Genomic DNA, 72,089 nt, shown 5'->3' on the forward strand with positions numbered 1-72,089 from the left:
TTAAGCCGCTACAGACACTAGCCTACTCCAAGCTAACTTCGGACTGGACTGTAGTTGAACCCCAATCAATCTCCCACTGATCGAAGGTACAGTTATGCTCCTACACCTCTGATCCCAGCAGGATATTGCGCACTTGATTCCCTTAGCTGATCTCACCCACAACTAAGAGTTGCTACGATCCAAAATCGCAGGCTTTGACAATAAACAAATCTGTCTCACACAGACAAGTCTATCAAAGGATCAATCTGTCTCCCACAGATAAACCCTAAAGGTTTTGTTCCATCTTTCGATAATAATCAAGGTGAACACGAACCAATTGATAATCCGGTCTTATATTCCCGAAGAACAGCCTAGATTAATCAATCACCTCACAACAATCTTAATCGTATGGTAGCGAAACAAGATGTTGTGGAATCACAAACGATGACACGAAGACGTTTGTGATTACTTTTTATATCTTTCCTATCGGAGATATCAATCTTAAGTCAATCAATCTGATTGTACTCGTACGATAGAAGATGCAAGATCAGATCACACAACTACGATAAAAGTAGTATCGGTCTGGCTTCACAATCCGAATGAATTATTTAAGTCTTTAACCCGGTTTGAGAAAAGAAAACCAGAGGTTAAAGTAGAATCGACTCTAGTATGCAAACTAGTATCACATGTAAGGTGTGGGGATTAGTTTTGCACAATACTAGATGTATCCTTTATATAGTCTTTCAAATCAGGGTTTTGCCTTGGTAACAAAGCAAACGATATCCACCGTTAGATGAAAACCTTATTTAGATTCAAGCTAATATTTCTCAACCGTTAGATCGAAAACTTAGCTTGTTACACACACTTGACAATGCACACTTCTAGGTTTGTTAACCGTACCCAAAAGTATGCAATGTTGGTTCAATAATAGTTAACCAAAAGGTTAGCCATATGAGCATTTCATATCAACCATGTTCTTCTTCACCATAACTAGTTCAAATGACTTCAAATGAACTAGTTAGAGAGTTGTTCAATTGTAAGGAAATCTCATGTACTACACAAGACATAATTGAAGCAAAGATGATTTGATTCACTTGAATCGGTTAATGAAATTTTATAGCCACGGTTTGCAAACTGCATTCCTTAGTCTTTTTAAGTTTAAGTTCAGAAATCATCTTCAGATATATAACCTTTCTCAAGTTCGCATACTAGGTTCGCGGACTTAAGCAACCGGTAGAGTTTACAAACTCCAGCAGAAAATCTCGGGAAAGACTTTCCGCCGTTTTGTAATCGAGTCTAACAATACAGAATATTGAGAACAAAATAGACACATAAATGCGTCTATCAAATACCCCCAAACTTATTATTTGCTAGTCCTCGAGCAAAATTTATTCTTGAAAAGTGACCGAGTTAATCTCGGGTGGGTTTATCAGAGGTGTACCCACAAAAACCAATACTCCAGACCCTAGCTATCTACGCAGAACCTTGGAAAGCACTAAAGAACCTCCTTGGTTGGCATACAATTATTGACTCTAAGAGGAAGAACCCTGATGCGAAATTCCAATTGGTGTACACGAGTTTGCACTTAAGCATACTAAAATTCATATAAGTGACAGAGCTCTACTAAGATAGTTTCACGATGGACATCATACTCGGAGTCAGACTAATCACATGAAAAGATTAAGAAGATGGAAAAAGAAAAATGTAGATGGTTGAAAAGTGAACGGTGTTTCCCATATCTGTCTGAAGGCCTCTGCCAAGATGAACCTAACCTAAATGACTGAGATACCGGTCTGACTAATATTAACACACTGGCATATACAAGGGAACCAGTGGTCAATAACTTAAATCTAGATCAACAAACTGGCAAATACAAGGGAACCAGCAGTTGACTACACATAACAATAACCATTTTTTTTTTTTTTTAAACTTAACGGCATGAATAGATCTTTTGGATCCAAGCGCATGCTTCTTGTCAGCAGATTACACGATAGTTCCCACGGGTCCTGCATTCCACGCTTGCTTAGGCGACGGAAACAGGGAGAACACACGCATATTGCTATCCAAGTGTTAATACTTATTCCGATTGGTCTAACTGGTCTGGTCTCTTTTTTTTTTTTTTTTTTTTTTTTTTTTTTTTTTTTTTTTTTTTTTTTTTTTTTTTTTTTTTTTGAAAAGGTAACTCAGTCACTCTATTTCACCCTAGCGAAGGTAACAACTTGAATCGTGTGCCCCACCAAATCACTTGAAATAAAAGAAAACTAAAAATAGAAAGTGAAAAGGACTCGACAAGATATGGCGAAACTATCATGTTATTTCTAACACCTGAGCTCTGTGCTTTTATGAATAGACTCTATAGATGTTTCCATCTAGTCAGATTGGTTCCTCAACTCCTAAAACAAAAATGTTTCCATCCACTTAGATTGGTTAGTGCTATCCTTAATACGCATAAATTTCTAGGCTCTGGAGTTTATTTATTGCAACTAAAAATGATTAAAGATTTAATGGGGGTTGTAGTAATGAGGTTCAAACTCTCGGACTTGTGAAGGTGAAGGATTTTTAGATTTATAAAAATTATATACACAAAAATATTAACAATGGTGCAAGAGGTACTGGGACTAGGATTCCGCCAATTTCATTTCTTAAGGTTCAAATAATAATTCTTTTATCAATAATAGCTCAAAAAATATATTAAATATATCGACTCTAATTTATTGCCAAGATTGATTCTCAAAACATTGATTGTAAGTCCTAAGCATGATGTATCAAAACACTTAAGCCAAGCATACATCATCAAATTAAATAACAACCAATTAATTCAAATCATATTTCAATTTTAAATTAATGCAAAAGTCATAAAAAAGAATTAAATGAAATTACCCCAAGTATGAAGTTTGGCCTCCTCCGTCGTCCCAGTGTTGGGTTTTAGCTCATCATAGTAAAAATGCTCTCAAAATAATTATTTATTGCTCAAAAAGTTGTTTACAAATGATAAAAATGAGTAAAACAATTGAACAGAAAAATCGCAACAGAAATAACTGTTGCAAAGGCGCTGTTCAGCTGTTACAAAAAGAACGATAAATGGTAACTGCTGTTGTACGAAGAACTACGACCCACGCTTGTGCGTCTTATACACTGTTGATAAACGACTGCTTCTGCGAGTCCGTTCTTCGTGTTCTTCATCTTCATCAATGGCAGCAGCAGCAGCAGAGAGAAATCATGGTTCTCGATCTGCAGCGTTCCTTCTCTCCTCCCAACTCTCGACCGCCACTCTAGTACTCCCAGGGAACATATTTATACACCTACAGCTCGTTGAATCTCCCTCAATTACTCCATATAATCTTCATTACTCGGTGTTTAAAGAAAATATTTTCCGAATATTTTCTTCCCTGAAATGATTCTCCACGCGTAAACAGCCTCTGATACTCCCTTATTTAGCTTCTACACGGTCCAAAAGTGTGCTAGAGTCCTCCATGCATCATCATAACACGTCCGAATCCCTCAAAAAATCCTCTCAAACCCGTGACTGCCATGTTCTCTGATGATGACTTGTTTAGCCGATTCTAGCCAAATTCGATCAATTCTGACACACATACTGTATTCCTTAAGCTATATCACATCTTCCTACCAATTTTTAGCCATTGAATCGCACCACAACACCTTCATTTTGTTGATTGAAAATCTGCCAGAGAGAGAATATATTTTCCCGCCAAAAATGAAATTTGAATTATGAGAAGAAAAGTGTCCTCCCCCTAATCCTGTACGGGTGTCCCTTTAGCAATTGGGGTGGAAATAGTAATTTTGGGGTGGAAATAGTAATTTTTCTGGGTTCCTCCGGTACATTTCTGGGACGCTTCCGGTGCATTTCTGGGGTGCCTTTAGTACTTTTCTCCGGGGTGTAAATCATCACTTTTTTGAGCTCATTTCGCCGCAAAGGCTTATTTCTCTAAAAACATCTACAAAAACACAAAATAACACAATAAGTACTTAATCGAGTCTAACAATACAGAATATTGAGAACAAAATAGACACATAAATGCGTCTATCATTTTGCGGAATGGGTTCGCGGACGCAGCTAGTTCGTCAACTCCAGCAGAGTTTCTCGGGATGAGAAGTTCGGTACCATTCTTCCGATTTCTCTTGATCAACAAAGTTTGCAAACTTTGGTTCAAGGAATAGGACTTATACATAAATGTGTTTCCACAATAATGCTTATGTCCATCATTGGTTATGTAATCTAAGATCTCATTTCAATCATTGAAACATTCTTAGAGGACGTTATATAGTTATTACACCATTTCTCGTCAAAGTAATTAAAACATATCATGACTTTCGTCACTAGGTAAAGATAAACTTGGTCGAAGCGAAAATCTTACCAACACATATTTCGAGATATAGATACGCGAGGTATACTCGGCTCGAAATACCAAATGTGTATAATCCAAGTCTATATGTATAGCATATGACTTCTTGTCTCAAAGAGTATGAGATAGAGTAGATATACTTTTGAGTGACAGATAAGCTCAAGTCTTCACATACCTTTTTGTCGAGAAGTTCCACCGGTTCCTTGAGTAGTTCTTCTTCTTGTATGATGAATCGCCATGAATTCCTTGAGCTCAACTACACTTTTTATCCTAGTCCGAGACTTAGATATAATAGACTAGAAATCAAGACTTATAGTTTTGATCACTAACATTGACAAACATGCTTGAGATAGCAACGCATGCGAGGTTGACCGAGCAATGCTCTAACAGGTGTTATCTTGACAGAGAAGATCGACGTAGCTAGAAGATGCGTAGAAGGGACAAACAGGGAACAATCTTCGGAACTTGGCCGGAAAGAAATAAACGAAGATTTCTTGGAGAACTAATCGGTCTATATAAAGTCTTGTATGAGTCCCAGGAAGAGGGGTCGAGAGTTGGGGGAACCAGTAGGGATAATTGGGAGGCTACAGTGCCGAACAAATCAAGTTGCAGATTCTACTGTTGCTGAAGAAGAAAGAGACGAAGAACATTTGGACGCACAAAGACATTCGCAGATTCTTCTGCAATAACAAACTATCGTTCTTTCTGCAGTCTTATTCTTTTGTAATGGTGTCTTCTGTAACGACTATCAAGTGTTGCAGATTCGCTGTATTATTATTTCTCTTCAATAAAAACACCTTTTGAGCCATGTTTCTATCTTATGAGTGTGTTTTGAGCATGATGAGATAACCCCAATACTGGGACGACGGAGGAATCCAAGTTTCACAATTGCTTGGTAACTATAATGATTCTTCATGACTTTTTGCATTGATTTAATTGATTTATGATTTTTATTAATTAATTGTGATTTTGTCTAATGACGTATGCTTAGACTTACAGCTTTTGATGCATCATGCTTATGATTTACAATTAATCTTTTACAAAATCTACCTTTGGCAAAGAAATAGAGTCCATAAAAGAGTTAGAAGTGTTATGAATCAATGTATGAACCAACTAAATGTGATTAATGGTGGAAATCCGAGTCCCAGTTCTCTCGATATTTTGTGACAACCGTGTGAATATATTTTCTTTGTTTTTATTTTTTAGTCATAAACCTAGTCTTATCAAGTCCGAGTTGAACGAACTTTACTTACCACTCGAAAAACTACATCAATTTTTGGCGCCGCCTATGCGGACTTGTATTTAGGTCTAGGTTCTAGGTTTTGTATATTTATTTTATATATTTTTTGTTCTTTTTTACGTCTTTGGTATTTTTGTTTTTTGAGTGCAGGTTTTGCTTGAAGCTAAAAGTGGAAAGCTGGACTTGCCTAAAAAGTACAGAAAATCCAAGATTTTTATTTTTGTTAGTTTTTATTTTTTTTATTTTTGGACTTGTATATATTGTTTGTTTATTTATTTATTTTAGTATTCTTTAATAAAAAAAACACGTGCACACGCCAATTGTCTCGTCAGACTACCGAGTTTAGGAAAACTCGTGGATTAGTAAGCTGAACCCGTGCCTTGGGCCTTATGGGAGTTACCAGCTGAAAGTCCACAAACCTCAGCCTCGTACCTTTCGGTATATTTTGCTGCGGTAACCTGAGCTTACCCTTTTTAGTCAGCCTTGCATTTGCATATGCACGATAGAATGTCAACCTGGTATTACAATAGCCAATAAAATGAATATCCGATTGAGCAACATGGACATTATTCTTATTATGACCATAGTGTAAATAGTTATTGGGAACGCCAACCTTTTCAAGGTTATGGCTCATTCCATAGTCAGACCAATTACTATTCGCACACCCACCAGTCATACGAGCAAAACGATCCCTCTATTTCTCTTGAAGAGGCTCTCAAGAGTTATACCTTATTTATGAAGAAAACCTGTAACAATCTTCCAGACGAGCAGTCAACAAAGATGTCTCTAGAAGAGACTCTTCAGCAATTTACTGAGAGTACAAATAGGATTGTGGAAAAATTGGCTCAATATAATCTTAATTTTCAATACAGTGTTTCCAATAATACCCTTGAAAATGAGGATAGTTATTTGCGTAATCAAGACGAGGTTAGAATTGGTAACACTACCTATTTAGATGAGGTTCAACCATTTTCATGTTATTATAATGATGATTATGATGAGGATAGTGCGAAGGAAGAATCTGAAATATGTAGGCATAGTGATCAGGAATTGTTACTCCAATTGAGCTTTATAATGCTAATGTTATTTCTAGTTTAAATCCAAATAATTTTAATTATTATTCACCTATTCAAAAGGACGAGGATTTGACTAGAGATACCCCCGTTTTAGACGATGTAGTATTTATTTTTGATTACGAAGCCAATGATGGTTTAGAGGAACGAGTTTATTCTGAGAAGACTGTTTTAGAGTCTAGCGATTTAGAAACAATAGTCTTAGACAAGGAAAATGAACTCGTAGAGATGAGTGAGGATGCACCAGACTTAGAAGAATCAATTGACCATTTTCAGGAATCCGATGACCTTGAAATTAGGGAAGTTGTGACTAGTCTTTCTAGAGAGACTGAAAACTCTAAGTTTGGGGGTCATTATCATTCTCCATGTGCTTTAACTCTTAGAAATATCCCTCCACTTGGGACTTGACATATGTGCCTCAACCATTTTAAAAGATTATCTTCATACACATTTTCCTGAACCTAGTGATGTACATAAAGAAGTTCAGTTGTTAGAAACCCATCCTCTGGTTGATGTGGTTTACCCAGGCTATAATACCCAGATTGATTTTTTTTCCCACCAAAAACTTTTTTTTTCCAAATGTGGGAATGTATAGGTTTCAAATGTGTCAGTTATTAAGTTTCGAGACTAAACCTAAACACTTTAGGAAATTAGAAACGACACATTTGCTTATAAATGACCACCACTTTCATTGCGGTCAACTGTTTGAGTCAAATATGATTGACTATGAGGATCCTCAATTATTCAGGTTATTATTATGTGCTTCTAAATTATTATTTGATTATTTGCAGACTTTACGACCTGATATTTCGGATCTTACTTATGAGGAGGTGCAACCCATGAAAATATTTTATTTAGACCCTTTTATTGAACCTGAACCCGAACTACAACTAGATGTAGTTGTCTTAAACAGGAAACTAGACAAGGGTGTGCTCTTGTTATTCATTTTCTTGGTTTGTTGCAGTTTCCTTTTATCTGTGGTTACACTTTTTGATTCAGATGACCCACAGTTGTTCCGGCTATTGCTATATGATTCGAGGTGATTAATTCTTTCTTATGTCTGGCTGAAGACATTAAAATTAGCACTTCTTGGGAGGTAACCCATGCTCATGCAACACGGTAATATCTTTTCTTAACTCTTTTTCTTCAAATGGTAACAGTTTCTCCTTGCTCATGTTTTAATTTCATATTTAGAACATTGAGGACATTGTAAGATTTAAGTTTGGGGGGGGGGGGGGGGGGAAGAAACTTTTTGTTAGTTTTAAGTTGCAATAAATAAACTCCGGAGCCTAGAAATTCATGCTTATTAAGGATTGCACTAACCAATCTAAGTGGATTGAAGCATCTTGGTTGTAGGAGTTGAGGAACCAATTTGATTAGATGGCAACATCTAAAGAGTTTATTCATAAAAGCACACAGCTCAGGTGTTAGAAATAACATGGTAGTTTCGCCATATCTCGTTGAGTCCTTTTCACTTCTGTTTTTATTTTATTTTCTTTTTAAAATATGTTTTTCTAGGTGATTAGGTGGGGCTCACGAATCAAGTTGTTACCACTGCTAGGGTGAAATAGAATGATTGAGACATCAAAAAAAATGAAAAAATATTATAATGATTTTTTTTTTTTGAGACCAACCGGAATAAATTCAATAAAGTCGACCACTGGTACCCTTGTATATGCCAGTTGTGTTGACCTAGAGATAGGATTATCGACCACTGGTTCCCTTGTATATGCCAGTTGTGTTGATATTAGTCAGACTAGTATCTCATTCCATTAGGATAGGTTCATTTTGGCAGTGGCCTTCAGACAGATGTGAGAAACACCGTTCACCTAGTCAACATCAAAACTATCTATGTTTTTCTATACATCCATCTCTTAATCTATCCATGTGATTTGTTGACTCCGGATATTGATGTCCGTAGTGCGACTATATGAGTAGAGCTCTGTCACTTATATATGAATTTTAGTATGCTTGAGTGCAAACTAGTGTACAACAATTGGAATTTCGCATCAGGGTACTTCCTCCTGTAGTCAATTAGTAAGCTAACCAAGAAGATTCTTTAGTACCTTCCAAGGTTCTGCGTAGATAGCTAGGGTCTGGAGTAAAGGTTTTGTGGGTATACCTCTGGTAAGCCCTCCCGAGACTATAACTCGGGCACTAGGGCCATCTAGGGGTTTAAAGGCTTATTGCATACGCTAAATGAAATCGACGATGCCTGCGACAGTGAGTTAGGATTTTATTTTGTAGATTTGATTTTCTCGGGACTAGCAAATAATAAGTTTGGGGGTATTTGATAGACGCATTTATGTGTCTATTTTGATCTCGATTTCTATATTTTTAGTACCCATTTTCGTACTTATTTTGGTATTTTATGTCTTTGTAGGTATTTTTGGAGAAATAAGCTTTTGCGGGGAAATTGGCTCGAAAAGTGGTTTTTGCTCGTGGGAGAAAATTACTAAAGACACCCCTCATTTGGATAAGGGGAACCTGCTTCCTATTGGCACCCAATCATAGGATAAGGGGAGGTCGCCTTCAATAATTCAAACTTCAGGTTTTGGCGGGAAAATATTGCAGCTTATAAACAATTTTAGGGTTCGATTTTCAAGCGATTCTGGGTAGATTAAATCACTAAATCTGATTGGGTTGGACTCTAATGGAATAAACAGGCCTGATATGAGTAATTTGATGGCGTAAATTGGGTTGGATAGTTGGTTCTCGACAACACAGGGGAATGAGTTTTCTCGGGTTTGTTTGAGCTTCTGGGAAAGATTTGAACGAGTTTCTGTTGGATTCCTTCAGGTTTTTGGACTGGTTTAAGCCTGTTTTATCCAAACAAGAAGGTAGTTGGATTGGTTTCGATAAAAGAGGAGGTTTAGGTGGATTATCGTGAAAACAAGGGAGGATTATTCTCGGTTTTCTTCTGGTTTGTTTTGGACGGGATTTAATTGAGTTTACACGTGCAGATGGTTTGATAATCGAAACAGTCTTGGTACTCGGGTTCATATTGAAAATAAAGGAAGTTAACATATCATTCTCGTGAAAACAGGATCGTGGAAAAGCTCTCGGGATTTTTGATTAATTAGAGGGAGTTAAGTGTAAAGAAAGGAAATATAGCTCTCCATATTTGGTATTATCTTAACAGAGAAGATCGAAGGAGCTAGAAGATGCGTAGAAGAGATAAACAGGGAAAGTAAAGGAACAATTTTCGGAACTTGTCCGGAAAGAAATAAACGAAGATTTCTTGGAGAACTAATCGAACTATGGTCTATATAAAGGCTTGTACGAGTCCCAGGAAGAGGGGTCGTGAGTTGGGGGCACCAGTAGGGATAACTAGGAGGCTAAAGTGCCGAACAAATCAAGTTGCAGAAAGGTATTCTGCTGGTGCTGAAGAAGAAGGAAACGAAGAAAATTTGAACGCACAAAGACAGTCGCAGATTCTGCTGCAATAAAAAACAATCATTCTTTCTGCAGTCTTATTTTTTTGTAACGGTGTCTTATGTAACGACTATCAAGTGTTTCAGATTCGCTGTATTATTATTTCTCCTCAATAAAAACACCTTTTGAGCCATGTTTATATCTTATGAGTGTGTTTTGAGCAAGATGAGCTAACCCCAACACTGGGACGACGGAGGAAGCCAAGTTTCACAATTGCTTGGTAACTATAATGATTCTTCATGACTTTTTGCATTGATTTAATTGATTTATGATTTTCATTAATTAGTTGTGATTTTACCTGATGACGTATGCTTAGACTTACAGCTTTTGATGCGTCATTCTTATGATTTACAATTAATCTTTTACAAAATCCACCTTTGGCAAGGAAATAGAGTCCATAAAAGAGATAGAAGTGTTATGAATCAATATACGAACCAATTAAATGTGATTAACGGTATAAACCCGAGTCCCAATTCTCTAGATATTTTGTGACTTACGTGTGAATATATTTTCTTTGTTTTTATTTTTTTAGTCATAAACATGGTCTTATCAAGTCCGAGTTGAACGAACTTTACTTACCACTCGAAAAACTACATCAGTTGCAGTTTCATCCAATCTGATATTTTGACTTCTCAAACCTCACCTGGACGAGAACACTGGGTTTGTATATGGTAATCTTGCAACTTGAATTCCATAATAGCTTGCAGTTCCATCCATTCTGATATTCGACTTCTTAAACCTCAGCTGGACGAGAACACTGGGTCTGTATATGGTAATCTTGCAAGCTGAGTTCTATAATAGGTTGCAGTTTCATCCAATATGATATTTGACTTCTCAAACCTCACTTGGAAAAGAACACAGGTTATGTATATGGTAATCATGAAAGATGATTTCAATAATAGGTTGCAGTTTCATCCAATCTAATATTTGACTTCTCAAACCTCACATGGACGAGAACACAGGTTATGTATATGGTAATCTTGTAAGCTGATTTCAATAATAGGTTGCAGTTTCATCCAATCTAATATTTGACTTCTCAAACCTCACCTGGACGAGAACACTGGGTCTGTATATGGTAATCTTGCAACCTGAGTTCCATAATAGGTTGTAGTTTCAACCAATCTGATATTTGACTTCTCAAACCTCACCTGGACGAGAACACTGGGTCTGTATATGGTAATCTTGCAAGCTGAGTTCCATAATAGGTTGCAGTTTTATCCAATCTGATATTTGACTTCTCAAAGCTCACCTGGACGAGAACACTGGGTCTGTATATGGTATAATCTTGCAAGTTGAGTTCAATAATAGGTTGCAGTTTCATCCAATCTGATATTTGACTTCTCAAACCTCACCTGGACGAGAAAACTGGGTCTGCATATGGTAGTCTTGCAACCTGGGTTCAATAATAGGCTGCAGTTTCATCCAATATGATATTTGGATTCTCAAACCTCACTTGGACGAGAACACTGGGTCTGGAGATGGTAATCTTGCAAGCTGAGTTCCATAATAGGTTGCATTTTCATCCAATCTGATATTTGACTTCTCAAACCTCGCTTGGACGAGAACACTTGGGTCTGTATATGATAATCTTGCAACCTGAGTTCCATAATAGGTTGCAGTTTCATCCAATCTGATATTTGATTTCTCAAACCTCACCTATACGAGAACACTGGGTATGTATATGGTAATCTTGCAACCTGGGTTCAGTGATAGGTTGCACTTACATCCAATATGATATTTGCCTTCTCAAACCTTACCTGGACGAGAACACTGGGTCTGTATATGGTTATCTTGCAACCTGAGTTCCATAATAGGTTGCAGTTTCATCCAATCTAATATTTGACTTCTCAAACCTCACCTGGACGAGAACAATGGGTCTTCATAAGGTAATCTAAAAACCTGGGTTCAATAATAGGTTGCAGTTTCGTCCAATCTGATATTTTATTTCTCAAACCTCACATGGACGAGAACACTGGGTCTGAATATGGTATTCTTGCAACCTGGGTTCAATAATAGGTTGCAGTTTCATCCAATATGATATTTGACTTCTCAAATCTCACTTGGACGAGAACATTGGGTTTGTATATGGTAATCTTGCAAGATGAGTTCCATAATAGGTTGCAGTTTCATCCAGTCTGATATTTGACTTTTTAAACCTCACCTGGACGAGAACACTGAGTCTGTATATGGTAATCTTGCAAGCTGAGTTCCATAATAGGTTGCAGTTTCATCCAATATGATATTTGACTTCTCAAACCTCACCTGGATGAGAATACTGGGTATAATCTTGCAAGTTGAGTTCAGTAATAGGTTGCAGTTTCATCCAATCTGATATTTGACTTCTCAAACCTCACCTGGACGAGAACACTGGGTCTGTATATGGTAATCTTACAAACTTAGTATGCCTTGTTTTGTTTCCGATTATGTGTTTGACCATAATTTTGACCAACTTGACCACAAAATTGACCAACTTGACCGCAAATTTGATCAACTTGACCACAAAATTGACCAACTTGACCGCAAATTTGATCAACTTGACCACAAAATTGACCAACTTGACCACAAATTTGATCAACTTGACCACAATTTTGACCAACTTTACCTCGATCCGGACGCCTTTGACCTAGATATTTTTAGAGAAAAGCAAATATCTCCTCTATTATTGTACTCTTCTGTCTTGTCCCAAAAAGTAAGGTTTCAATTTTGGTCTCAAATTTCGTTCCTTCTCAAATCCTCACTCTGATACATCTTTTAGATTTCAATTCCCTCTCAAATTTGAGAAACGTTTTCTAATTCCTTCTCAAATTTGAGAAACCTTTTCTTATTCCCTCTCAAATTTCATTTCCCTCCTTCTCAAATTTTCAGAATGATTTCAAATCTAATCCTTCTCTATAAACAGAGGGAGATGAAGATCTTAATTTCTTTTCCTTCATTCTCACCATCCTCTTTCGCGATTCTCACTTATACCCCTTTCTCCCTCCTTACCTCTTACCTCGCATACATATCTGTACCTCATTCATTCTCCAGAGGTAATCTATGTAGCTTTTACTTTCGAATATTTATTTCAAATTAGGGTTTGTTTTTTGTTGGTTGGTATCTCCTCCATAGATGTACTTGTATGTTGTTATTTGTTGCTTTGCAATTCTTGGTATTTGGTTGTTATCTCTTTCCATAGATTACAACCAAACTCAGGGTTTCTACATGGTTATGAAGTTTTTCTTAATAGATTGTTCTTATTACATTAAAATTATACCTTTGTTGGTTGTAATCTCCTTCCATAGATTTCAACCAGAATTTGGGGTTTTGTATTTTCGTTCACTGCTAGGTTTGCTCTCATTTTAGTTCAAATGCCTAATATGTTGTTTATTGTTTGGTATGAAGATGTTTTCAAGTCAAGATTCTCACACTTCAGATGATGTTATGTCTACCAATGAAACTGGTTCTGCATCTGATGTTCGTAGTACTCCATCTCATGGTGGTTATGAAAATGGTTCTCTATCTAATGAAGCTTCTCTATCTCATGATGAAGATCAATCTGATTCTGAGTTGGAGGAGACACAACTTCCACCCAGACTCTTGGTGGAAATAGATGAATGTGGAATACCATTTGGCGAATATGCATCAAAGTTTGCAACTCGTGCAGGGGAACTCATTTGAATTCACTGTCCAATTGACTAAAAAGACTGGAGGCTCATTCCTGCAGCCTTCAAGGACCAAGTCTGGAACATGCTCATGGTAACTTATTATCTCCTATGCATTTCATTCTATGTTTTGCTCCACTTATACATATCAGTGTTTATATACCAACCACCTAGTTATTGTTTATGGCTGACAAAAATACTTTGTCGTTTCAGGAAAAATTTCGTTTCGCATATGATGAGTCCCTTGTCAGGCCATTTTTCCAAAAAATATTTCCCCAGAAGTTTCGTTCATTCAAATGGGAGATACGCCTTAACATTCAGAAAAAGCTTCAGACTCGCGAAGAGATGGATGCAACATGCCCTTATGGTGTTAATGATGACGTTTGGAAACGATTTGTGCATAATGAGTACCATCCTGCCATGTAGGAGAAGTATGCTAGATATGCTGAGAACCAGCGGAAGAGAAGGATTCGACATTGTTTAGGTATACTTTCCCATGCCAACAAATCCTACAGAGTTGTAAGTACTTTCTAACCTAGTGGTCTTAACATTAAATTCTCAAACTATTTTATTTGGACAACCCTCACTGACCATATTGATTGTACAGGCCAAAAAAGAAGGTAGGGTTATCGAGTGCCATGGTGAGAGCTGGATGCTGGCTCATGTAGGGAAAAATGGAGTTGTACATCCAAGTGCAGTTGAAGCGTATGTGAGTATTGGAATATCATATGTTGTTCAGAGTTCAAATAAATTTAATTGTTTACAGTTTGGTTCTTTTGGATTTCAGGAAAAAGTGAAGGCTTCCGTAGAAAAGAGAAAGGTTGAATCCGAAGCTGGTTTTTAGGCTGTTGTAGATATTACCAATGATCCAGTTACCGAATTTTTTGGGGATGAATCTAATCAAAGTTATTTCGGAGGCTTTTCATCGACTGCTATCAAGAAGCAAGCAATACAAGGAAAATTTGGTTCTTCAATAGCCGCGAGTGCAAAATCCAATTCATTTACTCCAGCTGGTAAAGAAGGCAGGATGGATAGGATCCAAGAGGAGTTAAGTGTTCTCTCAAAGGTGAGATTCAATCTGTAATTCATTTACGTCACTAATTTTTATAATTAGAGATTATAATTTTTTTAATCAACTATTGAATTGAATGCGTTGGTTCTGGCTATAAGTTGTTTCCAGTTTCATGGAAAGCCAACAGAACAATGCCATTGTCAAAGAAGAGCACAAGTCCCTGATATCCATTCTCCGGTCGTTCAATCTGGTGCTGCTGCTAATACTATACCTGTTGAAGGAGATCCTCAAGTTCGTCTTGTTAACAGAAAAAGAAAGACAGTCTCAACAGGTTATGTAGTTAACGGCTTGCATGGAGAAATCTGTCACGGGGTGAGTGTTAATCATGGCGAGAGGAAGGTATGCATTGAGGGTGTTCTTGATGAGCACTATCATGTACCCGATGCTCCTCAAGGCCCGGAAAAATGCTTCACATTGGATGCTTATGTATCAGGTGGATTTTTAATATGGTCTGCAAACCAGTTGGTCTTGCAACTGGTAGATTAAACAGTTTGGAACTTATCTTTTGGTGCAACTTTCCTTACTTTTTAAACATATGCTGCTGCTTATATTTTGTTGTGTTCTTTTGATTTAGTCACTCTTTAGTTAGAGTGTAACTCTGAAAGCTTCTTAAGTCTTGCCTGCAAACTGGTTGGTCTTGCAAGATCTAGACTAAGCAGTTTGAAACATAATTTTTTGTGCAGCTTTTCTTACGCTAATATATACATACTGATGCTTATATTTTGTGGAGTCTTTTTTCACTCTCTAGCTAGAGTGTACCCAAGAAAAGTTCCTTTCAGTTTTCTGTCACTTTAAACATTTCTTAAAAATACACTTCTTCGAGTGTATCAGGTTGTACTCCTTTGTGTATATCTATATATGGATGTCTTTTATTTACTTGCTTTTATTTGTCCCTCTCCTCCCCTTTTAACTCCGCCATTTTAAATGCCGGTCCCTAGCCCGGGTAAAGGAGGAGGTAAGAGGGGTAACCTTGTATCCTCTTCTGATATTTCATATCATTTTTTGTATGTTTTCAGGAACTTTGGTGTGGACAAGAATGTTGATACAGAAGTTTATCAGTTGTGTTTCTTTCATATATGCAAATCCCATGAGCAGGGGATACCGCAGGTCGCCTTTTTAATCTCAGGTTTGTTACCCATACCTATTATGATCTCTTCAAATATGTCATTTTCTTATTCAGCTTCCATGCATCTGACCGATAATTATTTGTTTTGCAAGGTTTCATGGATTCTAACACCCGAAACTGGAGATTACCTACTATGGAGAAAGTTGGCAATTTATTTTAATCTCAGGTTTGTTTCATTACCTATTATGATCTATTCAAGCTACATTTATTCATTCTTTTCAAGTATGTGTGTTACATGATTTCTGCCAAAAGGTAGAACTTAATACCATCGAGTTTTCGGAGTGGAGATGTTATGGTCATTAGGTTTGCTGTAATTGAAGGAGATAAATGCAGCTAATCTGACGAGAAAAATATTCTCCTCTCTAATTTTACTGGTGACTGAACTATTATAATTATTAGTTTCCTTGTTATCATTCGCTACCTCCGGCTGATACACTTACATGCTACAATTCTCTTTTTGTTTTGTGAGGTTTCACTGATGCGAACGCCTGAAGCTGGAGAATACCTACTGCAGAGAGTTGACAAGTCATTGTAATCCCGGGTGTGTTTGATTTACCTATTGTGATCCCTTTGAATATGTGTTTCACATGATTCCTGCCAAAAGGTATAACTTACCACCGTAATTAACTCTCTGGTGGGTAACTCTTGACCCAATAAAGGACTACAAAGTGGAGAAGCTGCTTTATAGTTCATTCAACATAATTCCCAGCAGCACAAAAGTTGCCAAGGTAACCTAACATCCACTATTTGTATGTTTTGTGTAGACTAACTGTTTAACATTAATTAGTCATGGATTGTTTTACATAAACGAGATCTTGCATTTTTTTTCTACAATGGTTTTGGATTTTAAAGTTGGTGATAACTGTTTATGCTTCACTAGCAGTTGCAGCAATGCATAGCAAAAACATCTAACCTTTCATGCATGTTTGCACAAGAATTCGTAAAGGATGCTCTATCAGTAAAATGGGAAGAAACATCACCCACTATGACAAACTAGGAACTCTCATAGAAAAAATTGGGTGGAATTGTTACTACAATGATAATCATTTCCATAATAGTTGAAGCAATACAATTTTCGACATCGTTATCGCCTTTCGCTTGATGAACATATGCATACTGCAGGATGCGTGATGGAATGTTCAAGAGTGAATGGCACTATCTTGGTTGCAATGTCTGTTGTACTAAAGTAGTGGAAGAGGAATATTATGTTTGGTACATCAAGTGTAGAGCTTAAGTTCCCAAAGTAGTACCCAGGTAATATACATAATGTATTACAACAATAATTTTAAAACATTTTCACTCTCTTATCCTAATTTTAAAATGTTCACACTTCCCTTATGATGCATGTGCTAAGAACCTGATTCCCCCAAGACCGCACCGAGATTACTGTTATATTTGGTACCTTTGACCATGAGGCTGAAACTATTGTCGTCCGCCCAGCAGTGGACATGGTTTTCCTGTCAGAGGTACACTACACACTAACATGAGTTCCCATCTGTATTGCTGTCTTTTCCCTCTATCACTGACCTATGTGTAGTGAGATTGGTTAATACATGGTTTGTTAGATACCTTACTGCAGATTGATTATCAATTTGCAGAAAATGGAACATAGAATAAGGGAGGCCCCGTCTTTTGTCTTTGGGGAAGATTATAAATGTCTAAGTTGATTATCAGATAGTTAGGCATTCCTTTAAGACATATCCAAATGTTACTCAAAAATTCATCAGCACTAAGATCCGTCTACCTCTTCTTTTCCTCATATAGTCAGAGATTAGACTACATATTATCCCAATAAATTTTCATGTAGACACATCCCCATGGCATAGGAAGAGAAATACTGGATGCCAAAACTGGCCTCTGGATTTTCTGGAATTGGATAGAGTGGGATTTTCTGGAATTAGATAGAGTGGCAGTAGGAATGGTGTATTTGTTGATACCCTTTTCTCTCACTTTCTTTCAGGTATACGTTAGTTGTGCCTGCTATTCTTATTTCATTTTAATTTTTAAGGAAAAATTTACAGAACATTTATTTTCTCCTTGATTTAGAAATGTATATGTAATTTATCACATTACCGTTGGGGAGGTTGTCTTTGGATATATTGAGTATGTCCATTTTATGTACTGTATTTTTTTTATGTGTTTATGCATAATCTCAACTGTCTTTTCCATTCTATTATAACGGTTTTAAACTTCAATTTTTTGTGTACTGTATGCTCATCTCATCTGACGTTATAGATATCCTAGCAACTTAAAAAGCCTCCTTATATTTTAGGTAGAAATATCTTCTTGGGAAATGAGCAGTTACTGACACATCAGATTTTGTTTGTAATACTTTTGATGTTATATTATTTGGATTTCTCAACAAAGTGATGTCGGATATATCACATGGCAGGTCCTGTGGTAATTGTTGGATGAATTTATGATTTCTTATCAGCACAGAGATTTGTAATAAAATTGAAGAGAGGATTTACTAAGATTTTAAATCTTTTGGATGTGTTGTACCGGAAATAATCACCGTTTTTCAATGATTTTTTTAAATTGTTTTGTGTTTCTCCTTAAACCTTGGTTATTATATGAAGTTTACATCCAGCTTCCTGTAGATATTATGTTGCTAAATATTGATTTTATTCGTGGTTAAATAGCCCAAGGAGCCGTCAAACTATTTGCTCAGTAACACTGAATTGGTGTCTCCAAAAGGGAATTTTACTGAGTAGGATTATAGAACCAGTATTAGATGAAACTGTAAACTCATTAAGTGATCAACTTTTCCTGTTAAAGAGAACATATGGTCACTGGATTGTTTCACATATAGAATTGTTGAAGAGTCATGCACTATTTTCCTTCACGGGATGCTTGCCATTGCCTAGCTCCACCTCAACTTTAGACTCTTGACAAAATGAATACCTTTGAAACTCCAGACTGTCAGGTAAGTGTCCATAATAATCCGAACGACAATAGTTAACCTACCTATAAAAATAATGATCTCAACAAAATAGTAATAACGACACCAAAAACAAAACCGAAGGAACCAAAATCCCCACACAAAAAAAAAGTCATTAATCGTCGTATTAACCCCCGCATACGAAACTGGGTTGTAAGGTTTAAATTCACTAACTGTGTTATTATTACGTACACAGTTTTGTAAAGTTATGCCGGAAACTTGAAGGACTGCAAACTATGTTTATGCTATTCCTGCAAACGATATGTGTGTATCGTTTCCATCTAAAGTTGATGAAATACTACTCAGAAGCAAATATGTACGTATCATTTCTCATTACATAGTGTTTGGCTAGGGTATTACCTTTTCCATGAGAAGTTTTAAACTTCAATGCTTATGATACATTAAGCATCTTCGACCATTCAGTTACCTTTCTTATTTGGTTTCACTATGGCTAATTAGTATATTTACAGATCAGAAATGTCATGGACATTACACTCACTTTAAATGAGTATCCTGCTAATGCTCGAGTGATTTGATACCGACTTATTCATCCAATACATAAATAGATTCAAGTAGAACTTGAGGCACATGGTAGAGAGTCCTTGGGGTGGTGTAATTGGTGCTTTCAGTTTCCGTCACATGTTGCAAACTGAAGGTTCTTTTAATTGTACACAAGAGGACTAAACATGGCAAATGTTGGCTTCTAACATATTCGAGTTGTCCCTGTCAGTGTGTATTTTAAGGATGATATTGCATTGGGTTCAATAGTTGCATCTTAGATGCGTTTTTTTTTTTGGTATTATGAGCAATGACATGAACTAAATACAATCAAAAAACATTTCTAACTATATGTATTTTGGATCCATCAATAAATTCGGCTAGTGTTTGAAGTTATATTTGACAATGAAATAACTTTAACAACCCAAAACCTTTTTCTTGTCTTTCCTTCGTTTGTGTACGCATAAGCCTTTTTGCGGGTGACGTAGTAGAGTTAAGCTTAGAGCTTCTCCAATGGTGATTGTGGATCTTTCATATGTGGCATTACTTTTAAGACATTCTCTAGGTATATAATTCTAAATATTAGGAGAAAATAAATTTTGTCTCCAACCCATAAAATGTTGTATCATCCTTTTACATATCTGTAGGTATGTAATTGGTTAAAATTATTTCTTTTCTTGTTTTTAATGATTTTTATTAACAAAAATGTGACTAGGATGGGAAGGCATCCTCTAAGTGAATGTCTAAAACTAGAGGTTGACCTATTGGATGTCTAACTTATTTTTTCCCACATCATCCTCACATCAATGGGTTGGAAATGATTTTTTGTAAAAATTATTGTGTATCCTACGTGGATAAAGACTTTTTTCTTCACACACATTCCATTGGAGAAGCTCTTAGGAAAGTGGTGAAAAAGGTAACAAAAGGTTTGGTGTTAGAAAAATTTTACTTAGAAAAATATATAGAGGATTTGTTCGCATTATCAATGTTTAAAAAATGTGAAGAAGAAGGTAAAAATTGTACGGAGTTGCTTAACCTTCTTCTGTTGTGCATCAACAGATGCCCCTTATACTCTAGCAAGCAAAAAAATCTCGAGCAACAATCGTTGGCTTAAACAGTCGAAATGCAATACGAATTTCTTCTTTTAACCCACTTATAAAGCTTAGGGTAAAATATTCTTTAGAGTATTAGCAATCATCAAAGTTTTTAAACTTTCAAAATTCTCGTAATACTCTGCATTAGTTGAGAGCTGGGATACTTCACAGTAAAACTGTCTGCATTGTTATCACAAGCCACATCTTCCAATCGTAAATAATTAACCAAATTTATGAAAGGTTTACCTCCTTGGTAATCGAATAACTACTTATCATCTTTCCCTTCGAAGTAATGAAAGGCTAGATTAACTTTCGGAGCTATATCACCGTGAAGTACAAAAATCTTTCTTGCGAACCCACATTCCAGGATTAGTCCCATCAAATTTTGGAAAATCGATTTTAAGATTTTGATGATACAAATCTTGTTGTTTGTGGGGGTTAGCCTAACCATTGGTAGTGAGGTCATGGCTACTGAGCGTGACCGTTATAACGCGTTTTGACGGGTGTGAGCACGTTTCAGGAAAAAATCGTGTTATTTAGGAAAAAAACACGTTTTTTATACGTTATTCTAAAATAACGGGCGTTATAACGGTTAAATACAAAATGAAAAAGAATTATGGTTTGAAATTCCTATCTAACAGTTATAACGTGCGTGAAAAACAGTTATAACGGGTCTAATAACGTTGTTATAACATTTTCTATATATTATTATTTTATTCTTTTATTTTAAAAATATTAGTTGTAATATCTTTAATTTTTTAGGCTACCAACTAATATTTTGTATGATTAAATTGTTATAAAAGAATTAATTATTTTTAAACCTAATAAAATTGAATGAAACTATTTTCAGAGAAAAATAAATAAATAAAGAATTGTAAGAAAATATTTTTATATTCTTTTTTTATTAAAAAACGATTATAATTGATGTGAAAACGTGAAAAATGGTCTAAAAAACTTACGTTAAAATGTTATTTAGATGGAAAAAACGCAAAATTCAATTTCAGAAAAACGGTTATAAAGTGTGTGTGAAAACGGAAAAACGGTCCTAAAAAACTGTCGTTATTTCCTATTTATCGGTATTATATAGGCACGGGGTTCGGGGACTCTCACGACCACGGTATATGGGTGTGACCGCTTTAACGAGTGTTTTTTTTAGGAAAAACGAATATTTTTCAAACCTTGCCTGGTTGGTTTTAAATTTAACAATCCCAATTATGTTCGGTGGTTCCTAATTTCGTGAGAAAATCAAACGGGCTAGCACACATAATATTTCCTCTCTTTTATATTGTGTTCAAAATAGATGTTTCAAAAGATTTAGATAATAAACATCATATAAACCCGGCGTCCCCGCGGGGACAAGACGTGCACTGCCATTGGGAATGCTCAAATCTTGCTGCCGCCGGCATATATTTTGACGATTACCTTTTGGACTCAGATAAGATCCATGGAAATTCCAACAAGCACACTAATAAGTCGGTGAAACTTTTGTAGAGTAGCGTCACTCCGATGCAGTTGATAAGTTTAATAGATTTGTAGATGGCAAGTTCCAAGTGTGCCAAACTGCCCACCTTGGATTTCCCAAGTTCCAAGTTTCAAAGTTTAAAGTAACAAGGGCATAAATGTCATCCAAAGCCTTGCTAACTCTTATGCACACAATTATATCATCACTAGGGTAATCAAGTAATTACGGATGCTTTAATCATTTTTAATTACATTATTTTAGCATTAATTCATTAATTAATTAAGTAAAATGAAATTCAATGCACTTGAAAGAGGAAACTTGTAGGGGTTTCAGGGCACGCTTTAGTTTGGTGTCTGTCTGATAGTGAAAACCGGAGAAAAAAAGAAAAATAAAAGTAAACAAGAACTGGTGGTGTATGCGCATTACGCACTCTCTCCTTCATCAGAACGAAGAAGAAGATTACTGTAATTCAGTATTTTGGTGGTGAAATCAAAATTCAAATTCAGTCAACTTAACCGATTTGATCTTTCATTTTGTGTTTGGAAGAAACCCTAATCTACCTGGTTTCTTTTTTTCTTAAAAGGTAATTTGGGGTTGCTTATATCTTTTTTCTTAGCGATCGGGAAATTGGATTTCTCAATTTCGAGTGTTTTTGATTGAATTGTTTGGATTTGGTAGCGGCGTAATTGCATTCGATCGGGGAGAAGTTGTATCGGGTTGGAATTTAGGGTTGGACAAATTGTGTGGAAATTGTTGGATATTTCAGCTGATCTTATGTCAAATTGATTGGAGCAGGTGATGTGAAACATCTAAAGTTCGTATACTTACTCTACTAGTTTAATTTCAGCTTTAGTGTTACTTTGCTTAGTATCTTCAGCAGTGAAACAAGGATAATTAGGGGGGTTTTGCTGTTCTAATAGTGGTACTGTTTACTATTTGGGGTTTGTCCTCTTTAGGGCAAAAACTGAGATTCTTTGCCGATCGAGCTACCATATTATTTACTGATGTACTTATATCTCTTATGGATAAGATACATAGTATGTATTTCAGTGCCTGAACAAAGGAGGTTTCATTTGCTGTTAAAGGTCAGACAACTTTGAGCATTAAAGGGTGACTAGTGTTTAGTACCTGGGTTGCTTGTTTTTTGTCATTTATGTTTGGGACCGTTCTTCGTTTTTAGGACATTGTGTAACAAACTTTTGTTTTGGAGAATTAAACTTTTGGCTGGCTGGCTGGTGCTGCAAATTTGAGTACTGGAGAAGTTAATTTTGTAGTTGGTGAGAGGATTAAAAGTCTTGAATCTGGTCTTCAGTTTGGTGTGTTAGAGAATGGGGTAGTTGAAGTGATCAATAGTGGACAGTTATTTGGGGTTCTTTTGCTTGTGAAAACTGTTAAAAGTCCGTGCAAATAGTGTTGGTATCTATAATGGCTCTCGCACCGGCTAATCATTCTTCATCTGTTGATGGGTGTAATCAAGGTCAGGATCTTCTACTTTATATAGCGTTTTAGATTTTATTCTTTAAGGAAGATAATTTTTTGTTGAGAACTTGACGATCTAGCTTTTTGATAGATTATGCATTGTTACTGGATTCATTAACTATGTTTACGCTTTTATGATTACTGTTGCAACCAACTCAAGGTATCTTGTTTCTCATCCCAGTTAATGATTGACGAAGCAATATTTTGGTTTCTTTTGATTCTTCACACTGGTTCATTATCTAATTGAAACATGTTTACTTGATTTTTCAAAGAAAACCCTTCTGGCATAAATTTCATAGAAATAGTCACACTTAGCTTCTACAAACGTGAGTTGGAACAGTATGGACAGCCGAAAATCTCTGAAAAAACTGCCGTCATTTTCTTCTTTTACCTGTAAATTAAATTTAGATTTTTAATTTTTTACTACCCGTATGTCAAATACTAGTGTATCTTTGCAACCACTGAACGTTCCAAAAGAAAGCTAATGAGACTAATTCGCAGATAGATTTGCTGTAAACATGCTTCACTTAGGTGAGTGCTTTTGGCAAAAGATATGAAATTAAATTGACTAACACCCTAGTTCACCTGTTTATTATAATTTATATCACATGCCCTTTTTAGAATAGACGTCTTTTCGAGGCAGGTTTTCCCAACACGTTGTGCAGCATATTAAGTTATAGATCATTGTTAATTTTCTCTTTAGTTGGATTTTAACGTCATTTTTATTTTCAAGGATCAGAGATAAATCTTGCATTTGATTATGTGATAATCTAAGGGGTGTCAAAGACGACCTACTTGCCTTATTTTCTTCTTCTTAAGTTGGTGGTTCTTCGGCTTATTTCTGGTGTTTTGTATCTTGTATTGGGTTTGATTTGACATACTGACTAATATGTAAAAAAGGTTTCACATGGTGGCAATATTGTACATGCATTTGTTTAGCTTGTTACACCGCATTCGTTAGGTTGAAGGTAGGATTGAAGTTGCCTACCAAAGGAAATGTGCATTAATTTCTGAAGATATATGAATAAACTTAAAACCTTAGACTTACACTGTAATCTGGACTTTAGCTTCTTTAGCCAAGATGCCGTTTGAAAGTGATTTATATTGTTTGTTTTGCATAATCTAGTTTGTCCATTTGTTTTTTCTCATTCTCCGCATGAGGTTTTGTTTATATTTTGCGTTTCTTTTTCAGGGTCCCTTAGTGATGATCTGTACAGGGAGCTCTGGCACGCTTGTGCTGGACCCTTGGTCACTGTACCCCGTGAAGGGGAGCGTGTTTATTACTTTCCTCAGGGTCACATGGAGCAGGTATGTTGAGCTTGTTATGTGTTTCTCCGAAAGGGAACGCACCAAACATTTAAGACTCAACTCGTATGCTTTCTCATGATATAATTTGTTAGGATTAACATTAAGGGAGCTTGAAGATATATTGTGTTTATCGTTAATTGGTTGGAGTTTGACGTAAGTGATGCATGTTTCCAAGAAGTAGATGTTGGTTTAGTTGCACTCAATATTGTGCTGCGTGCGTGTTACACATATCTGTCTTTTGGAGGGGACATAGGATGTTTATTAATGTAATAATGCTCAAGGTCCTCCTATCACTTCATCCTAGTTCATTTCTACATGCGCTTCACAAAAGACTTGTAATATCTCCAAGCAGATACACTCATCAAAGAGTGTTGTTTTAACTGTATTATTTTTGATTGTTGGAATAAATTTTACCACATTAATGATCCATGGATCTGTTGCGTTTGTTCTTGTATGTTGTACAGCTTGAGGCATCAACGCTTCAGCCGCTGGACAAGCAGATGCCTTCGTTCAATCTTCCATCTAAGATCCTCTGCAAAGTAGTCCATGTTCAACTCCGGGTAAGATTGTGTTATGAGACTTATGAGTTTACTAGCTTTCATGATACAAAACAATCTTAGTTCCTTTGTTCTGTCATTTCTAGTTCACTTAGTCAGTGTTTCGTTGTAACTATAGGCCGAGTCTGAAACAGATGAGGTTTATGCCCAGATAACTCTTCTTCCCGAATCAGATGTGAGTTTTCTATCTCTTGGTGTCTCTCTTTTTGTGCGTAGGATTACATTTTGCTCTTTAAGATGCTTAGCTACAATTCTAGTCTCCTTGATTTTTATTTATTTCGTTTTTTATTTAATGCCTTAGCAAGGTGAGGTTACCAGCCCAGATCCTCCGCTTGCTGAACCATCAAGGTGTATAGTCCATTCATTTTGCAAGACACTTACCGCCTCTGACACAAGCACACATGGTGGATTTTCCGTCCTTCGAAGACATGCAGACGATTGTTTACCACCACTGGTTAGTTTTTTGATCAATATTTACCTAAGCTAACATTCACTATTCTGACCTGGCCTCTTATCACTCCCATCTCTTCTTCGTTGTCCAGGATATGTCCCAACATCCACCTTGGCAAGAATTGGTTGCAACCGATCTGCATGGAAATGAATGGCATTTTCGTCATATTTTTCGAGGTTTGCTTTCTTATTTGCAACTTGCTTATTGGTTTTGATGTTAGAAATGATCATTTTATTGAACGCTTAGTTGCTAGATACGCTTATGTCCGTGCTAAAACCAGTCCAGTCCAGTGTCAATGAATCTGGCTATATTTAACTTTTTACAGCTCTACTGTTTTTTGTTGTTTTTCTTTGATTAGTGATGCTAGATTACTGCTGGAGTCGTATATCATATTACAAAGTTATTTATTTATACATTTTGACATGAACCCGCATGTTTCTTTTCATTTTGTTAATGATATATTATTTGTTGGTGGAAGATAGATGATAGCATACCGCATCCGGTTGTCCTTAACCATTTCTGGTTCTGCAGAAAAGAGTCTTAATTTATTTAACCTTCGATTGTTTGAAGCAACTGAAAGTGAAATGTTACTTGTAGGACAACCTAGGCGCCATCTGCTTACAACTGGGTGGAGTGTGTTTGTCAGTTCCAAGAGACTAGTAGCTGGGGACGCTTTTATATTTCTTAGGTCAGCTACTTTTTTCAGATGAAGTTGAAAATTAACGCAGTATCCTTGTCCTCTTCCCTGACTATAATTTGTTCTATTTTAACTTCTTTAGGGGTGAAACTGGAGAATTGCGTGTCGGGGTAAGGAGGCTGATGAGGCAACTTAGTAATATGCCATCCTCTGTTATATCCAGCCACAGCATGCATCTCGGGGTCCTCGCTACCGCATCTCATGCCATAGCAACTGGAACACTTTTCTCCGTTTTCTATAAACCAAGGTATGAGATTTGGTCTCATTTAAAAGCGTGGTTGTCAGTATTATTACTGTCAGTTTTTAAAATCCTCATCTTCCTCAAAGAATTTAGCTTGCTGAATCTTGCCGAACAGAGTTCTACAGAGATCAAAGTTCGTTCATTACCCTGGAACAATCTTAGATAATCTTAGATGCAAAAATGAATTTCTGGTCCAAGTAGTAGATATTTAGTAGTTTGATTCTTGAGTTCCCATGTATGAAGCATTACTATTTGTTTTTTATAGCACTTGGATTGTTGAAAATATACATTTCATTATTTTTGAGCAACATTTGTTTACAGCAATTCCTGTAATTTTGGTAAACCAAGTCAAGTCAACCTGTTCAAGTTTTATCGAAATATATTGTTCCCACTTTTGAGAATCTTTGATGCCGTTAATGGAAAGGATCAAACTTACATTTCTATTGTGACAGAACAAGCCGCTCCGAATTTATTGTTAGTGTCAACAAGTATCTTGAAGCTCGGGAACAAAAACTTTCTGTTGGGATGAGGTTTAAAATGAGATTTGAGGGTGAGGAGGCTCCTGAAAGAAGGTAGATTTTCTTGCCAGCTTCTTATTTACTTTGACATTGTGAGAAAAAGATAGTTATTTGCTTTTAACTCTTACGAATGGATAGATTTAGTGGTACCATAGTGGGTGTTGGAGAAAATGCATCACAATGGTGGACGGATTCTGAATGGAGATCTCTAAAGGTAAGAAAGTGTACATTTTTATCGGCAAATCAAGGAAGTTTATATATATGCTTTACTTTTACTAGGCTAATCTGGCTGCAATGTTAAATCCCGTCATTCAAACATAAATGTCATGAGGTCTTGAACACTATGTGCAATTTGAAATTGTTAAATGGGGTAAACACATGATCCTAAATTCACGTTGTTGTCTTGGTTTAGTTGCTGGGCCTGGGCCTTAAGTCCAGCAGCTGGAGAGATTTCCTCGATTAGGTTGTCTTGGGTAGCTTCAAAACTCTCTTTCGAAGTTCAAGTTACAGCGGGAATTTGGACCAGTCAACTATATGTTTTTTGGGAATTAGGATTTTGGATCAAGCATAGAATGTCGAACATCATGATCTTGTCAAAATCTTTGATTTTTCTTTCTTTCAGTGTGTGATCATTGTGATGTAATATCCTAGTATCCTACTTCCATTGTCCCCATTTTAGTGCTACCTATAGTTGACTTGCCTCATCCTTATCCACATATCCAGGTACAATGGGATGAACCTTCATCCATCCCACGCCCAGATAGAGTTTCACCATGGGAACTGGAGCCGCTCGTAGCAGCTGCTCCTCCAACTTCTCAGCCAGCACAAAGGAACAAACGAGCTTGGCCACCAGGATTACCTTCACCAACTCCAGATGTTTCGGTATTTGGTAAGATACTTGTCGTCATGGTGCTAGTTCATCATGCGCATCTATATCTATTCCTAAAAATGGTTTTGGAATGATGGTTTATTTATATCCATAGGTATGTGGAAATCTCCAGTTGAGTCTCCTTCAAGTTTCTCACATTCTGAACTACAAAGAGGGCGAGAAATGTACCAATCACCCAACTCAAATTCCCCCTTCTCTCCATTGGTTAAGCCAAACAGCCGCGGATTTAGTGGAAATTCTCAATTGGCATTGTCCAGCAGTTCGATGTATTGGTCTAACCAGACTGAGATTCTAACAGACTCTTTCATTTCAGTACCTAGCAAAGAGTCTGTTGAAAAGCGACAAGAAACCAGTAACGGCTACAGGCTATTTGGGATCCAGCTAGTCCATAACACTAACATGGAGGAGAGTTCTCCAGCAGTGGCATCGTTACCTGGCCTTGGTGAAGATCAGCCATCTTTAGATGCAGAGTCTGACCGGCAATCGCAACCGTCAAATGCTAATAGATGTGGTGTTCCGGCATTGAGCAGTGACCCTGAGAAATCATGTCTGAGGTCTCCTCAGGAGATGCAAAGCAGGCAAACTCGGAGCTGCACAAAGGTAATGCATTTATTCAAGCTATAATCCTAGACAATGTGAAAATTGATGCTATGGAGCTTTTACAGGCATTAGTATGTTTTGTTTCACAAGATACGACCAACTCCTATAATGTATATAATGTTTTGTTGCAATCCCTACAGATCATTTTCTGTATCTTATCGTACTCGTTAGATAAGTTTTTCTATTTCCATGTGTCTTATACTAGCCTTGTTATTATTAGTATTACATTTACATCTGAAATCTGAATATACCTCCATTGAACTGCACAAGCATGTTACGTGTTCTTAAACTCGTCTGGTCATCCTATCCGTTCTTCTATCATATACTAATATATTGGTAATCTGAATTACCTTACTGATAAGTTTGATACTTTTGTTTTCGGGTGTATGTGACAAGTGGACTTTTGTAAATTTTCAGGTTCACATGCAAGGAATTGCAGTTGGTAGAGCTGTTGATTTAACACGGCTTGATTGTTACGATGACCTTCTCAAGAAGCTTGAGGGGATGTTTAGCATCGAAGGTGAACTATCTGGTCCCTCTAAGAAATGGCAGGTGGTTTACACAGATGACGAGGATGACATGATGATGGTTGGTGACGACCCATGGCAGTAAGTTCAAATAACCTCCATACTGCCTGCATGTAACTAGACTTTTAAATGGGGGGCAAATTTATCAGTCAAAGAGCTACTTAAAGAAAACTCTCCCTGGCAGATCCATTGTCAGCCTTATTCACAAGAGTTTCTTGCTTTATTTTGTTTTAACTTTTGACGTGATTCTTTTTTCCTTCAGCGAATTTTGTGGCATGGTAAGGAAGATATTCATTTACACAGTTGAGGAGGTCAAGAGATTATCTCCCAAGGCAAAGCTCCCACCAGTCAACAGTGATGTAAAATCAACCAAGACAGATTCTGATGTTGCTGTTGCTACAACTGAGGACCAATCTTCAGTAGCAGGGCAGGCTTAATTACACAAACAAGTTATCCAATCTGTCTTTCTTCTTGGAAAGGAAAAGGCTAATTATGGTATGGCACGTGATATTTTAAATATTGATGCACTATTGATGTGTACCTACAACTTAGGCTTTCTTATCATTCTCTGGGGCCGAATACGATGCTTGTGATTGTGGCATTAGGTTTAATTATGTACCATCTTTCGCTTTGCTCATGGTTAGTGGGTTATATAAATTAAGGAGGGTGTGGCTGGGACCTACCAGTGCCTGTCCCATAGTGGCTAATTGTAAGCTGAGATGACGACTACAAATCGGCAGAAGGTGCTCCCGTCGTTGGGGAAAGGGGGATTTTGTCGATTTTGTTTGTTGATCTCATCTGGTGTTGGAAAGACAAGGAAAATGGAATTTTTCCATGCGTGCATTTTTTTGTTTTTGTTTTTTTGCTTTGCTTTGTAACGAACTATGACAAGTTGCTTAACTAAGTGCATATAATATAGAAGGCTATTATTGGGACGTCACACTCCATTAGAGGGGCTTCACTTGGATTCTTAGTGTCCTAAAAAGAGGTTATGGGATATCCTAACACATAAACAAAATGTCTAGATTACCTTTCTCAGTAATTTCAATTCAACTTCAATTCACTTCATCGTTGTGATTACGTCTAGGTTCGCCAACCGTAATTTCAGTTTTTGAAGAACTTACGTCCAGGTTTGGATGAATTCAAACCGTAGAATTAGCTTGCATGTTGGTTTACGTCCAGGTTTCTCTTCATTCCAACCGCAGAAATTGAAATCACGTCCAAGTTCTTTTTAATTCCAATCATAGAAAATGAATTTACTTTCAGGTTCGTCTTATATGCTAACATAGACGTAATTCTTCCTGGATGTTTTACAAGAAGCTTCAAATTGGATTACGTCTAGGTTCGTGATGTAATTTTTCCAGAAGTAATCGTCTACGTCTAGGTTCGCGAAGGAAACTTTCCAAACGTAATCTTCTACGTCTAGGTTAGTGAATTTTTTTTCCAGACGTATTCTCCCACGTCTGGGTTTTTGAAGTGTTTGGCATGACATTATCAACCGTAATTTTCCATGAAAATCTAAAAATCTCAAACTTTTTGCGTACTTAAGCTAGTTTTGAGCGAAATTAAATCCATGGGAGATAGTTTAGAGGTGTACCTGTTGATTTTCAACCATTGGTTCTTCACTTTGTTGATTGATTTCTTCAATTGGTTGAGATTTATCATCACTTTGTGTTAAACCCTCTCTACCATCTAACAAATCATCCATCTCTTAGTCTCCAACATGAGGAATGTAAAACTTGTTTTCTCTATCATACAAGGATTCACCCACCTCGAATTGATAACTTGTTTCATCCATTTTTGTTGAGTGAATAAAAAAATCTAGGTTTTGAAAGAAATCTTCAATTTTTTTCTTTTTCCTCTTCTTTGTAGTTTTTTTCCCACAAAAACTGTCACAGAATTCACAAATATATAACAAAATTCATCTTCTTAATTTAATTAGACAATAATTAAATTAAATTAAAAGTAACTACGTAAGGGTTATTTGGTCATTACAACATTATTTAAGATAAGGGATTTTTGATATTACTTATGGATGACCCGTTTTTGTCTTATTAGGTGACGCATTGGTCATTACAACATTATTTAAGATAAGAAATTTTTGATATTACTTATGAATAACCCGTTTTTGTCTTATTAGATGACGCCCTCTATTGGGGTGTGACGCTCCCAATAATAGCCTTCGTAATACACTTGTGTAGTGGCTCTTTCTACATTCGTTCAAGCTCTTATCTAAAAAAAAAAAAACATTCCTCCAAGCACGTGCAACTTAAAATTCCTCGTGTTGGGTATTTGGTGCACTCAGTTTGCAGTAGTCTTATGAGTGACCAATTAAAATCCAAAAAACAATTATTCAGTCAGTAACGGGCTCTTTGACAAACAAAGACCTAAACACCTCTTCAATTGTTTTTTCAATTAGGGTTTGCTCCCTCACGGCTAGACTAGGGAGGAAATTTAAAAGAGGAGAACAGCAGCATTTTGTTTTACCTGGTACCTGGTAGAATATCAAAGAAAGGTGAAGTTAACTTTGCAAAGTTCCAACAAGGAAAACATCGTAAAAAATTTTTGAAGCAAAACACATGATAAGGTTGCTACTGCATATAGTACTGGAGGTCAAGGGGATATAAGTTCCTACAATCAATTACAACAAATGGGTAAATGATCAACAATGTCAGTGAAATGTTGGAACCCTATATTGTCAGAACTTTTTAATGATTTACTGATTTAGAGTCCAGGTCTGTACGAACAAATCATCTTTACTTGTACAAGAATTAAGAACCTAGAAAGTTCTCGAGTACTTCCTGATTTCATACATTATTGAAGAGATGGAAACCAGATCCTTGTTTAATGTCGAACCACCAGGGATACGTTTGATGCAATCGGAAAGCCGTGTGTAGTAAAGTAACAATTGAGTTAAGGCAGCTCTAAGGATCTCCATACCGCAGAGGAAATTGCTAAAAGAAGTTATAACATCTTTGTGCATTAGCTCTATTGCAGCTTTCCACCTGCTCCCGAAGTCTTTCACAAGTGGCTCAACATCAGGGACTGATATGGGCTTTTCCGAGCTAGAGTTTGGGTCTTCGGCTGGACAGTAACAGGCAAAATTAAGTCTCGCAAATCACCTTCAATGGGAAAAGCATTACAAGAATTGAACCAATACTTACAAGCTCGAGTCTTCACAAACTTGATTAAATTACTGAAATGCTCAAGCAATAATTCTTCCTGTACCACAAAATGCATCACACTTCAGGCTCAATGACTCACTTCTGAAAACAAATATTTCTTAACATACAAAGGTAACCTAGATTTTGCTGAACCAGATAATTGAGTAGTCAGTTCTTGTTGATAACATTAGTAAGACATGTAGTCAGTGTGATGATCAAGGTAATTAAAAGAAGCTAAAGATTTGGTTTGTACCACAAAAGTGACCGTGTTGCTCTTAAGAAGCTCTTCAAAATGCATCTGTGTCTTGCCACCTTCTGGACCAGCTTCCTACATTAGTTTGGAGATGAAATAAGAATAGCTTAACATAAATATTGATAATACAGCCGCAGTTCAGCAATTGGAGTTTTTTTTTTTTTTTTTTTGAGAATCCGAGGAGGCAGTTGAATTACATGCAGATCATATAATGATCTGAAACACACAATTCTTCCTCTTATGCCTTCAGATAAGTCTAACCAGCTTCATGTGGCAGCCTTAACTTTCACTGACGCAGAGGGCACTCTCAGGTTAAATCCATTTCTTTAAAAAAGATGTTTAGGTCTAGGACGGAAACCTAGCAAATGGATAATCTAATTGGTCAGACTAATACGCAATCCCTCCAGGTTTGTTGGTGTGTAGGGAGCAGATTGCTTGTCATGCACTAGAAAAGTATACACGGGAGGCTGTAACGTGTTTCAGAAGAAGGATCAAAGTCATGATCATATTCAACTGAACACAAAGATTGTTCAGCAAAAGGGTATCCAAACAAAACATATATTCTCACCTTCAGCACAGCGATAGTCATATCATAATTGTTGATAAGGAACACACTTTGCAACTTTGGCTTTGTAAATGTTTTAGCGAGCTTATTAATCAAGTCATCAACAGCCATTCTCAGACGTTCCAAGTTTAACTCAAGCTGCAAGTACAAAATTGAGATAAGTATGGTTACTCTCATTGATAATCATGGTCAGGCAAATGAATATAATCTGACAATGACCAATTAACTCTATCTAACCTGACCATCTCCATATTCGACATTGAGGTGAACTAGTGAAGCTGAGAACTCAGCATAACGTCTCATAACGTAGTGTGGATGGACATCGTCTTCCCATAGTGTCTTTACGTTGGCGGTACGCAAGCTGTTTAGATGCATATCAAATACCATCTTGAACCGAGGCCATAACGAAATATTGATCTGTTCAAATTAAATTGTATCAGTTGAAGTGATCGAGTAAAACAAGTATCGGAATTTGCTAGAAAATTATTAGAATGAGTGGCTAGTGAAAGGTCAGTGGTGTGCTACTTTAATAGGCACAGTCTGTCTATAGGCTGTCCAGGAAGGTATGTGAGAACAATTCCTCAACTTTCACATCTGAGGGTACCTATATACAGCTACAATATGCTAAAACGGTACCACCAATAATTAAACCGATGCAAGCCTTTTACCTAGAGGTGGGGGCAGCACCTACAGCCTAAAACTCACAGTGAGTGAGATTTTATCCGCCACGTGTAATGCGAACCCCACCTTCCAATTTGCAGCGACTCAAATGGTCGACTATGGCCAAGCTCAGCATCTTATACCCCATTTCAGTCCATTGGTACTTTCACCTCCTTATACAAAATAAAAAACCAATGCAGCTGAATTTGTTCAGGAAGGCATACCTTGTCCAAATACGAGTCCAAGCATGGAAGCCTTCTTCGAGACATAATGAGCTGAAAAAGAATCCCATTAATCATGGCATCAAGGGCAAAGTAACAAAAACCATAACTGTAGCTAAAAAACTAAATCAGCACTTATCAACTCCTCTAATCTATGTTGTATTAGGCACTGGGTGAGGCGCCAAGCCCTTCGCCTCGCCTAGGCGCGCCTAAGGAGCCCGCGCCCAGAAAATAAAAATATGGCACACATTTTTGCGTCTAGGGCGTTTTATCATCTAGGCGCCCTTGCACGCCTAGGCGAGCGCCTAGGGCGCCTTTCACAACATGGCCTCTAATCACAAGCCAGTGTGTATTTTTGAGTCAACTTAAACTGTTCAGAAGAATACAAATGTTTTTAAAATCCCCCAGCATTAGGGCCTCGGTGGAGTAATGTTCAATGATGAACATTATGGTTCTTGCTGTGCTAAAATATTAAGTTAACCAAACAAATTCTTATCTTATTGTTCTAGTTTGTTTAATTTCGTAGTGTTCCTGCACTGCGGGACCACTTCAGTTTACCAAAAGCTTGGATTTGAGGGTGGCCCAAACTTCTCATGCTAAGAACCACATCTCTAAAGAACCACGTCTCTAAGGACTTCAATTAAAGTGCGAATTCTTAAAAGAAAAAATCTCAAAACATACCTGGTGTTGGTGAATTATGCGGATCATAAGCATTAGTCCGGTAGCATCAAAACAATTCGGAAGAATCAAATTGAAATGCTCATCAATCACCGCAAATGGGCCTGAAGACAAACATTGGAAGGTCATCAATTATCAACATCACGATTTCCAGACGTTTCGGATTACAAACACATCAATTAGTAAAGAACCTGGGATATAATACTGGTCAATACCTGCAAATATTTCGTAAAATATTGATTCTTCACCGAAGAAGTCATCACAGAAAAGGTACCTGAAGGATGAGAGAAATGTCAGGATTTTTATATGATCCAGAAATGTTAGAATCATGAACTATACACTTGTTAGATAAAATAAAATCTTATTACTCTGAAGTTGCCGTGTCCATCAGGAGCTTGTGCAAACTTCTGAAGAGAACTTCATAAGGGTATTTGAGAGAGCTGGCTTCTGCTATATGTGGAATCAACGCGGGTTGTTCAATTTCCTGATATATTGAAAAACACACTACATGATTATTTAAAGAAGATCAGCTGCCAGTTATGGAAGTATCTTGGCTGCAACCATGTCACGCACAGCCTGTGAGACGCTGTTTTGAAGCTATGGTGTAGTTAGGCATGATGGACCACTATAAGATTCTTTTAAACAGATACCAATTTATGACTGTCTGAAGAGCTAGTTTTCCTTCATTAAATAATTAAAGAAAAATGATGGAAAACTGTCTATTTTCAAATATTGCCGTCGAAATTTTGTGTTTGCGACTACGAGGTTTGAATTTTTTATCCACCTGTTTCCCCCCTAAGGCTAGGCAAGATGCGACGATGATGTAAGAATAGGATTCTCTTAAGAGTGACAACAAGATGAATATGCATGTGCAATAATAAGGAAAATTCAACAGCTAAAAAAACAATCCAAATTAACTATTAAGGGAAAGAAATTTAGTGGCAAAAGAAGACCTTCAAAATATTTATTCTCTCCCCTAATGCAAATACAGCAGATCGGTTCTTCAAAGGTTCTCTTCCTATAGAAAAAAGGCTAGTAGCCCTGGTCTCAACCCCGATCAAATCACTTGGTGTTGCAATATCTAGCTGTAATTTCTCTACCGCTTGTATGTATGAACGAAAATGTGCACTTAGAACCTGCGAAATAAAGCAAAAAAATTTCAACAGTTAACATAACATTTTGTTGCATGAGGCTAATTTATTTCCCTATAAGAAAACATCAGCAAAATCATGGTTCAGTATTAAAGAGATCGAGTCATCAGCAACCTCCAAAAACAGTATAAATTAAAAATGACTTCTATCTATATCCCCCAAACTTCTTTGACTGCTATCTTTCCAATTTTGGTGTTTTGAACACCTGATGATTAGACAAGATACTGGAGCTCCTCAGAGAAATGACCATGGAAGACCAACGTAATTCTCGAAATCAATAAATCCTATAACTTGATCCTCACTGCTAATCCCTGATCTATTGGAAGAACATCAGGTGAAGATTTCACCTACCCTCCTCAGAATGTAATCAAATGACATGAGGTTCATGAAGAGGATTTTCATATAGAATATAATTACTCACTTTATTCATTGTGTCAACATATGCTCCACGAACCTCCATGTATACTTCTTTACCATGTTCCTTGAGGAAGATTATCACATATCTGGAATTTCAAGAGATAATGACTTACTGTTAATACAAATGTTAGTGGGCAAACAACAACATTAACTACTATAAACTTGAATCAAAATCCCGTATAATAAATATCTGTTTTTCCTTTTCCATGCAGTTTTTTCCGTTTCTGTTGCTTGTTTTTATTTCTGGTACAAATGAATGGACAGATGTTTGAATTACTCCACCAACAATTGAACTTAAATAAAGAGATGGTGATAAGAAAAATATATACTTAAATAAACAGATACTGCAAGGAGGACTCAGCGATCTAAACTATTAACATTGGTTTACACAAACAAAAGAGCAGTACAACTCTTTCAGGTTTATTTCGGATCAAGTTCATATGGATTTTAGCATAGGATAAGCATAAAGGAATCCTACATCCCTTTATCTCAATGTTAGTTCGAATTCAAGAGACAAAACTTACTTATATTTTAGAAGAACACTTTGTTGAAGGATCTGGATATTCGTTTTGGGCTTTCTCAAGGCATGAAGCTTCTGAACGATGAATTCTGACACCTATGCAAAGTCGGATACATATATCAAATCATGATTTTTGTAAGTGAAAATCAAGTTATCATTTTAACAGAAAATTCTTGTAGTTTCAATTGTAAACAAGTTCATAGATCACAGATAGTGAAATATCTGTAAACTGGATGGACAGTATCTAAACAACAGGCCCAACATCAAATCTAGTGAGCCAAATGCCATGAACTTCATGAATACCTAGCCAGTACTAGCTTTCTAAATATGCTCGAACAACTAAGGCACGTCCTATCAACTAAGAGGCTTGGCAACATTTGAAATTTTCATATTTCATTGGTGGAGCAGAAATAGGAGACATGAATTGGCTTGACATGTATGCATCATTACGGAACACTGTAATACTCAAATTCTGGTGTACAAATTATACTTTATCATAACATCTTTAACTCTCACTAGACATCGCATGATTCCTCTTCAAAAACTAAGTATGCTTCAAGTCACGAAGACAGTTGGTCTATAGACCCTAGAGTTACGTCGAGTTTTGAAAACCTACTTTTTCCCAAAGTTGTAAATGACATGAAAATTTGAGATAGATGAATCCTTGCTTTTATATCAAACCTTTGAAATTGCTTTTTGCCGAAGTTTTTCCAGTTCAGGCTGAACATCTTTCAGAGCTTTTGAAGATTGGACCATTGTATCCACTTCGACAAACTTCAGCTTCTTACTCAATATCTCTAGAGTTCTCATATATTCATCATTAACCTGCATCATAAAACCATGTCTGTCATGGCAAATGGCTATGAAATCGCAAGGGAGCAGATCAGATTCTTCATTCATACAAGGTGACATATCTTCTTTTCGGACAGAATTTAAGGATATTGACCACAACTTGAGTACGAGATTCTTATATACAGAGTTTGTTCTCACTAAATACCAAGGAAAGCAAAATAAAGGAAGTCACACACAATAATACAGCAGAACTACTATATGGGAATTACCTTGGGACCATACAACATTATTCTTATAGAAAGGTTACTAATGGAAATCACACCAAGTTGGGACCAAAGAAACTTTTATTCTTATATGAAGGTTATTTTATTTCTATAAAGAGTATGCTTATGCGGAGGTTACATGTATATGAATCGTTAGGCGTGAGCATGTATGCGGAATCTCAGACAACGATCACATAAACATAATTTCTGAGAGAAGAAAAAAAGAAGCTATAGAGCTTAAAAAAAAACTACCTCGCTGTCCACTATTATGTCTACCATCCTTGGAGGAACAATGATATCTTCAACAAACCTCGCTAATTTCACCTCTGCCCCCTGTAAAAAGCATAGTCACACCTTCACTGTATGTTATTAAAAGCAGAGACACAAGAAGTTCTCCTACTGTGTAAAATGATCTACTCAGATCAATTAGAATTAACTGGGAAGTATGTCAGTTCAACAAATCTCTAATCACTACCACCTCATGATATCCCATCAAGCTGTAAACAACCAGTTTGTTCACAGCTAATTAATTTGCTTGAAGCCTGAAAGCGAGATATATTTGTGGATACCCTTAGCAAACTGGATCAGGTCCAAGTCTCAGGTCAGTTGATGTGAGTTATGACTACATCAACATGAGAACTCAACATTGTTGGCGAGGACCAGGTGAAAACATGAAATAATTAATGACGGTTTGGATTTGCAAATTCGTACCAATTTCATGCATTTTGTCTTCATTTCAGGCCACAACAAAGCATAAACATTAAAAAAGATAATCAATAACTACCTTGCGATTCTTCAGTTTTAGACCCATATCCATGGACTTCTCTTGCAGACTTTTTATTTCCGAACTTATGGAACCAATTTCTCCCTAGCACAAGAATTTTGTAACTGTTAGTAATTTCATATGATAGGATCTCATTAAAACAACGATATAATACATTAGAAAAGATATAAGAATCTAAAGGTACATCACAAAAAGAAACCATGCATTGCCTAACTATAATGTACGAAGTAGGCCTGAAAAAAGAAAGAAGCTAGTACAACACAAACGGACAAATTACAATGACAAAGCTAAATGAATACATTCAAGGGATCAAACGAACTGAATAAGCACGTGGGAAATGGTTTCAAGTTAAAGAACTCATGCATGATTCAGTAAACATCTGGAAGCTTGTTCCTATCTGAATCTTATGTCTTCGAATAAAACTTCAATTGGTTTTAAGCATTATCATTTATAATCAAAGGTTATGTAAAAGTTAAATATTAAAAGGTCGAGAATTAAGTAACACCTTTTTCAGTTTTTCCAGATCAAACTATGATTAATCAAGCAACTTGAACAAAGCTTGGCACCGACCAAACAAAACTTCAATTTGTTATAGGCATTAAGCAAAGCTTGGTACCAACCAAACAAAACTTCAATTGGCTATAGGCATTAAGCAAAAGTTATGCAAAGGTTAGAAACTAGAACGTCAGGAATTAAATAACACCTTTCTCCAGTATAAAACTACGATTTTTCGAGCAACTTGGACCAAGCTAGGTACTGTCCAAATATTTATTACTGTGCTACTGAAAAAGCTTGTGCATCTGAGATCTAACTGATTAAAAGAAGTAGTAAATATGACAAGTTGGTTTGTTTAGGCAATTCTAGACTTGCAGCTAATTAACTAAAGCAATGTGCAAAAAAATTCATGAACATCCTTAATGACTGGTGTTCAAAATTACATCATGAACAATGTGTACACAAGAACTTATTTGAGGAATTTGTCTACTATGTTATGAACAACAATCAGCTTTTACAGTTCCACTCCACAAATTATGCTAGCAAAATTACTGAGACCCATCGATATGCAGTACCACGAATACACGATTTTGATTTTCAGCACAGAGAATAGAAGTGAGGAAAGGTAATGTATAAGAATGTGGGATACCTGGAATCCACTGAGAAGAGTTTCCATCTGTGATAAAATGTTATCACAATCACGAATTTGATCATGAAGAGAGACTAGATTGTCACTCTCTTTTATATATTCCTGCATGGATGAAACAGGAACGATGTCACCCAAAAGACTTCATAATTGTTGGAAAGCTGGACAACTCATTTATTGGGAGAATCAATATAAGTAAGCTATTACTGCGATTTAACTGCTTGTGCCAGATCTTAAAGATGGCTGAACCAAACCTGAATAGAGTTTAATTCCACTTGTCGCACATCATTCTCAACCCCCTTCGCGTATTCTCGCAATTTTGTCCCTTTGGACAGTATATTTGCCACTACCTATGAAACAAGAAAGAATAAAACAAGTATGGTAAGTAATTTACAAAATTAGTAACATCACTACGTAAGGCAACACGGGGAGATGCTATCATAGTTACCAGAAATAGTTCGATCCACAAATTACTATCATACACATTTAATAAATATCTCGCACAAAAGTTAACTGTTTGCAGGAAATTTTAACTAATGTAGCGTACATTCTGGATACAATAGATAATGGGGTGAAATAAATCATCAAGCTATAAATTGTGTCCATGTTACAGATACACAAAAGGTTTATCAACTAAACAGTCAAGCATAAAACAGAATGATCAATTAATGGAGTAGCTAGAAAGTGGCGGTAGCAACCAAGTGTTTTCAAACATGTATGCAACATACTAAGCCAGCATCAGAAAATATATTTTGCTAAAGTTAACACTTTCATTAACTTGAATTAGTTTGCAGACTAACTACCGATAGAAATAAAACCTAAAAAAACATGAATAATAACTTCAGCAATACCTATAAGAATATGCATTCAAGTTACTTACATCGTCGTTTTTACACTCTTCTAATTCCTGTTCTAATCCTTCCAATGAGACATCATCGCTGCACAAGAAATCCGTCTTCAAGTCGTTAGAATGATGACCAAAAGAAATTGATGAAAAAGGCTCTTACCAAGAAATAGTTACCGGCTTGAATCTTCGTCAAAAGCCAAATCCCCAACAAACACACCCAAATCAAATCCAGATTGATCCATCATCATCTAACCCGAATTTGACAGAGATTTCAGATCTTGAGTTAGCAATTTCATATACTTCCTGTTACTATAAGTCTAAATCGATAATGAATGATATAACAACAAACGAAATGTGAATCCAAAGAAAGACGATAATCACAGATTTCACTCACCGATCCACCAGAAGAGATCTTGACGAAGATCTTCGTACCAACGTTGTGGAATTCCGATAAGAGATTTTCCTGAAATAATACTCAAACCTTGAAGAGATTTTTTTAGGGCTTGACAAATCAACTCCTCGGATCAGACATCGGGACCTCTGAATTTAGTCTAAAGAGTGTAAGAAAGAATAGAATGCGGGTGTATCCAAGGTGTAAGAAAATACAGTGTCCGGTAAAAAAATAAAAGAAAAAACCGTGTAAAATGGGAATTTGGCAGCAAGTCTTAGAGCCTCTCCAATGGGATGTGTGTGAAGGAAAAAGTCCTAATCCACATAGGATTCATAACAATTTTTATAAAAAATTATCTGCAACCCATTGATGTGAAGATGATGTGGCAAAAAAAAAGTTAGACATCCTCTAAGTGAACCTCTAGTTTTAGACATTCACTTAGAGGATGTCTTCCCATCCTAATCACAGTTTTGTTAATAAAAGTCAATGAAAAATAAAAATGGAAAGGATTTTAACCAATCATATGCCTACGAATAAGTAAACAATGATATAAAACTTTATGGATTGGAGATAAAATTTTATTTTTCCTAATATTTAGGATTTTATACTCAAATGATGTCTTAGAAGTGATGACACATATGAAATATTCACATTCACCATTGGAGAAGCTCTTATGGTGGAAGAGTTCCATCTTCCATCTTCCACGCCACCTCATCATTTGGAATTGTGGATGGAAACGTAAGTGTAGTGGTGGAACAACAAAAACGCTAATCTTAATAGCGTTGAGCGCTAATCAGAATAGCACAAAACGCTATTAAGATTAGCGCTTTTTTCTCAGTCATTAGATTTCCAATGGCTCGTTTTAAATCGAAAAACGTTATTCTGAATAGCATTTTGTGCTATTCTGATTAGCGTTAAGCGCTAATCTGATTAGCGTTTTTCGTCTTCTAGTGCGCTATTCTGAATAGCGTTTTACGCTAATCTGATTAGCACTACCATGGATTCTATGGATCATTACACGAAACCATGGAACACTGCTTGGATTTTTCATGGAAAACACCAATTTGGAAGCCACTAGACTTGACATTCCATGATTTTTTCACACTTGGAATAGGATGGATTCCACCATAAGACTTGCTCTAAGGGAAAGAATTCTCAAAATCAGAAGTTTGGAAATTATGATGCCACTACGGGATGGTGTCACACCTTCAAACACCCAGATATTTTCTGCGAAAGTGTAACCCGACAGCACAGCGGTTCTGTGAATAAAGATTCACCCACCTGCACTTCAGCCTTATAAGTTTGCACCTATGCAAACAACCAACTCTTCAGGTCAACGGCGGAAGTCTTTTAGCCTTCTTTCACTTCTCTAAACTTCTCAAATGCATCCCATAATACATTCAATCATTGACATACTTTACTAACAACAGTCAACTAATAACACTTAGAACATGACACAATCACTTCATTTTATTGCATCAAAGGGAAGAAATACAAAACTTGTCCACTTAGGGACTTACACAGACTTGTTCACCTTGAACTAAGCCTTAGCCTTACAAAAATTCTCCAATTTTGAGTTTCTCATTCACATATGCAATCCTAAACTTATTGATCTCTAAGCTATGTATACATGCTAAAGATCAAGCCAAAACTGTGTGCAACCGCTTGCACATCCTACAGACAGCCACATGTCCACAGGTAGTTATCCTAACCGCCAATCTGCTTTTCAACTGCCACCTTTTGTTTTGTCTTGCAGATTGAAGCCACACATGTATTGAACGGTTAGGGACACTCTAATAAGGTTATGAACTCATTTCATAACCCTTCCAACTTGTCTCACACCTTTGGCATGCTTGCAAAGCCAATAACCAACACTTGAGCCATAATGCGCCACTTACGCCAGTTTTGTGCACCACTGCATATGGCCTTGATCTGAACCTTCTAAGATGCCTTAGTTAATTTAAATTCATGCCAACATGATTTTCAATTGATGCCAATATGTGACATATGCTCATATGCGTTATTCTTGCTTCACTTAGCCAATTTGCTTGACAATCGCAATGCGCACTCTCGCATTACTAGCTTGTTTGCATTATTCAAGCTTTGGCCAGCCTTTAATGCATAGACCAACTCTTGGCCTATTCTACCTTCTTGCATCATCCCTGAGTTTGGGCCAACTCAATTCCACGGACATGCCAACATGCCAACATCACATGTTGCATGTTGCACCTTGCAACTTTGGATTTGTCTTGCCTTTTCTCAATGAAGCTTCATTGTGTCGGCCAAGAAGCTTCATTATTTAGCCAAATGTAGTGATACTCTTGCACTTCATTGGCCCTGCGTGGTTATGCCATTCTTAGCACTTGAAAATCTATGCAGTATCGCGCAATCATTATCGGACACTGACTTGGCCTGCAACTCTGTAATGCGCAATCATTGTGCGCCACTTGCATCCCTGTCATAGATGTCCAAATTGGCAAACAGAATACAAATCCAAAAATTGGGTAGTTGCATATCGTAGTGGAATTACTACCACATGAATGCATATATACATCTAACCTAATCTCATTTAAACTCATATCTTAGTTACATTTTAATCTCATGTAAATCTATTTTAATCTCATACTAATTTTATGTAATATGGCTGAATCATCCCAAGCTTCCCCAAAAAATAGTGGTTCGAAGTATCTAATAAATAAAGTTGAAGATATTTGCAGGAATTATATATTTTTTTACAGATTTTATCACTATTATACAATAAATAACACTCATACTTTGACAAAACATTCATGAGAGGTTATGTGTAAACACAATCAGAGAACCCCAACGATGATGATCTTTCAGGGTAGTCGAGGCTTTTCATCCAATCACAAGTGATTTTATATATTAACGTGATCATGCAAGCCAATCCAAGCAGAAAGAGCGGTGAAAATGATGTAAATATGGTAAAACTATTCCAAATTTCAAATTTAAAGATTGAAAAACGTATGGTGATTTTTAAATTAAATTGTTATGTGAACTGCAAGTACAACGATATAGAGAGGATTAACAAATATCAAAATTTATATATTTTCAATATGAATGTTGTTACAATATTCTTAAGAAGATGACCAAATTTGACCTTCAATTATGTCTATTGGCCAGGCTCCCCTATTTACATCACCATATCAAGGTACTTATTTTTCAAGTACATTCCAATAGCTTCACTAATCTCCTCATTAAAAACAAACTCATCACCTCAAGTGCCTACTGGCTAATATGTTGCTAATCCCTATCAACATTAAAATTTGAACATCAATGTTCATGGTAATTCAAGAAATTGTAAAGGTGTATGTCAAAAAACATCAAAAAATGAGAGTAAACATAGAAGCCCTGATTCGACAGGTAGGTTCGTCGTGTGGAAAAATAGGTAATAGTTTGTCATTTCCTAACACCGAGGCCTTTTCAGCACAATTGGCTCCAAAGTTGGCAGAAAACTCTGCAGTTAACTGTGCGGGAGTAATACAGGGACGGGTTACCTCCTACAAAGCAGTTGTTGGGTTACGCAGATGTGCCCATTGAAAACCTCACACAGTCGAATGACCGCAGTGGCTAAGTGGGGACACTATCGGTGGAGGGTTGGGTTATTACAAATGATATCAGAGAAGAAAACTTGTCACCTGTCGAGGGTGAGAGAGTACGCTGGAAATGTTGGGTCAGGTACTTGTCTCATGAGTGGCAGAGAACGTCGGATATTTGGGTTTGAATATATTCCGGAGAAGGTACTAGTCTAGCATCTTCCTACTACACCATTTTCCTTTGAACTAGTAAACCGCTATTACCCGCAAACTGATTGGCGACCACAATGGGAGACTAATCTCTCAGTTGCAAGCTCAATTATTCAAAAATGGTTGATCTTAGGCCAGGCTCAGTTACCAATCCCAACCTTGACCCAAACACTTCTCAAGTTTATAAGGATTGGAGGAAGGAGCAACATATCCAAAAAAATTCAATAGTTTGTTTTCTTCTTACTTTTAATTATTATTAGGAACTGGATCCCCGGACTTAGGATTTTAACTTAATTTTTGACTTAAGTTTCAGGCCTTTTAATCTTTTCTTCCCTGCAAGTAATTCCTAGAATTCATCTATTCAATTTTATACCAGCATTTATTCTAATAACATCACCACCTTCATTTTCCCTGCAAAGCTTTACAAACCACCAATTATCTTGGCTACCAACACCACCGGAACTACTCCTCAATTGTTCTTCTTTGATTTTACAATCTCTGTCAAACTCATGACTTTAACCCATTTATTCATCTTCCAATTTCATTTATATTAAGAGCATAAACTCTTGTTTTGCAGACTCAAACAAGCATCAACCCATGAAGACCCTCATTTTTCTGTCAATGCTTCTCAGCACCAATACTTACATCATTCACGACATCTTTACTCTAAATCACCCAAACCAATCGAACAACATAACTCTGTATGTAAATCCGTTATCATTTTCTTCATTTTTGGGTGAATCAAACACGTATCTGTACTGTTTTTCGTCTCAATTTGACAACCCATTCCTTAGTGCCTCCCAAAATCATCAAGAACTCATTTCTCTTCTGTCTAAACCTATTCCCTACCTAAGCTTAGCAAGCCCGGTCCTAGGATTTTGGTGGCTTAAAGAAAGATAAAATTTGTGGCCCTCGGTTGGAAAAATGAAGCTATAAATAAAGAAGTTATGAACCGCTGCTAGTTCGAAAAACATTCCAACAACGATCGCCAAATAGTTAGTTGTATTTGTACAATTTTTGTAGCATACTCGTCAATAATAGATGCACAAGCTAAGTTTTCTATACATTTTTGGTTTATGGATAATCAAATTAATATATTTGTGACACAAAGATAATGTTGGCATAGATAATTTTTGATATACATCTATGTGCATCTAAACTACATATCTACATATATCTAGCAGTGGTGGGAACTTAACTATCCAGTACACAAACCAACTTATAATATGTACGAGTACACACAAAAACTTATAATATGTGTTCCATTTAAATAGGCAAGATTGAAAAATCTATAATAACTTTTTTTAGGAACGGAGATAGTATAACACATCTATGCATCTACCTGGGAATAAATGAGCAGACGCAGACTATCCAATAGATAAAAGAACACGACCCTATTAAGGAATAAACAAGCTACCATTTAAGTCGTTAAACAAAAATTATATATATAAAACGATAAATATCCCCATTAGAAACCATTTCTGACCTTCTCTTTTTCTCTAATTAGAGAATATCTAGATACAGTCTATTTTGGCATTTGACCTTCTCTTTTTGTCTAATTAGAGAGTAGATAACTACAGTCTATTTTCGTATTTTGGTAATTTGTGGCCCCCTGTCATGTGTGGCCTCAAGCAAGGATTTCATTGCTTTATGAGAGGGACGACACTGAATCCTAGCCATCAAATCATAGCAATAACACACGAGATCCCTTCTACAAATCTTCTTCATGTTATTTGATAAAAACAACTTTGACCCTAATTCTTCTCGATTTGATTCTTCTTTTATCAGCAGCTCTATCACTTCTCTGCTTATTTCTTTCTTCATATCAATTTGAATCTCTCTCTGCTGCAAGTGAATGAATTGAGGAAATAAAAAAATCTAGGTGTGATAAGGCTGTAAGAGGTGGAACTTATGAATGCACCAAAGTAAGATAAGGGCCATCATGAAGTGGTAGATGACCGCGTGTAGAGAGAAACAAAGACACGACTAAAAACTGATACCATATGCAGAAGAAATAGAATAAGGGCACGTCCAACGAAGGAAGTATAAATTCCCTTAAAACCTGATGTGTCAATGGTTTTCTCATATTGGAAAGCCGCCTGGGAATTTCAAATCTTATGGATGGGACATAATTCAATTTGCCGATCATAACATATATATTACACCTGGTCGCTATTATGTACCGAGAATATGGGGTTTATATTAAAAAAAAGTATTTAAAATAATTAAATAATATAAAAGTGACACGTGGCAAGATATTGTTAGAGGAGGTAATTGTCGCTACTTCAATGTGGAGATAGCCATTCCCTCAACTGATCGGGCATCCTGCCTTGACTTTTTCACTTTTTGATCTTTTGATTTTGTTTATTATTATTTGTTTTTGTTTTTATATCAATTATTTATTATTTTGTTTTTATATCATTCTGTTAAGCGAATAAAAAAGAAATATATCGGACAATCATATGTTGATCGTTATATAAAGAGTTTGGCACTACATGATTTATCGGTCGGTTTTTCTTCCACATGTCTTCTCTTATTCCCTTATTCTTTTATCAAAATCTCTGGACTCATGGTGGGGAATAAGGGAAGGAATAAGGTAATTCCTAGCCCCATAAGACAATTCTCGGGAATCAGGGTGGGGAAGAAGGGAATAAGGGAATTCCCGGCCTTTTCCTTTATTTTGGAAAATTTTCCCCTCATTGGACATGCCCTAATAGAAGATGAAGAACGGATAAAGTAAGATAGGCGATTTTAGACACTATAATATTGTACTCGAAGCTAGTTAAGCACATAAGAAACATAAGTCAGATAATTACACATTAATAGTTTAAGACTTAGAAATTAGAGGAGAATGTGGCCTGGTGATCACTCTTTTCAAAGTATCAAAGATATCAGTAGGGAAATGTAATATAGTTGGAAGAAAGTTCGAACCATAAAGATTGTTGGTATTCAATAGAGTTCTTAGGAAAAGCAATAATGATTTGTAATTGAGTTGCAAAATACAACATAAAATAATTGTAAAAGAAAGGAATAAGTGTTGTGAATCTACCAAGACCCAAGGTTCCACCTAATAGCATTTAAGTTCCTGTGATCAAATGATAACTCGAATAAAGACAGACAGTAATCTACTCTACCAGGAAAATATAGCTATTGTAATTCTAAATGCAACTAAAATCACTATTTCATAAAGTCTGATTATGTAACTAAATTAAAAACCAATTGAGAAATGTCACGGGGATTTCTTAGCATTCAATGTATCAAGAAATTGCACTAAATCTAAGAAGTTTATAGACATACTCAACACAACATTGTAATCAAACAAAGATGAAATTGATTAAAACATGAAATTATATTTATGATCAAATAACATTGAACCCATTAAACTTACTCTCTAATCTTGGCAGAGAGGGGTTTAGCTTCTCATTGTTGTGTAGAAATCCATTCAACGTATTGACTGAATACTCTAACACAAAAGAGAACTAACAATTGGAACTAATTAGAAAATTAAAGAAAAACAAATTCAGATTGTGGTAGTTCAGTGTATCCCTCTTAGTTGCTCGTTCTTCCTTCTCTATACACAACTGATGCGCCCAATCTTCCCTCTTTCAATGCCTAAAAGACCTGAATCAATCATTATCCATCTTTCCTTTTGGTTTATAGAAAACCCATTCCTTGTTTTCGACCAATTTCATCTCCAACTGATTTTGGGGATTTCATTCAGATTAGTTTTAATCTCTTCCTTGTATTTCTGCCGAAAATAGATGGAATCAGTTGTTGACTGATAGTATTTGACTTGACAGAATCAGCTCTTGAGTTTGCATGTAGATTTAGTGAATATTCACTCCTTTTAATTATTATTGATCTTTAATTCCTACCTCACTTGAACCCTAGAAAATCTCACGATCTGATTTAGTTTTGGGAAGAAGACGTCCGTCACATTCTTTTACTTCTTTTCATGTTTATGGCCCACTTCTATGTCTCATCAAAATTACTAGAATGCCTTTCTTGTCCAAAAACCATAATCTTAGCCACATGTTTGTTTTGTATAAAATTCTCAATATTTTGGACCTGCCTTCCATCCAACTGTTGGCACTTTTTACTAGCCAAAACAACTTATGGTAACAGTTTTTAAACCAGTTACTGTCATGTGCACAATAGTAGCCCAAGGCATGGAATTAAAACGCCAATATGGCTTAAAATATTGTGATCATGGCTAATTATGTCATAAAATGAGCACAAACACCACCCCCGACCTGCAATTTGCTAGCCCTCAAGCAAAACAAAAATAAAAGATACTCGAAACGAAATGAAATCCGCTCCACAGCGAATAGATAAAAGATATCCGTTAAACAACTGGATATAGATGTCCGCTAAACAGCTAGACGGATCCACTATATAATGGATTAGAAATGTCCGCTAAATAGCTAGACAAAACCACTAAACAGCTGGTTAAAAATGTCTGCTAAGCAGCTAGATGGAACCACTAAACAGTGAGTTAAAAATGTTTGCTAAACAACTAATCTTATAATGCATAACTTTTTTTTTTTATTTTGATCAAACAAAGATGACAATAAAGTACGAATATGCAAACAGAGAAACGTAAAAGCATGGATTAGGATTTACCCCACACCCAACCTAATTTCTACATTGTCCCCAATATGACAGTGGTTATAAACAGTTCAAAGGTGGAAAGGGTAATCAGCCATGTTTGTGAATAAAACTACATTATTTTACCACCGTCGCATGTCAAGTCGATTGCATTTAGGTCATGCAATAAGCCTTTAAATCTCAAGATCGCACAAGAGGACGAGTACTGTCTCGTGGGGGCTTCTAGTTGTGATACCCACAAACACAAAGGTTGTCTCGCTAAAGTGTTGAACTTTATATCTCCAGCCAGACATCTGCAAAACACAACCAATCAAACATAAGAAGGATCCTCCAGAGTCGTGGTATCGACTTCTGGATTCACAAATTCTAAAAACGGCTTCAACCTCTGCCTATTTAACTCGAAAATATTGTCATTATTTGGATATTCGATCTCAACAAGACCATATGGAAAAAAAATTTAACAATAAATGGACCAGTCCAGCGGATTCGAGCTTGCTAGGAAATAAATGTAAACGACAATCATAAAGATTAACTTTATCTAAAGGTTCAAATGTCTTCCTAATAATATGCTTATCATGAAACATTTTCATTTTAGCTTTATAGTTCCTGGAAGTATTATAACCCTCGTTTCTTATTTCTTCAAGCTCATTTAGCTGCAATCTCCTATGTTCATCAGCCTGATCTAGTTCAAAATTAAGCTTCTTGATTGCCCAATAAGCTTTGTGTTCTAACTCTACAGGTAGATGACATGCTTTTCCAAATATAAGACGATAAGGAGACATTCCTAATGAGTTTTGAAAGTTGTTCTATAAGCCCATAAAGCATCGGTGAGTCGTAATGACCAATCCTCGCGATTTGGGTTTACGGTTTTGTGCAATATAACTTTTATTTCTCTAATAGAAACTTCTACTTGACCACTCGTTTGAGGATGATATGTTGTAGCTACTTTATGAGTAATGCCATCTGATCTCATTAGTTTCTCAAATGACTTGTTACAAAAGTGAGAACTTATATCGGTTATAACAGCCCTAGGAGTGCCAAATCTAGATAAAATATTCTCTTTTAGAAACTTAGTAACAAATTAACAACCTTACTGTCGTTATCCCTGCAAGCAACAACTTCAATGCACTTAGATACATAGTCAACAACAACCAATATATATTGATAACAATAAGAGGAAGGAAATGGGCACATAAAGTCTATGCCCCATACATCAAAAATTTCGACAATCAAAATAGAATTTAATGGCATCATATCTCGTCGAGAATTTCTTCCTGCTTTTTGGCATCTTTCACATGCTTTGCAAAAAAAGTATGCATCTTTGAAAAGAGTTGGCCATTAGAATCCACAATGAAGAATTTTAAGGGCAGTTTTCTTACTTGAGAAATGTCCTCCACATGCACTAGAATGACTGAAATTCATGATTCTTTGATGTTCAAATTCTGGCACACACCTTCGAATCAGCTGATCTAGGCAAACTTTAAACAGAAACGGATAATCCCACAAAAAAATTTGCACTTCATTAAATAACTTTGTCTTGTCTTGTTGAGTCCAATGAGCTAGAATGTGACCTATAGCAAGATAATTTGCAATGTCTCCATACCAAGGTGTTAGTGACACACTAAATAATTGTTCATCGGGAAAAGTTTCAACTACATCCCTGTGAAAAGACAAATCAAGTACTATCCTAGATCGATGATCAACCACCACATTGTCAAATCCTTTCTTATCTCTGATTTCTATGTTAAATTCTTGCATAAGAATAACCCACCTAATCAATCTAGGTTTCGCATCTTTCTTCGACAAAAGATGCTTAAGGGAAGGATGGTCGGTGTATACAATAACTTTAGACCCGACTAGATATGACCTGGACTTATCTAAGGAAAACACAATAGACAAGAACTATTTTTCCTTAATGTAATAGTTACATTGTGCATCAGTTAAAGTATGACTTGCATAATAAATGTAACTTCTGAACTCTGTGTTCTATAACAGCTCCAATCGCAAAGTCGCTAGCATCACACATTCTCTCAAAAGGTAATAACCATTTAGGGGGTTGAATGATCTGTAATCAATAAGGTCTTTAGCTTTTCAAGCTATTTTGCATTCTTTATCAAACACAAATTCTTTATCCTTTGATAAAACATTGCACAGGGGCATGTAGATTTTACTAAAGTCCTTAACAAACCTTCGGTAAAATCCCGCATGTCCAAGAAAAGACCTTATTCCCTTAACATTCTTTGGGTCTATCAAATGTGAAATCAAATTAGTTTTAGCTTTATCTACCTCAAGTACCTGAGATGAAACAACATGACCTAATACATCTCCTTTGGACACCATAAAGTTACACTTTTCCCATAACCCAAAGGCCATCCGTCTGGTGTAATGCTTTACTCTTTCGTTAGATATAACGTTTAAGCACATTGTCCTTTAATTAGTGATTGCAAATCACTTGTTTACTCCATATATTTTCCCCCCTTTATGTCACAAAATGACAAAGTTTCGATCAAGTAAAAGACAAACCGAAAGGATCTTACAAATCTAAAAGACATAAACAACCTATAAGAGTTAAGCATGAAGGTTTCACATACCATTTTAGATAACCAATATTAAAACCGAAACTACAAGTAATTTAGTTTTAATATGTTATCAAGGAAACAATTGCCCGAAGCAATTTTCCCTAATAGTTTAACAAATCGACTAAGAAACTTAATTCCCTTGTTAAACCGGTTGCATATGTACAACCGCTTGTTTCGGTAATATCAAAACAAAGATCAGAATTAAATTTATTTCTCTCATCAGGATCTAATTATTCAGAAAATAACTTAGACTTTTCTCTTTAGACAAGACAAACACTAGGTTAGTTGACTAGTTTTTCTTGTCAAGGCATTCAATTAGACTTGAATAACCGAATCCTCCAATTTGATAAGTCTAATTAAGATCAAATTAACTTAGTTTCTCTTATCCGGAATCGATTTGGACTAAACAAATGATCCCGTATTTCGTTAAGCCATAAAAATAGATACAAACCAAAATCGATTTGGACTTGCACAATTATTTTCTTAACCGGAAGCAATTGAAACAATCATAGACATTATAGCACCGCAATTGCACCGAATTTCGTTAAGCAAGAACACTTGATACCCAACAATAAAGAAGATTCAAAACAATAAGCCAAATAGATTGTGAAAATGCGGGGGTCTAACAACCACACCCAACAATTCGTTTGGTAATCTGAGAGGACTTACTCCAATACACTTTCTAGGGAATCAACTAGACAGTTAGACTCAATCTAGAGTAAAGTATATCAAAGAGTTTGAAATCTTTGTTTCACAATGTAATCAGCAAATCAAATAGATAGAAATCCGTGAGCCTGATTATTATGTGAAACAACTTGAACGGTACCAAAGACCAATGTTCAAGCGTCAATCAATTTAAATCAACAACCAAAGGTTGAATATTCTAATTGATTGATCTAAACGCACAACCTGTGATATTTCAATTATATAACTAAATATAATGCGGAAAAGAAATAACACAGACACCAGAGGTTTTGTTAATGAGGAAACCGCAAATGCAGAAAAACTCCGGGACCTAGTCCATATTGAACACCACACTGTATTAAGCCTCTACAAACTCTAGCCTACTACCAATTAACTTCGGACTGGAATGTAGTTGAACCCTAATCGATCTCACACTGATTCAAGGTAAAGTTACGTTCCTTACATCTGTGATCCCAGCAGGATACTACACACTTGATTCCTTTAGTTGATCTCACCCACAACCAAGAGTTTCTACGACCCAAAGTTGAAGACTTGATAAACAATTCTGTCTCACACAAAAAAGTCTATAAATTGAATAAAGCTGTCTCCCAAAAATACCCAAGAGTTTTTGTTCCGTCTTTTGATAAATCAAGGTGAACAGGAACCAATTGATAAACTGGTCTTATATTTCCGAAGAACAACCTAGTATTATCAATAACCTCACAATAATCTTAATCGACTAGCGAAACAAGATATTGTGGAATCACAAACGATGAGACGAAGATGTTTGTGATTACTTTTATCTTGCCTATCGGAGAAATTAATCTCGAATCAATTATTTCAATTATACTCAATACGATAGAATCGGGCAAGATCAGAACACGCAACTACAAAGAAATTAGTTGGGTCTGGCCTCACAATCCCAATGAAGTCTTCGAAGTCGCTAACCTACAGGGTCTCGATAGAAACCTAAGGTTAAAGGAGAATCGACTCTAGTTATGAAACTAGTAACACACAAGAGGTGTGGGGATTAGTTTCCCAGTTACTAGAGTTCTCCTTTATATAGTTTTCAAATCAGGGTTTGCAATCCAAGTTACCTTAGTAACAAAGCATTCAATATTCACCGTTAGATGAAAAACCTGATTCAACCAAGCTAATATCTTTCAACCGTTAGATTGAACTTAGCTTGTTACACACAGATGAAATGTACCACCATTTAGGTTTATGTAACCGTACCTAAACGTGTACACCATGTTGGTTTACAAATAGTTAACCAAGGTTAGCCGTATGATTACTCCGTATCAACCTTATTCATATTAACCATAACTAGTTCAAATGACTCAAATGAAACTAGTTAAAGAGTTGTTCACTTGCTATATTCTCATATAATTATACAAGAACACAATTGAAACAAAATTGGTTTGACTCACTCGAATCAATCATGAACATTATAGCCACGGTTTGCAAAGATTGAATTCCTTATTATATAAATGTTTATGTTCATGTACAAAACCGATTTTAGAACTTTAACCTGCAAGTATGCAAACGGGCACTCATACTTGAAATACCCGGACTAAGATCGGGTTACGCCAGTACGCAAAAGGGTACGCGAAATTTCAATCCCAACAGAAATTCTCGGATATGAACTTGTCCGCCAGTATGCAAACGGGTACGCATACTTAGGTTCGCAGATTTCTCATACCAACCGGTACGCAAACGGGTGTGCATACCATGGTTCCCGGACATGGATTACATATGTGCAAGAGAGCACAACATGACATATCCAATAATGGTTAAGTGTTTTAAACTCTTATTTCAATCATTGAAACTTTCTTAGAGGATGACAATAGCCGTTTTCACACACTATTAGCATCAAAGCAATTTTCAAGTCATTAAAATAGTCATAACGAAACATTCCAAAACAAACACCAAATGATTGTATCACACAAACCATGTAAAATGTTACTCGGCAATTTTCACATGATATAAGATGAACTTGGTCGAAGCGAAAGCTTGCCAACACATATTTCGAGAAATATGTAAGCGAGATAAATTCAGCTCGAAATCTCAAATGTGTATATAGAAAACTATATCGTAACACGACTTATGTCTCAATATAGGAGATAGAGTAGAAATATACTTTCCAAGTGATAGATGAGTTTAAGTCTCCACATACCTTATGTCGATGAAGTTCCACAAGCTCCCCTTAGTAGTTCTTCGTCTTCAAATGATGAACGCCGTGAAGTCTAAGCTCAACCACACAATCTATGTCCTAGTCCGAGAGATCTATAAATAGGCTAGAAATCAAGACTTATAGTTTTGATCACTAACATTGACAAACATGCTTGAGATAACAACGCATGCGAGTTCGACCGAGCAGTGATCTAACAGATTGACACAACTTTTCTTAGCTGGAAACAATTGAATTATACAAACACACATCCAGACATAATAATGGAATATATCAATTGTACCGAAATTTTGTTAAGAAAAAGCAAAATATATGCAAATTAAACAGGAAAATGATTAACTAACAAATTCATTACCTCAAATTCTGCGGCGTCTTCTCCGTAGAAAGATATATCATTAGGCGCAAGTTCAATTAAGAACTCTCCCCCAAGATGTTGTCATCCTCTCGCAAGAACAAAAGAACAACAACAAAAGCAACCTTTACTAGAGAAAGGTTGAATTGATAATTAATGCGTGCCAATAACAAAAGTTGAAAACCTGAAACACATATGTTATGCTAAACACAACTCATGTAAACATAAATTCAACATGTTGTGACTTTTCACATATGAGTTTCAATCGGAACACCTTATGATCCTTTGATAAAGCATACCAACATGGGCTAAAACTTAATCCCGCTAAATGATAGACACATTTTTTTGTCTAAGTTGTCCTCAATTTTCTGTATTGTCGGTACTCGATTTTGTACGTATTTTGGTGTTTTATGTGTTTGTAGGTATTTTTAAGAAATAAACTTTGTTGGAAAATTCGGCTCGAAAAGTTGATTTTGGCACCCAGAGGACAAGTGTTATTCGGACTCCCAATTTTGGGTAAGGGGTACCTCATTTGATAAGAGGTACGCTAATTACTATCGGCACTCAAGTACTGTGGATAAGGGGTGACCTTCTTCTTCTTTTGAATTTTCAGTTTTGGCAAGGAAAATGGTGGTAGAATTAGGTTTGGATTTTGGAGTTGTTCGACTGAGACTCAATGGCTAAAATTTAATGGGTATCTTCCTTTGGGTTAAACAAGCATGGTAAGGTCTTTTGAGTGGAAATAATTTGGCAAGAAGGATTGATTTGAAGACACAACTGTAGATGGTGAAATTTGGATAAAGGGAAAAAGTGTCATTTCAACCCTATAGACAGAATTCAACTATCACGGGAGAGATTAAGCCCTTGGTACTCAAGGCATCCTTATCCACGATTTCTAGTATAGGTCCCCGCGAGGCACTGCTGGTCATGATGCTGTGATTTCTAGCGCACATCCTCAACAAGATACTGCTGGTCACGTAAGTTCAGTAGAGCGTAAAACGTACCCGACGGACTTATGAACCAGAACAACCACAATTCCAGCATGTTTTCACGAGAAGCAGCTGATTGTGATGCCATGATTCCTAGTATACGTCCTCAATGAGATGTTGCTGGTCATGTAGGCTCTGTAGATGCGTAAATACGTCCCCGATGGACTTATAACCCAGAGCGGAGATTTGCATATCTCCTTCAAGCAGGACTCACCCTATTTGAGATCAAAGACTTATTCCTAGTATATCATCGCGAGATACACTGGTCATGTCTATTGTAGGCTCTGAATCGACTTAGTGAGGTTTCCGGATAACTCCTAGGACATCCCCGCGAGATACGCTGGTTATTCCACCTATGAGCCTTTTCAACAGACTCCTAGAACATCCTTTCGAGATACACTGGTCTTGTTGGCTCATCATATGGACACACAGTTGATTCCTAGAACATCTCTGCGAGATACGCTGGTCAAAGACGAGTAAGCCAAAGTCTCGCAGAGACATCAAATCGAGCGTACAAAGCCTTTTTTCTCTAGGCCGAGTCTCATCTGACCGTAGAGAGATACGGATCCGATAAGAAAATCTTCTGCAAAAATTGCATAAGAATTTTTGATCCGTCCGCAAAAATCTCAGAGAGATTCAAATCTCTCTGCAAAAATCACAGAGGGATTTTGAGCCGTCTGCAAAAATCTCGGACAGATCCAAATCTCCCTGTAAAAATCACAGAGAGATTTTTAAGTCGTTCACAAATCTCGGAGAGATTCAAAGCTCTCCTCAAAATCTCGGAGAGATTCAAAATTATAGGCACACGCCTTACCTGGTACTCAAGCCTATTTCTCGGCCTCTCAAACACACTCACGGCTAGTAAATTGAGCATGAACTATACATATTTATCCAAAAACGTGGATAATCTATCTTGAGCTCTACATGCTCAACAAAGAGACTCATAAACAATAATACAGTCTTCACATGGCATATGTGACCGGCCATGAAGAGAGGGAGCTCAGACTTAGCTCCTCTCACACTCTGCACACAAGTCCTGAGGAATTTCATGCCTTTTCACGTGACTCATCCTAGTCATTCTCACAAAACAGAGAATATCTCTCTATCTTGGCCAACTCAGATAAAGAGAATATTTCTCTCTCAACATATTTTCACAAAGGATGACTCCGCTTCACATAAATGGGGGGATATCAATTAGGGTTTTGGTCTGGCGGTCTACGACACGTGTGAGGAATACCAGGATTATTTCTCACCGCAGAAGAGAATAAAGGCGGTGGAATAATGAGATAAACTCAACCTAGTTAAAGAGTTGTTCAATTGTTATATTCTCATATAATTATACAAGAGCACAATTGAAGCAAAATCGGTTTGACTCACTCGAATCAATCATGAACATTATATTCACGGTTTGCAAAGATTGCATTCCTTATTATATAAATGTTTATGTTAATGAACAAAACCGATTTTAGAACTTTAACCTTCAAGTATGCAAACGGGCACGCATACTTGAAATACCCGGACTAAGATCGGGATACGCCAGTACGCAAACGGGTACGTGAACTTTCAATCCAGCATAAATTCTCGGATACGAACCTATACACCAGTTCGCAAACGGGTACGCATATTAGGTTCCCGGATTTCTCAAACCAGCCGGTACGCAAATGGGTGCACATACTATGGTTCCCGGACATGGATTACATATGTGCAAGAGTGCACAACATGACATATCCAATAATGGTTAAGTGTTCTAAACTCTTATTCCAATCATTAAAACTTTCTTAGAGGATGAAAATAGTCCTTTTCACACACTATTAGCATCAAAGCAATTTTCAAGTTATTGAAATAATCATAACGAAACATTCCAAGACAAACACCAAATGATGTTATCACACAAACCATGTAAGATGTTACTCGGCAATTTTCACATGATATAAGATGAACTTGGTCGAAGTGAAAGCTTGCCAACACATATTTCGAGAAATATATAAGCGAGATAAACTCGGCTCGAAATCTCAAATGTGTACATAGAAAATTATATTATAACACGACTTATGTCTCAATATAGGATATATAGTAGAAATAGACTTTCCAAGTGATAGATGAGTTTAAGTCTCCGCATACCTTTTGTCGATGAAGTTCCACAAGCTCCCCTTAGTAGTTCTTCGTATTCAAATGATGAACGCCATGAAGTCTAAGCTCAACTACAAAATCCATGTCCTAGTCCGAGACATCTATAAATAGGCTAAAAATCAAGACTTATAGTTTTGATCACTAACATTGACAAACATGCTTGAGATAGCAACGCATGCGAGTTCGACCTAGCAGTGCCCTAAAAATCTCCCCCTTTGTCAATTTTAGTGACGAAATTATAAATACATATGTATTACAAAATAAATAAATAAATGTAGCTTCTCATCCAAATGCTTGATCTCCTTGGCATCTTCAACATGACTCGAAAACTTCGTCACTTCCAAGTACTCCATGATTCTAAACGTGTTCAACTCAGCATCATAGTTGTTGAATATCCGTAGCGATAACAATAAGAAAACAAATGCTCTCGATCATTGTTATACATTGTCATAGTATTATTACACAACATCAAAGTTCAATTGTATCACAACTTTGACAACAATACTATGGTGACATGTATCACTCCCCCTTAGTCAATACTTCATCTCGACATGAAAACTACTCCCCCTTACATAATGATCCGTAAACCATATGTATTTGTAACTCCACATTAATTCTCCCCCTTTTTGTTAATAAAAATTGGCAAAGGTACGAAAACTAGTGGGATCCTCATGAAATTTTCATAGAGATACTTCATGACCAAAAGAGAATAACATAACAACTTATTTAAATGCAATCATAAAGCCGAAGCTAAATGCATTTATCAAGGAGTTTATAAAGATACAAGATAACCCCTATAATATTCCACAGCCGCACTCCCTACAAAGATTTGGCAATTAAGCACAAGTTCAAAAAGAACTCTCCCCCATAATATGTCATTCTCGAAAGACAACAAAGGCGACCTTGCTTTTACAAGAAAACAAGGATTTCTTTGGATATAACCAAATCACATGAATTTGAATCCAAAACTTTCAATTGAATCAACCACAAAAATGATCAATTCAATTGGTCATGCTCGACATAAGAGAACTTACGGAGCAACACAGTATATGCACAAAAATGTGGATCGGAGATCGACCAATACTGCGGAATACACAAAGATTCATCATATTTTTATTACTATTTGCACAATGACATATTATAGACTTAATCCTTGTAAACAAAAGTTTTGTCCTTTCTTCCATCAAAATAATGACATAAAAGGCTTTAACTTTTGTTTGTCAAAAGTTTATTCTATATTTTATCAATACTTTCATACCGACATAATAGAGATAACTTTTGAACAAGTATAGGACAGTCACAGGTTCACGGACGTAAACAACATATCCCATAACAATTTGAAATATATAAAATCATAAATATTAAAATTGCAAACATCATCTTTGAAAAGACGAGGGTACCCAAATATACCTCAATCTAAAACTTTTCCACCTATAAGTCCTTTATCTGAAAGTAATTGTCTATGGACTGAGTCGAGACAATACAACTAATCGGTTCACACTTCGTGTGATCGTCCGTGGATACGAGATCGATACAATACGACAACAATATAACTTGTGTGATTGACTATAGATACAAGATCGAGACAATACACCAACGAAGTATGTTTACTTGATAATAGGTTCGGACTTAACCAAACAAAATAGGGTTGTTATCAAGTACATAGTAATTAACGTTTATGTATTTTACTTCTAATTATAATAAAACAATTATAATTGCGGAAATAGAAAAGTAAAATACACAGCAAGATTTTGTTAACAAGGAAACCGCAAATGTAGAAAAACCCCGGGACCTTGTCCAAGATTGAATAGTCTCAGGATTAAGCCGCTATACAAAATCTAAACTAACTTCATATAGTTGAGACCAAGCAACTAAACTTATATTTCACCTAGTTTCATCTGTATCCCTGCGCCTCCAACTTGTAATAAGTCACGCACTTGGAACAATTCCTTTGGTTCGTATTCCAAAAAGTAAAAGAACACCAAATCTGTTCGGTAACAACTCTTTTCAAACAAGTGATATGGGTTTGACAAAAGGCTCTTCCGTCTATCCCAATAAACTCCTTTGTCAGGTTCTTATATTTATCTCAATACAACTACCAAAGTAATTATCTAGATTTTGCAATCAATACTTCTTAGTCACAAAGACAATATATTGATGCCGATCTACTCAACTTATCAATCACTATTATCCCAAAGATAAAACGATTATAGTTGGATCCCTAGCCGATCAAGTTTGTGCACACTAAAGATTATGAACTCAAATAAGCAATCTTCTTTGTCTTCAAATCTTCTTAGATCTTCAATAAACACCTGCACACAATCAACTTGAAATCTCTTGTGATCAATCGCACACAAAACAGAGTATGTTAACAATGGAGTATCACAAGACGTATTTAGATCTACAAACAGTCTAAAGATCCCCGTCAAAAATTCGATCTAGTTTGAGTGAATCTTATATCAGAAGAGAATATTATCAAGCATAAAAAAACTAGGTGCAATCAAAGTTCAACCACCATTAGTCAATCAAATCAATCGAAAACTAATAATAAACTGCAATTATCGGTTTCCCACCAACGGTACTCGTAGAGCTTCCCAATCCCAAAGAAGTCTTTAAAACGAGCGGTCGTAAGAGATTTCTCCTAATTAGGGTACTTTCCTATCCAAATAGATGGATCCACCAGTAACAACACAACTAGGTAGTTTTGCTGGCTCTGAGGATTAGTTTGTTTGAAATGCAAACTTCAATATTTATAGACCAAGGAATTTCCAAAACCAAAAATATTCTCAAGATATGCAATATATTTCCAAATTCGGTTTTCATAATTCCTGTAAATGCTCTGTCCAAATATTGACCGAGATCTCAGTAGAAAATCTCCAATTAGTAAATGCACATTACCAATTTTTATTTTCTAAAGATATGCATTTTAATTGCTGGAAATTAAATGCATATAAAACTAAAAACCTTAATTAAAAGATTTTCAATTTATTTCGATCCGGGATTCTCCTTTAGTTATTAATAAGGAATATCTTTGCATAATAAAATATAAGAGTTACTGCACATGTTCAAAGTATGTCGACATCTTTAATTTGTAAATCCCTTTTCATATTTACAATCTTGGAACCGATTTGCCACACTTCCAAACGAGTTTAGAATTGGTTCATCTGATTTACAAGAACTATGTGATTGATAAAAAACATTCAATCACCATTCATTGGTTTAACGGTTCTACCAAAACAAGTTTCGGTTCTACCTCCATGTGGGTACTAGGATTGATCACACTAGTTACTAAAAGTTGGTTGACTAGGTACTAAGATCGATTACCACATATATATGGTATAAACTTGTATTCGGTTGCACAAGTTATAGGATCAGCCACACCAATTACTAAAACTTTTTAACCTACTGGATCGATTACCATCTTGTGATTAGTCCCAACCAAGTTCTAGGATCGGTCACCCAATGACTAGGAATGGTCACACTAATTACAAATATCGATCATACCATCTCAGATGATTACTTAGGATCGGTTTGACTAATAAAAGTCATACCAATACAAAAGTCAGGCATTGTGAATAGTTTTACCAAGATACATAAACAAGTTATGAGAGGTTATACTAATCACACATATTGGTAATCCAAAGATTTGCAATGAATAACAATACCAATAAGCCTAGCGATTTCCCTTTCTATTCACAAAACAAGTTTATGAATGTACTTCCTTTAAACGAATGTAAAACATTGTTTCCTAGGACGAAATATTCACCCATACCCATACACATAATCACAATAACATTCATACGATTATGTCGATGTCTTATATACGAAGTTCGAAAGATAGACGTTATGCTTTGTATTGTAATTCCTTACTGCTATGTCTAACTAGAGTATAATCATTCACAGCTTCGCAGTTATGTTTTCAATATGCACGACTTGAAAGATACGTTAGGAATGAAACTGTTCAAGTCAAATATTACTAACCTCAAGTGGAAGGATGATGTCATCGTTGTAGCTCTTTACTTATTCACATTCTTCAAGTTTTCATGTAATACTTGTAAGTATCATATCCTAGTAACTTTCTAGCTAATCTATATGAAGTTGACTCTAGTAAATAATCAAGCGACTCTTTAAATGAGTTTTGATTCACTAAAACATGACAACCAAACTTGACATACCAACGATTGGTGGGTTCAACCGGGCTATGCTCTAACAATCTTCCAAAAAACTTAGAATTTAAATAAATAAATCTAAAACATGAAGATCAAAACGTTGTACATAGCTATGTGTTCTCACAATAATAATTATTCCAAACCCTGGTTATTCTTTTAAAAACCCAAGAAATAAATTCTAATAAGAAGATTACTAGACATCAAGACAAACTCGTAATGCACATATAAGATGATTTGTCCTTGGAGGGTAGAATCAATCTTTTTCGCATGGGTTTACACCAAGAATAGCTACCAAAGGCGTATAAAAATATTTTCTTAACAAAGAAGAACATATAAAGTCATTAATGACCATTCACCATAGTTCACATAAGATGATTGTGAACATTCAAGAATTCCATAGCAATGCGTACTACTGTCCATTCTTGAACTTTCTTCTTTGTGATTCACCAATAACATTCTTGTAAAAGCTACAAATGAGCTTAGAAGAGTATTACTCCAATAATCCAAGTGCTCAAGCCCAAGAGAAGTGGAACAAGTGAGACGAACCAGAGCAAAACATTCAAAAACAAGAGACAGGAAAAATACCAATTTTAACTCATCCAAATTCAATAATTCTCATCTCTATATCTAAGAGAAATCAAAGAGGAAGATAATGAAAAAAGAATGAGGTCATTCCGAGTTCGGACGACGAAGATACGACCAAAACAAGTTTACTGAATATCGACGTCTACAGGCCAGTATGCATATGGGTATGCAAACTGATTTTCAGTATGCAAATTGGTACGGAAACGAACTTCCCTGGATTTTATTACAAAAACTCATTTTCAAAGTATGCAAACGGGTATGCATACCTGAAGTGTACCATGAAGTCCAAAACATCCCGAACAACTATTTTCAAACCGGAATATTTAAGAACCTTAAACACAAATCAAGTTAGGTAGACATGAATGATACACGATGTACATAGATCATCATAAAACTTGCTCAAGTTTAGAGAGAGACATACCTTTTTAGAAGAATCCGATCGAATTCTACAACGTTACCAAACATTCAAAATCATACCCAACATAATATGTGTGCCCCAATTATTGTGCTACCCTCACCGTATACATAACCAGGCATTTCTTGGTGAGGATGCACTTTCAACACAATCAAGTTGTGTTGAGGTGAACAATGTCTTGCTCACCATGGCACCAAGAAAGACCAACTACTTTTGCATTCAACAAAGTTGAGAAAATCCAAGAATATGTTTTTACAAGTTTTTCAAAATACTTTAGAGAGATACACAAAAATTTGAGTCCTTGATGTCTCATTTCAAAACTTGATAAAAACAGTGTCTGCAGATAATGTTTAGTACTGCGCATGGAAACTCTTTTGGTGTAAGAAAACATCCTGACATGTTTACAACAGTAAACAAAACAATTATCATGACACAATATATCAAGAATTGACCAATGAACTGATTCATGCTTTGAGGTGATACCATCAGATGACTGAGATTTAAACTCCTCTTGTAATACGTTTAGTTTACTACAACCAAGTGGATTACACAGAGAAGGATCATTGCTCTCACTAATTAGTAAATCAATATCAACCTCGACATGAGTATTATTCATCATAACTTGATTTAGCTTGTCAAGAGATTCTTGATCTTTTTGGAGGTATAACTCAACATCAAGAGATAAGCTTTCAAGTTTCTTTTCAAGCCCTGAAAACACTTGAAGGGATTTTAAACCTGGTAGAGGTTTAGATAGAATTTTTTCTACAGATTTTATTAAATCAGTCATGGAAGAAAATTCTGTAATGCCTGGATCTGGTGGTGCATTTATTGAGATAACACTATTGTCCATATCAAATCGCTACAAACACATACTTAAAAGGTCTTTAATGTGTTTGCCTGCTTTGATACCAATTGAAAATGCCGGGGTCTAACAACCACACCCAACAATTCGTTTGGAAATATGAGAGGACATACTCCAATACACTTTTTAGAGAATCAACTAGACAGTCAGACTCAATATAAAGTAAAGTATATCAAAGAGTTTAATATCTCTGTTTCACAATATAATCAGCAAATCAAACAGATAGAAATCCGCGAGCCTGATTATTATGTGAAACAACTTGAACGGTAACAAAGACCAATCTTCAAGTGTCAATCAATTTAAATCAACAACCAAAGGTTGGATATTCTAATTGATTGATCTAAACGCACAACCTGTGATATTTCGATTATATAACTAAATATAATGCAGAAAAGAAACAACACAGACACCAGAAGTTTTGTTAACGAGGAAACCGCAAATGCAGAAAACCCCCGGGACCCAGTCCAGATTGAACACTACACTGTATTAAGCTGCTACAGACTCTAGCCTACTACCAATTAACTTCGGACTGGACTGTAGTTGAACCCTAATCAATATCACACTGACTCAAGGTACAGTTGTGTTCCTTACGTCTCTGATCCCAGCAGGATAGTACACACTTAATTCCCTTAGTTGATCTCACCCACAACCAAGAGTTGCTACGACCCAAAGTCGAAGACTTGATAAACAAATCTGTCTCACACAGAAAAGTCTATAGATTGAATAAATCTCTCTCCCACAGAAATACCCAAGAGTTTTTGTTACGCCTTTTTATAAATCAAGGTGAACATGAACCAATTGATAAACCGGTCTTATATTCCCCAAGAATATCCTAGTATTATCAATCACCTCTTAATAATATTAATCGAATAGCGAAAAAAGATATTGGGGAATCACAAACGATGAGACAAAGATGTTTGTGATTACTTTTGTCTTGCCTATCAGAAAAATTAATCTCGAGTCAATTATACTCAATACGATAGAATTGGGCAAGATCAAAACATGCAACTACAAAGAAAATAGTTGGGTATGGCTTCACAATCCCAATGAAGTCTTTGAAGTCGTTAACCTACATGGTCTCGGTAGTAACCTAAGGTTAAAGGAGAATCGACTCTAGTTATGCAACTAGTAACACACAATAGTTCTCCTTTATATATATTTTTCAATCAGGGTTTGCAATCCAAGTTACCTTGGTAAAAAAGTATTCAATATTCACCGTTAGATGAAAAACCTGATTCAACCAAGCTAATATCTTTCAACCGTTATATCGAACTTAGCTTGTTACACACAAATGAAATGTACCCTCATTCAGGTTTATGTAACCGTACCTAAACGTGTACACCATGTTGGTTCACAAATAGTTAACCGCGGTTAGCCATATGATTACTATCATATCAACCTTATTCATCTTAACCATAACTAGTTCAAATGAGTCAAATGAAACTAGTTAAAGAGTTGTTCAATTGCTATATTCTCATAGAATTATACAAGAACACAACTGAAGCAAAATTGGTTTGATTCACTCGAATCAATCATGAACATTATAGCCACGGTTTGCAAAGATTGCATTCCTTATTATATAAATGTTTATGTTCATGTACAAAACCGATTTTAGAACTTTAACCTTCAAGTATGCAAACAGGTACGCATACTTGAAACACCCGGACTAAGATTGGGTTACGCCAGTACGCAAACGGGTACGTGAACTTTCAATCCCAGCTGAAATTCTCGGATATGAACTTGTATGCCAGTACGCAAACGGGTACGCATACTTAGGTTCTCGTATTTCTCAAACCAACCGGTACGCAAACGGGTGCGCATACTATGGTTCCCGAACATGGATTACATATGTGCAAGAGTGCACAACATGACATATCCAATAATGGTTAAGTGTTCTAAACTCTTATTTCAATCATTGAAACTTTCTTAGAGGATGACAATAGCCATTTTCACACACTATTAGCATCAAAGCAATTTTCAAGTTATTGAAATAATCATAACGAAACATTCCAAGACAAACACCAAATGATTGTATCACACAAACCATGTAAGATGTTACTTGGAAATTTTCACGTGATATAAGATGAACTTGGTCGAAGCGAAAGCTTGCCAACACATATTTCTAGAAATATGTAAGCGAGATAAACTCAGCTCGAAATCTCAAATGTGTATATAGAAAACTATATTGTAACACGACTTATGTCTCAATATAGGAGATAAAATAGAAATAGACTTTCCAAGTGATAGATGAGTTTAAGTCTCCACATACCTTATGTCGATGAAGTTCCACAAGCTCCCCTTGGTAGTTCTTCGTCTTCAAGTGATGAACGTCGTGGAGTCTAAGCTCAACTACACAATCTATGTCCTAGTCCGAGATATCTATAAATAGTCTAGAAATCAAGACTTATAGTTTTGATCACTAACATTGACAAACATGCTTGAGATAGCAACGCATGCGAGTTCGATCGAGCAGTGATCTAACAGACTGACACAACTTTTCTTAGCTGGAAATAATTGAATTATACACACGCACATCCATACACAATAATGGAATATATCAATTGTACCGAAATTTTGTTAAGCAAAAGCAAAATATATGCAAATTAAACAGGAAAACGATTAACTAACAAATTCGTTACCTCAGATTCTGCATCGTCTTCTCCGTAGAAAGATATATCATTAAGCGCAAGTTCAAGTAAGAACTCTCCCCCAAGATGTTGTCATCCTCTCACAAGAACAAAAGAACAACAACAAAAGCAACCTTTACTAGAGAAAGGTTGAATTGATAACTAATGCGTGCCAATAGCAAAAGTTGAAAACCCGAAACACATATGTTATGCTAAACACAACTCATGTAAACATAAATTGATTCAACATACTGTGACTTTTCACATATGAGTTTCAATCGGAACACTTTATGATCATTTGATAAAGCATACCAACATGGGCTAAAACTTAATCCCGCTAAATGATAGACACATTTTTTTGTCTAAGTTGTCCTCAGTTTTCTGTATTGTTGGTACTCGATTTTGTACGTATTTTGGTGTTTTATGTGTTTGTAGGTATTTCTAAGTTGTCCTCATCCTAGTCATTTTCACAAAACAAAGAATATCTCTCTATCTTGGCCAACTCGGCTAAAGAGAATATTTCTCTCTCAACACATCATCACAAAGGTTGACTCCGCTTCACACAAATGGTGGGATATCAATTAAGGTTTTGTTCTGGCGGTCTATGTAACGTGTGAGGAATACCCGGTTTATTTCTCACCGCAGAAGAGAATAAAGGCAGTGGAATAATGATATAAACTCAACCTAGTTTATCCCTATTCCCGAAGAGACAGGAGAATTGTTCCGCGCGACAGAGAAAGCAATCCTTATCTTCACCGACTTGAGATTAGAGAATTCAACTATAAATAGGTCATCTATTTTCCAAGATACGATCATCTTTCTCATAACCTCTCAGAGCAATAACTTCTTCTCTGATCTCTCTCTTAATTTGCTTCCCTCCCTAAGACCAGCCATAATCCTTCTTCCCTGTGACTGAAGAAGCCTTTGAACGGCCATTGTGCGTAGTTTAGGCGAAGACTGTTCGTGCTCAACCTCCCGTAACTCACTTTCAGAAACCCTAGAATCCCATCTCTAGCCTCTCACCTATTTTAGGTAACTATATTTTGGCGACCATAGTGGGAGGTTGTCCACTCAGTCACAGTTCCAAATCAATCCCAGATCTTATTCATAAATCTTCATCATGGTCACAACCAGGGAAAAGGAAGTCGAGACTACAAAGTAGAACGATGTTGTTGCTAGCATTGTTGGGACTAACACCAACATCGAACGTCCTGTGGTTACAGAATGTTCTAATGTTAATCTTGATGTTACTGAACGCCCAATTTTTACAGAACGTCCCAATATTGGTCATGTTATTACCGAACGTCCTATTGTTACTGAAAGGCCTAATATTGGTACTACTGGTATTAATATTGGTAAAAAACTTCCTGGTAATCCTAATATGGCTAACGCAATCACTAAGCGTCTTGTCACCAGCCTCGAGCGCCCTTTTGAAACCACCCAGTCATATCCATCGACTATGGAAAGCTTGGATACAAATCAGGATCAACTTTATGATGCACAAAAGAATATAGGAAAAACTCAAATCACAATATTGGATAGTTTGAAAACTCTGATCGAGAAGTCGGAAATCCTTGATTTTTCTTGAGGGAAGTTTTGTCCTTATCAGCACAGAGAACCTGAGTCTTCCAGAAATAATGATAGCGGAAGCCAGTGTACACCGATCCCTATTCGTGATCACATCAACTACTGTACTAGTGATACTCGTGAGCCCTAGAAAGAAAAACAGTCACCTGAATATTTGACACTGGAAGATCTGGAGAGGTTGCTGAACGCTCGAGAAAGAGACAGAGAGAATGCTGATCTGTTACATAGTCATCGTCCTCCTTACCTAGCCGAAATACAGCATATCCCTCTTCCCATGGGATATACGTCTCCATCGTTCCCGCTATATAATGGAGTTGGAAACGCCCGTGAGCATGTGATGAGTGCTAAAAAGTGCATATTTCTATATATTTTTCTTGGCATTTAACTCATCTTTTGTGCATTAATTCTACATTTTATCCCATATTCTGTATTTTCATTGTTTTCAAGAATAAATATTTTTATTAATTAATTTTGCATTTTTAGGTACTAAATAAAGCCTGGTTAACTCACGGAGCGAAAAGAGCAAAGAAACGACAAAGACTCCCGCAGAAAGGCAGCGAAGAATGATGTTTGCAAGAGCCGGATCAACTAGAAGTGGGCTTGAAGAGGAAGAATTGTCCTTAAAGAAGATATGGGCTTGGCATACCCAAGGCCCAAAACCCTTACCCAAATCCATTTCCAATATCCATACCCATTTCCATGAGAGTCGTCAGATTGGATCCATCACATCATCCAACGGTCGCCTCATCACCGATCATCAAATCTTGAAGCTCCTGTCAAACATCATAGTACCTAACTCCAATCTAAGCCGTCAGAATTGTTGTATCACGCATCCAACGGTCGCTGCAAGCCTGTTCCATCTTAGCCGTTCGATTTAATCCAGATGTGATCATCCAACGTATCATCTTCGCTGGACATCGAATTTTCTACAACCGCTCAACACTACAACACCTAACACCTATACCCGCAAAACAAACGCACCCTTCTCCAATTCTATCGACTCCATCTTCTCCCTCACCGTCTGCAGAGAAAACGCTGCCATCACCAACTCTCTGCCACCACCACAACCACCACCAAGCTCTCAAATCACCAACAACCCCATCACCCCATCATCCATCACCTATTCCCTTCTAATTTCAGAGACCTAATTCACCTAATTCACTCGCCTCTTCTCATAAACCCTAGGCGTGTGAGTTTAGTAAATTAGGTTGAGAAATAACACAAATTGGAGGCATGGGTAGCATCAGGAGAAGAAATAGAGGGATGGGTCGACGTACAGAAGCCATTATCAAAGATTAGGTAAACTGAATTTCAATTTTCAGAAACCCTAATTTACTGTTTTGGGGTTTTTGCTTGTAAAGTGTAATTGAGTATAAATATGGGTTGTGGGTGTTGTGTTGAAGGCATGCCTGGACTAGCCAGTGCACCACCAAGAGGACTGGACTAGCCAGTTCCTCAATTGTTCATGTTCTGCTTTTGTTTCACTTTCAAATTCAGTTTTATTTTCACATATTCATCATGTTTTAATTTATCACTTGCTAGGGCTTAGATGAAACTCTTGATTGCATGCTAGGATAGTTAATATACATGTTGTTGTTCTTGTGATGTTTAAACTGAAGTAGGACTGATAATTAGCCATTTGAGATAATTCACATGTGATCAGCTGTGCTGTAAGAAGACAGCTGATGCTAGGGGTGAAGTTAGTGATAGTGGTTAAGAATTCAGTCCATTTGAAGGGTTGTGCTTAATTGCCTTAGAATTGATAGTTAACTGGTTGAGAAAACAAGCCTGTGATCAGCTGTGCTGTAAGAAGACAGTTGTTGCTAGGGGTAAGTTAGTGAGATTAGTTAGTAAATCACTCATTGTAGTCTTCCATGAAAGAACAAGACATAGCTTGCATAAGAACTTCCTTAGTTTAGGATCAAGATGTGGATTCAAAACCTAGTGTTTCCTTGTTTCACATTGTATCTGTAGCTGTAATCTTTGCTCATTGCCCTTGGATCACTGCCTTGGTTTGTTTGTCTTTGTTTCACTGTTTCTTTGTTTCTTTTTCCACTGTTACTCACTGCTTCACTTTGTTCACTTCCACCTTCACATTGCCATTGTTTTAGTCCATTTTCACTATTTTGAATTTAGATAACTAGCTTAAAAACTTCAACTATACACCCTAGTCCCTGTGGAGATGACCTGTTCTTGCACATACACACTACAATGACAACTGTGCACTTGCAGTTTAACATGTAGGCCTTTCTGTCTCCCCTTATCCTTTGCTCTTGTTTCTTATACAATCCCTGGCCTACCAGCATGTGTCTCGATTTATGGAAGCATTAGGAGAACACGAGATAAATCATGTCGTGCGGATAAAAGAATTCTCCAAGTCTCTAACTGGAAGAGCTTATACGTGGTACAACAATCTAGCACTAGACAATGTCGCTATCTGGAATCAGATAGTGGATATCTTTTACAAAAAATACTTTTTTGTCTCTGAACATACTACTTGTCTGATCTCAGAAGAATGGTTCAGAGGGTTAGTGTGCATTCCAATGATTTGTGTTAAGATTTAGATCTCAGGCTTTGGATTGCTATGACCCGAATGCAACAGAATCTCATCTCGTCGAAGTATGCATCAACAACCTGCTTCCTGTGTATCGATCTCTCCTCGAGAATCTCAGTTTACAGATCTTTTCGAAACTCCATAACGCTGCAAAGCGATCTGCTTCTTCAGCGCCCGTGCTACTGGAGAAACCAAGAATTACCAAAACAAAAGATGAACATCGATTAGATCCTAGGAGGGTAAAACGTTCATCTGAGAAACATGTCGATTTTCATCACTCAGCTATGGTCACTGAAGTAAGTAAGAGGAAGGGACAGAATCAGGACACCAGCTCTTCGAAACGCCCAGCTTATGATCACAGCAATGTCAAAGGCCCTCCAGACTTTCCATGCAAGTATGAAGAAGTGATAGAGTTGTTAGATGCGTGGATCTGGGATGAAACAACTAAACTTCCTTTTATACGAAGATAGCCAACGACCGAAGCTATAGCCAGTCCAAATTATTGCCACTTTCATAGGTTCGTCGGTCATCCAACCAGAGAGTGCAATGCATTGAAATGGATTTTCAAAGAAAAAAATGAGGCTGGAGAACTTATACTGGATGACAGAAAGGGCGTGCATAAGGATCCTCTACCTCAACACCAAATTAGAAGTATTTCTGCTGATGAGAAACCAGTCGAAGAAGTAGTTTCCTCACTAATACATGGTCTATGCGAACTCCTCCACTTCTCCAAGAAACATCGAAAAAGGTTTTTGATACGGTGAGTCGTATTTCACTAGGGACTCTCGCTTCACCGCCCGAAGATGTTCAAGTTTCATTTGCAATTACAGCTGTTGTACAAGACATTACCTTCACGGCCAAGGACATGATGTTGGAGTAAAGGCATAATTGTGCTTTGTATGTCCCAGCATTCCTTGGAGGAAAAGAATTTAAGCGTGCCCTTGTAGACAC

General features: G+C 36.5%; 2 protein-coding genes across 4 annotated transcripts; one reads left to right on the forward strand and one right to left on the reverse strand.

The window, feature by feature from the left end:
- The first annotated feature begins 22,253 nt into the window (after positions 1-22,253).
- LOC113347303 (auxin response factor 1-like) lies at positions 22,254-30,132 on the forward strand. Of its 3 annotated transcripts, none has more exons than XM_026590929.1 (15): positions 22,254-23,010; positions 23,106-23,402; positions 24,597-24,712; positions 25,177-25,272; positions 25,388-25,444; positions 25,571-25,723; positions 25,812-25,896; positions 26,318-26,408; positions 26,500-26,664; positions 27,111-27,230; positions 27,315-27,390; positions 27,900-28,065; positions 28,160-28,665; positions 29,083-29,273; positions 29,455-30,132. In XM_026590929.1, the coding sequence occupies exons 2-15, from the start codon at positions 23,351-23,353 to the stop codon at positions 29,627-29,629; spliced, it is 2,049 nt and encodes a 682-aa protein (XP_026446714.1). In that variant the 5' UTR covers positions 22,254-23,010; positions 23,106-23,350; the 3' UTR covers positions 29,630-30,132. The 3 variants fall into 3 exon arrangements, with proteins under 3 accessions (XP_026446714.1, XP_026446713.1, XP_026446712.1); XM_026590928.1 differs by having other exon boundaries at positions 22,254-22,508; positions 22,604-23,402; XM_026590927.1 differs by having other exon boundaries at positions 22,254-23,402.
- Positions 30,133-31,748: 1,616 nt separating this feature from the next.
- LOC113347304 (vacuolar protein sorting-associated protein 52 A-like) lies at positions 31,749-41,193 on the reverse strand. Its single transcript, XM_026590930.1, has 20 exons — positions 41,043-41,193; positions 40,823-40,896; positions 40,682-40,739; positions 40,056-40,151; positions 39,805-39,906; positions 38,661-38,744; positions 38,129-38,209; positions 37,503-37,646; positions 36,826-36,917; positions 36,306-36,387; positions 35,687-35,869; positions 35,102-35,217; positions 34,949-35,007; positions 34,737-34,837; positions 34,059-34,109; positions 33,412-33,591; positions 33,178-33,312; positions 32,610-32,684; positions 32,357-32,414; positions 31,749-32,276 (listed from the first exon to the last, which is right to left on the reverse strand). Exons 2-20 carry the CDS (start codon positions 40,894-40,896, stop codon positions 31,972-31,974), a joined length of 2,076 nt encoding a protein of 691 aa, XP_026446715.1. The 5' UTR covers positions 41,043-41,193; the 3' UTR covers positions 31,749-31,971.
- Between the last annotated feature and the right edge of the window lie 30,896 nt (positions 41,194-72,089).

Source organism: Papaver somniferum, chromosome 2, assembly GCF_003573695.1.
Source record: "Papaver somniferum cultivar HN1 chromosome 2, ASM357369v1, whole genome shotgun sequence".
Lineage (NCBI taxonomy): Eukaryota > Viridiplantae > Streptophyta > Magnoliopsida > Ranunculales > Papaveraceae > Papaver > Papaver somniferum.

Excerpts from the sequence above, each read along its gene's own strand:
- LOC113347303 (XM_026590927.1), top strand. The coding sequence starts at position 23,351 with ATGGCTCTCGCACCGGCTAATCATTCTTCATCTGTTGATGGGTGTAAT. Across the intron at positions 25,445-25,570 it reads CTCTTCTTCCCGAATCAGAT|CAAGGTGAGGTTACCAGCCC; the intron begins GTGAGTTTTCTA and ends TTAATGCCTTAG. Across the intron at positions 28,666-29,082 it reads AAACTCGGAGCTGCACAAAG|GTTCACATGCAAGGAATTGC; the intron begins GTAATGCATTTA and ends GTAAATTTTCAG.
- LOC113347304 (XM_026590930.1), bottom strand. The coding sequence starts at position 40,896 with ATGATGATGGATCAATCTGGATTTGATTTGGGTGTGTTTGTTGGGGAT. Across the intron at positions 40,152-40,681 it reads AAGAGTGTAAAAACGACGAT|GTAGTGGCAAATATACTGTC; the intron begins GTAAGTAACTTG and ends CTTGTTTCATAG. Across the intron at positions 37,647-38,128 it reads ACATAATAGTGGACAGCGAG|GTTAATGATGAATATATGAG; the intron begins GTAGTTTTTTTT and ends TTTATGATGCAG.